The sequence below is a fragment of the Corvus moneduloides genome, chromosome 24 (genome assembly GCF_009650955.1).
Source record: "Corvus moneduloides isolate bCorMon1 chromosome 24, bCorMon1.pri, whole genome shotgun sequence".
Taxonomy (NCBI): domain Eukaryota; kingdom Metazoa; phylum Chordata; class Aves; order Passeriformes; family Corvidae; genus Corvus; species Corvus moneduloides.
Genome location: NC_045499.1, coordinates 1,686,149 through 1,756,517, shown reverse-complemented (window position 1 = coordinate 1,756,517; position 70,369 = coordinate 1,686,149). Strand labels below are relative to the sequence as shown.

Sequence of the window (70,369 nt, the reverse complement as noted above, 5' to 3'; positions counted from 1 at the left end):
GGCTTTCTGCAGACCCTCCTTTGCATGGCCAGCTTCATGTGATATAAAACATGTTATTTAAAGGTATTCTTAGATCTTGAGATACTACCCTGTTTTCTCAACCTTCCAGCTGTCTTTAAGGAGCGTGTTTCCTGCTTTTTCTGCAGCATTACTTTGGTTTCCCTGGTCTGTGTCAAGAGCTTGTAGTACTTGGGCACAAAAAGTTAAATTCTTTCCAAATGTTTACTAGAAAATAATAGCCAAAAATACTAAGCTTGAGGATCCAGAAAACATTCCAGAAACATTTAGGAATTACTTTTTTCTAATGCTGAATAGTTAATTAGAAATTCAGAGAGACTTGGGAAGTCTTAAGTGAATTACTCTTTATGAGAAAGAAAGGAGGTGGATCTGAGTCCCTTTAAAATGAAGTCTTGCAGCCCATGGATGTGCTCATCTTGGCTTTAAGAACTATTCCAGGCTTCTGTGTGACACGAGTAAGTGTATGAGTGGTCTCTCAATTTTGGCCCAATATGTGCAGCTGTGATTTTGATACATCAGCCGCAAAGCTGAGGGAGGAACAAGGGTTTAAGCCTTTCTTTGGGGGGTTTCAAACAGTGGGAAGCAAATCCTGATCACAGGCAAAGAATATTGACATTCACTTTTTAAGATTGGGACTGGAGATCAGATGTTAAGGGAGAAGTTGAAAAAAATGTTCCAGATGACTTGGCAGGTTTGTGTCCATGTGGATCCAGTCAGGGCTCCAGAAAGGCTGCCCCAAATATGTTGCATTAGGGATTTCTCCCCCTTCAGCTCTGCTCCCCTTGGGAGGTGATAGGGGATGTTGAGCTGCCATCATGCTGTGCTGAGGGCCTGTTTGTGGCTTCCTCACGAGCTGCAGTTCTTTTATCTCTAAATAGTTCAGGATTGAAATGGTGAGATGCTCTTGCTGGGCTCTATCTGCAGACTTATCTCTGCTCCTTACACACCAGCTCTGCTGCTGGGGCACTTCATCAGCCAGATCAGGGAGGGAGATACTTGGGCAGTCTGGAACTGTCCCAAACTGCCTTTTGTTTGGCAGGTGAGATTGACTTTTCCAAGCACTGAATCTGTTAGACTTACCTGTAGCCTGAGCTAGGTGTGCTGGTGGGATCCTTTTGCAGTATCAAGGGGATTAGGAGAAAGAAGATAAAGAGGAGAAGTGGGCTTTTTCTGTCCATTCTCAAGTTAGAAAACTCAGAAAACTGACTTAATTCTAAGTGCCTGTTGTTGTCAAGTCCAGAACTTGCATTTGACTTCAGAAGGCTTAAATTGGGACAAATTTTTCCATCTAAAATGGCTCAAACGTAATGAGACTTGGCTCAGAAGCAGCTGAGGGAGCTGGGAAAGGGGCTCAGCCTGGAGCAAAGGAGGCTCAGGGGGGACCTTGTGGCTCTGCACAACTCCCTGACAGGAGGGGGCAGCTGGGGGGAGTTGGGCTCTGCTGCCAGGGGACAAGGGACAGGACAAGGGGAAACGGCCTTAAGTTGTACTGGGGAGATTTAAATTAAATATTAGGGAAAATTTCTTCCCAAACAGCTGATCAGGCCCTGGCACAGCCACCCAGGGCAGTGGTGGAGTCACCATCCCTGGAAATGTTCAGAAAACGTGTGGATGTGGCACTTGGGAACATGGTTTAGTGGTGACCATGGCAGTGCTGGGGAAATGGTTGGACTCTGATTTTCCAGTCTCAATGTTTCTGTCATTCTTATCCTGCAGTTTTCATCTGTCCTTTGGGTGACTTGTAGTCTCCAAGACAAGAACCCCTGAGGTTACTGGCTGTCAGTGTTTCAGAGGTGGCTGCTGTAAGGGACTTGTTGCAGTGCTTCAAATTAGGGAGTAATTTCAAGCAATGTTCTTCAAGAAGGCTTCAAAGACCTTCAGCATCTTCGTGTTACTTTTCCCTTTCTTAGAGCTCTATGGCTGCAACTGTCAAATGCATTTCTTGCTCTTACCTCACCACCACTTGCAAAAGCTGCACTTCAGTTGTTCTGCTGAGAGTGGGGATCTTTGTGGCTTTTCAGTTATTTCCAAACCCTGTTGTGGAACCTGCTTTGGGTGGCTGCTGCTGGTGTGCAGTGTTCTCAAGAGATTATGATGTCCTATGTTGAGCCTGGTGCTGCCTTCTAGCAGTTCTGGAGTTGATTCTGTGAGATTCTGCACAGGTTGCCACAGCAGTGCCCTATGCTGAGTTACTTTTTTTTATATCTGAATATATTATATATACACACACATATATATCTGTATTTTATATCTTACCTGCTGGCTATCACTGTCCCTGTTGTCTCACCCATGCAATCATGTTTTCACTCTTACATTGCCCTTGGCACTGAGCTTTGTGTTAAATTGGAAGAAAATAAAATCCCTTCTGGCAAGAAGGGCCCAGTTTTCTTTTGCTTCCCTGAACTCAGTGTAGGACCAGCTGGGTGCTGGAGCAGGGAACTGTGGGGTACCAGGGCTCAGCTACAGCTGCTGTGGAACCACAGGCTCCACTGTTCCCTGCTGACTGGGACAGAATGGTGTCTGCCTTTTTTCTTCACAAGTTCTGTGGTGTGTTTATGTGGAAGGCAGAGCCCGTGCATGCATTGAAGTGTCCCAGTCACGTCTCAGTACATTATAGAACAGTTTCTGCTGTTCTCCACAAATGCTTTTGAATCTGGTGTTAATGCCTTGCAGTGAACATATGGCACCCAGAGATGGGGGTTCCTATTCCCTAACTTCCCTTATCATTCCAGCAAAAGTTACTGGCACTTCTATGCAGAGTACTCCTGTTTCTTGTTTTACTTGTTGCTGTGTTTAGTGTTTATCTTCCTCTCTGTGTTTTCAAATTCTGTGCTTGTTTCTTTGCTTGTTCACTGCTGTTGCAGATCCTAACAGAGTGTTTTGGTTCCAGCTTTGTCTATTGGAGCATATGTGCACTGGCTTTGTTACTGTCACTGCCTGCAAGTACTTAATGTCTGGTAAGTGTCTGCATGTGTTGGATCTGCCTGATGGGGCTGAGGGGGGCAGCTTCACCCCGTATTGGTTTAGACTTGGTTTACTTTGGACTGGATGTGTTAAGCACTCATACCTGACTAGTGCAGACACTCCTCTGAAGCACCTGTGTGCTGATACGCCCTGGTTTTTGCTAATTGTAGGTGCTGGCAGATCAAGAGCAATCCTTACTGTTGTACTTGGGGTCACTAAAGGCTTTTCTTGTTCAATCTTGTACTTCCTTGCGAAAGATGCTCTAATATCTGTCGGAGACTTTGAATCTTTTACAATATCTTCCTCAGATGTGTGTGGTTCCAGGTAGGAAGACAGTAAGCCAAGTTTCCTTTGTGAAACTCCCTCAGAACTCTGCATTTGGAGGCCTGATTTTTTGACTGTAGAGCTCCTCAATTCTTTCCATTGCCAGGTTGTGTAATGCCACCCTTTCCCCTTTGAATGCCTGCTGGCTCCCCAGCTGGTTTTCAACCTGTGTGCCATCTCCCAGATTCAGTATCAGTCTGTCTTGGTACAATTCATGTGGGTTCTTGCCATGTTTGCTTTGCTGACATTGTTACCTTTGTCATCAGCATTGACTGAAATGTCTTCTCTGCCTTAATTCATGTAGCTCTTGCACATTCTCCGTTGTACTCAAGTGATCTGCAACTATTTCTGCACCTTTAAATCCCTTTTAGGAGCAGTTTTTCCATGGCTCTTCATCAGTGAATGAGTGGTTTAAAACCCCGGTTTTAACTTGGGTTTTAACAGACAACTCCTTGTCTGTCTGTTCAACCTTGGACTGTAAATTTTTTGTGTATTTTAAGTGATCCACAGGTGCTTAGATGGCTTTGTGAGTACTTGCTGTTTGAAACCTGGCTGGTAGCTTGGTGGGAGAGTTTGAGAATGTAAATCCCTCTGGAATGTGGGTGCTGGTACCCAGGCACAAGGATCCCTGAATCCTGTGCCATTGCCCAAGCTAATGAAGTCTCCTCACTGCCTTGGTAATGTCACCCCTGGTGTGTCTGAAAGCGAGTCCTGGAGCATGTCTGGGTAACCGAGGGGGATTTCAGCTGTAGCAGAGACAGGAAGCCTGACTAGGAACAAGGTTTGCTAATTAAACACTTTCTGCAGAACCAGCTTCTCTCCTTGCCTAGGCCTGGGGGTGTCACGGCATCGTGGGAGGGGCAGGGGTTTATTTGAGGTGGCACAATGCAGTGGCACACAGTGACAGAGGGCTGTGCAGGGCTGGCACAGGACACAGTCTGCTGAGTTGCGGGGGGGTTCCTGCTGCTTCTGCTTGTCCTTTGCAGAAACCACAGCTGAGTTCAGATCCTCCTGGGGGACCAGTCATGATGGTACTTTGTTTTACTGCAGCCAAGGGGTTGGGACAGAGAAGCTGCATTTTCACATCTCAGTTAGTGTTTTTTCTAAGAAAAAAGATACAGGCTTTGTGGTTTTATGCATTGTGGCAAATTGCATTTCCCAGGTTGCTCTGTTGTTGTCAGGGCTTCACTTTCTCAAGCATTGAGGCCTGGGGCTGAGCAAGTTACCCCAGGCTCCCTGTACAGTCAGTGCAGAGCAGCAAGGCGGGGGTTGGGTGAGGTTACTCTGACCTATTTTAGGCACCTGCCTTAAGATAATGAACTTCAAAGCCTCACCCTCACTGACTGTCAGTGCTACACACTGGTGACAAGTCCCTTGTCAGCCTCCACACCATGAGAATCCCACCTGCTGCATGTCCTGCCTGGAAGCAGGTTGTGTCCCACACTGCTGTCACTTGCATGCTGAAGCACAGGAAGGTACAACCCAAATGAGTGTGAGTCAGCCACTGCCCGAGAGCAAGGTGAGGCGTGTGAAACAGCACCTCAGCTCTGCCTTTCCAGCACTTCCAACAGCTGTGGTTTGCTTATTCTTGTTCTTAGGGTAGTCTGGGCAAGGATTTGGAGTAAGGTTTTACTCAGCTTTAATAGCAGCTAATGATAGGGTAAGGCACTAACAGAATTTTATTAATAAAAGTAATGCTGAAGGTAGTTGCATAACTGCAGAGGAGCTTCCATATTGGCTCCACATGCTCACCAGCTGTTCTTACCTGGCTGTTGACAGTCCCCACTGGAGCTGTGTGCAGCTGGGGGACTTCCGTCCTCGGCCACTTGGTTCCAGCCCACAGCCAAGGCTCAGGTTTCCTGCCTGCCCCCTCCGCAGGCCCCTCAGCAGGGTTTCCTGTACTGACATCTCCAGCCTGAGGAGTTAAGACCTGCTGGGGCTCTTTGGCTCCCCCGGAGTGCAGAAGGGATCACAGGGAGGAGGGGATCAGCCAGGGTGGAGAGGGGCAGGGGCATGGAGGGGCAGCTTCTGGAGGAAAGGCAGAGATGTACCAGGGCATCTCTAGATTGAAACCAATGGTTCTCTTGTAGCAAAAGTTGCCAGCAAAGTACCTAATTCCCAATCCGAATGCTGCTGCTGAGCCTCACCCAGGGCACAGTGCGAGACAGGCAGTCTGACCTGGCATCAGAGCAAGATCCAGTGCAGTGTCTGAGCTGGGAGCTATGCTATAAATGTCCAGAGCCTGGTGTATTCAGAATACTCCATAATTTTGACCAGGATCCCAAGATCGCAGTGCCTTGTCACTAATAGCCCTGTTTCTCAAGGACTGACATGCATCACGATCTCTGGGAGCAGCTGGAAAATGTAAACCCCTTCTCTAGCCTTGATTATGACACTTGGACTGTGTTGCAGGTTTGTACAGGCTGCTGGTTTGCCCAGGAAAACTGGTTTGGTTTGATCTGTCACAGATCCTGCTTACTAAATCTGTTTGTTCCCAGGAACCTATTTTCTCAAAGAGCAGGGAAGCTCAGCACATCTCTCCCAGCCCTGTGCTCCTCTAAACATGTAGAACTTTAATTAGGCCAAACTGCTGATGAAATGAGGGCTTTGGCTTCAGTGGAGTTTCAACTTCATGTTGTGTGGTGCTGATTGTCCCTGGACACGGTAGTTCACCTCCTGGGCAGGATTTCCTCCAGCTCGGTTCTGGGTTATTCTGGAGTGGAGCTTGTGGAATGCTACCATATTTCCCTGAGTATTGTTCATTGTGGAGCCTCTGGGAGCTGTTTGCTTGGCTTTTCTAGTGTCCCAAGAGCAGATATCTTCTGTCTACTCAGAAGTCCAGGGTATGGTGTTTCCTAAAGCTGCTCTTCTCAGTGTTCCTGTTGTGCCAGGCCGATGGCACCAGTGCTCGGTGGGTGCTGGAACAAGTGGCTGCAGTAGAAGCTCTTGCTGCGACACAGAACTAAACCAAACAGACCCAGACTGGGATGGAAAGGTGTTGGGTCAAAGGACTGGTAGCCAGCCTTTGTCTGAAGAGGAGAGCTGGTCTGGGATGGCAGGGGCAGGTACATAGAAGGGGGAAGGATTAACCTGCTCCTTACTCTGCTCTCATGAGACCCCACAGGCAGAGTTGCATCCAGCGCTGGGGTCCTCAGCACAGGAAGGATGTGATGCTGCTGGAGTGAGTCCAGAGGAGGCTGTGAAGCTGATCAGAGGCATGGAGCACCTCTCCTATGAGGAAAGGCTGAGAAAATTGGGATTGTTCAGTGTGGGGAAGAGAAGCTTTAGGGTGACCTAATTGTAGCCTTCCAGTACCTGAAGGGAGCCTACAGGAAAGATGAAGAAGAGAGTATTTACAAGGGAATGGCTTCACACTGCCAGAGGGCAGGGTTAGATGGAATATTGGGGAAGGAATTCCTCCCTGTGAGGGTGGTGAGGTCCTGGCTCAGAGCAGCTGTGGCTGCCCCATCTCTGAAAAGTGTCCAAGGCCAGGCTGGACAGGGCTTGGAGCAACCTGGGCTAGTGGAAGGTGTCCCTACCCATGGCAAAGGGTGGAAAAAGACGAGCTTTGAAGTCCCTCCCAACCCAAACCAGTCTGGGATTCTGTGATCTTCTTTGCAGTGTCTGAGTCAGATACATAAATGCAAACAAGTCAATATACACTGTGTGAACAAGGTGCTCCAGGCAGGTGCTGGCTGGTGCAGGAGAATGAAGGGGAGGTTTGTACTAGCAGGAAAGTTCACAGTATGGTGCCCATCCAAGAAATCACAAAAGATTTGCTAAATATTCCTCCAGGCTGATGGGACTCCTGCAGGCAAACGGTGTGTGAGGAGAGCTGCGCTGCAGCGGCATCTGAAGGGACAGTCGGATGTGAATGGTTCAGGACAGATGCTCTATTTGGAGCTCCCAGCTGGGTGAGGATGGAGGAGTTGCCAAGAATGAATCCCTGATGTGGTGAAGAATGCTTGGCTTCAGTTGGAAGCCTTGGCACTTCTCACCTTGGGCCAACCCCTTTGCATGGCCTTTGCACTGTGTTTTGGACTCCTGCTCCCTTTTTCCTCACTGTCCCCACAAGCCCTGCAGCTGCTCCCGGGTTAACACTGAGCTCCAGCAAATGGGGGAATTCTGCTCACCGGGCACAAATAGAACAGGCTTGGAGAAAGCTTATCTAATAAAAGGTGTTAATTAATGGCAGTCAACTGAACCATGAAGAAGGAATGTCTGCACTCTCATTCCAACTGAGGGAAATCTGCTCTCCTTCCTGCAGTTTGTGCCTCTAACACTTGGGGAATTGGGTTTCTAAGCCAGACAGTGCTGTGCCACACTAATCCCCTGAACAGAACAAACACTGCAGATTTCACAGCAGAGGGAAGATACAGAGAAGGCAGCATGCAAAGCTTCACATTTGTGGTGATGAAGTGCTTTCATTAGCAGGTAGCAAGGTTAGCAGGAAAGACAAGTAAGATGCCTGATGGGGTACACAGACCCTCTAGGGCTTCCTGCTTACCTTAAATCTCCATCTTATCCAGCCCTGAGCCACCTTGCCCTCCCTTCAAGGCACCTGTTTTCTGTCCCTGGGTCCTCCCTTGATCTCCCTGCTCTGCTCATCTTCAGATCTTTGTAGCAAGTGTTTTTTCTCCTCCATCAGAACTACCTAAGTAAAACACCTGTGTCTGAGTGTTTTTTCATCAAGGTCCCATGGGAGGCCTTTCGATGTGACAGAAGTAGCAGAAACAGTCCTGCTGAATGTGGTCCTTCAGTTCTTGATGAAAGGAGTCCTCAGGGGAACCATTGCAAAAATGGATTTATTTGTGGAACACCATAATCCACTGTTGTTCAAACATCCCTGCCACTCAGGGACACTCAGACCCAAAGTTTCAAAGGTAGTGTTCTCCTCCCTGCCAGAGCCCCTCCAGTTTGGGATGTGCTGCAGCCCAGCTGTTGGAAGGTGAACCAGCTGCTTTCTCTCCAGATGGTGATATTTGGTGATTTGGACTGTAGGGTCTCTTGGTGTAAATGGAAGGACAAACAGATAATGGTGTATTTTACATCTATGGTTGAAGTTCCCTGTCTAAACCTGATCTTGCTTTTGTACAAGGAAGGGGGTACTGTGATTTATGTCAGATGTAGGTCAAATTCAGGGAACGAAAGGGCAGGAGCCTCTTGCAAACTGGAGACACTCCTGCTGGCTGAGGGCCCTCCGGGGCTCCCAGAAGCTGAGCCTGCCTGATCTCCTGAAGCCCCATCATCCCTGCCAGGGTGACACTGGCAGAGCTCAGCTGTGCTGCCTTGGGCCGTGTGCTGACTCAGAGCTTGGTCTGGCACCGGCCCTGGCCCAGCACAGCCCCTGAGCCCAGGCTGTGATGGAGAGCAGCCTGTGCTGCCAGGCTTGGAGCTGGGGCCTTGTTGTGTGCCCTTGGCAGCCTTCTCTGAGCTGTGGCTGACAGCCCCCGGGGTGTGGGTCCTGCTCCTCTGCATCCACCCAGGGAGGCTCCAGCAGGGACGGCTCAGAGCGGAGGACCTTTCCCTTTGACACTGCCTGCACAAATGCTTTACAAAAGCTGTGCCTGCTTTCTTTTTTTTCCTCCATTTTTGGGAAGAATTAGGTTTGTCTTAAACTGGCCCTGAGGACTTTGCACAAATTTTTGATTTACTGTAATTGTGAGCAGCAGCTTGGAGAGCTGACAGCTTCCTCCTCATCCCCTCTCCTGGGGAAGGTGTTCCTGTGCAGTGGGAGCAGCTGCGTGACATGGAGCTGAGCCCATGAGCGTTCCTGTTGTGGCAGTGTGCAGTGGGGTAAGCTGCTGCCAGCTCTGGAACTGGGTGTTTTACTTCTCTAGACACTGCAGTTAAAGTGGACGCTTTTCTGAGTTTTAGTGGAAATTTGAAGCCAGTACGTGAAGTTTTACAAAAAATGACGCCCGGAGCATTGTGTGCACATCTCAAAAGTTGCAATCGTTTGTTTCATTGTCGGATGTGACAGCGCTCAGGTTGGCTCCGCTCTGGACCGGTGACTTGGAAATACCGAGGGCGACTTTGTGCCTTCAAGGGCCGTGGGAGCCGCGGCTCCGGCGGTGTGGGGGTCCCTCCCGGGGGTCCCGCCCGGGGGTCCCTCCGGGCCCGGGGGTGGTGCCGGGGCGGGGGGCCGGTCCGTGGGCGGGAGCGGGGCCGCCCCCCCGCGCACGTGCGCTACGTGCGGCGCCTGCTGCGGCGAGGCCGCCCCTCCCCCGCCCGGCACCGCCTCCCAGCGCCGGTACTGGGGACGGGACCGCCCAGTGTGGGACCCCCGGCGGGGGGGCCCCGGTAACCGCTGGCGCGTGAGGGGGAGCACCTCGCCGCGCTCCCTCAGGAACAGGACCGCTCCTTACCCCCGCGCTGCCCGGGGCCGGCGGCCAGGACAATGGCCCGGCTCCCCCCGAACAAAGGGGCCGGGCCGGGGCCGCGGGGGCTCCGCGGCCGGGGCAGACAATGCGGCCGCGCGGAGGCGGACGGCCCCGCCCCGCGCGTGACGCGTCCCGGGCGCAGCCAATGGCGGCGCGCGGAGAGGCTCTTTAAAAAAAGAAGCGCCGGCCGTGGTCCGCTGTCAGCTGTGCGGATCCCTCCGCGCATGTAAACACAGCGCCGGCGGCCCCGGGGGGCGGGACGGGACGGGGCGCGGGGGGCACGGCGGGCGGGGAGCGCGGCTCAGGGGCCTCCCCGAACCAGCGGTGCTGGGGGGAGCGGCCGCAGCGCGCACAAGGCGAGGGGCAGCGCACAAAGGCGGCGGGAGCGGGGGGGCGCGGAGCTGCGGCCCGGCGGGGCGGGGGGCACCGGGAGGGACCCCCAGCGGCCGCGGTGAGCGACGCTCTCGGGGCCTCGCTCTCCGCCGGGGCCCGGGTAGCGGGCGTGGGATACGCGCTGCGCGGGCCAGGCCGCGCTCCGGAGGATCCGCCGCTGGCTCTTTCCCCCCGCCCCCAACGGGCCCTCCCCGGTCCGGCCCCGGCGCCCCCGCACAAAGGCGCGGGCGGGGCGGGGCAGCCGCGCCCCCTCCCCTGCCCGGGCCGGGCGGACTCTTTTCCCAGCCCCGGCCCCCCCGCGGACGCGCACGGAGCGCGGCGGCTCCGGAGATTGTTCGGACAGCGGTGCGGAGCGGCCGCCCCGGCCGGGCCATGGCCGAGTTCCTGCCCCCGCCCGAGTGCCCCGTCTTCGAGCCCAGCTGGGAGGAGTTCGCCGACCCCTTCGCCTTCATCCACAAGATCCGGCCCATCGCCGAGCAGACCGGCATCTGCAAGGTGCGGCCGCCGCCGGTGAGTGCCCGCATGGCGCCGCCGGGAGCGGCCTTTGTGTGGGGCCCGGCCCGGCCCCCCCCGGCCCGCGGCCGCGCAGGTGACCCCGGGCAGGCGGGGCCGCCCCCGCCGCCGCTCTGAAGTTTCACCGGGCCGGGGTTGAGGGGACCGAAGGGACCGACCGCTCCCCGCGCGAACTGGCTCCCAAGTGTCGGAGCGCCCGGTGGGGGAGTCGCCGGAGCGGCAGTGGAGGGAGCGGGGGCGGGGGGCAGCTGCCCCGGCCGGGCCCGGCCTCTCCCCGGCCCCCGGGGTTGGCCGGGGCCTCGCGCCCGGAGCGGCCCCGCCGAGCCCCGGAGGAGGTGCCGGGGTGCTGCCCTCCATGTTGGCATTGTGGCGGTGTGGGGCCGGGGGGACCCGCTCCCCGCCGCCCCCGGCCCCGCCGCGGCCTCCCCGGCCTCGGCGCGCTTTTAGCACAGGGAACTGTTTCTCAAGTTGGACAAGACCAAACTCCGCAGCCGTGAGTTTGGCTGGTGGCTCTGCGAGCTGAAGCCTAGACAGACATGGCCACCATTTTAGAATGCAATCCACTGTGGGAAGAAGTAGTAAGCCTTCATCTTCATCATCATCATCTCGACCGATGATGTAGTAAGCTCAAAATTAGGGTATGAATTCTGATTTCCTTTTGTTGGTCCACTCAATTTACTGAGAAATGTTGTGATGGTCTTAGAACCATAGTTTGTATAGTCAGAATTGTTAGTTTGTTTAAAGGTATGAACACCCGCACTGGTGAGGAGAGGGGCTTCTCAAAGTAAAAATCTAATTAAACAATGTGTGAATCATCTTTATTTTGAGTGAATTGCTCTTCCCTAAGTGGAGCGTGGTGCGAGTCTGGGGTGGTGCAGCCGGGTAAGGCAGTTAACATGACGGCAACAACCAGAATGTTAAACAGGCACTGAGTTTACATCTCCCTCCAGCAAGGGGGAAAACTGACAGAACAGTTCTGCAAGCTGAAGTTTTGCGAGGGAGACTTTGACTTCAAAGAAATAATGTTCAGAAACACACACTCCTCACTTCGGTGTTTTGGTTGTTGCTGGGACTCCTGTTGGTGTCCATCCTTTTCCTTCTGAATTAAAATAGTAGTAACTTGCTGAGGTAGTGTCTGAGGTGGCAGAAATGTTTGTAGCAGAGTGAATAATGTGAATCTTGCTGGAGAGGAAAGAAGGTGTTTCAGCTCTCAGGAGGAAGAATCCCGGATTGCTCTGTGAAGACCGCTTTTGAATTTGTGTCCTGGTAGAACGTGCCAGTGCTTCTTTTCATGCAGAGCAGCCGGATGCTCAGAGTTAAGGGGCTAAGATGTTTTTTGTTACAGAGTCACCATTGAAGTTCTGTAGTATTTTTGAGAAGATCTTTTGGGGTTTTAAGTTGCCAACAGTGTTTCAGCAACTGTGACCAGAACTGCTTTTTTTGATTGGTTGGATGTTTTGGTGGGTTTTTGTTTGTTTGGGTTTTTCTGTTTTTGAGGGGGGTGTCTTTTTATTTGTTTTAGAAGCATCTCATCTAAAAAAATCTCATCTGTGTTTCTTGGCTGCTTGTTTAAAAAGCCAAAACCTTATCAGAAAGCTGCTCGTAGGATTTTATCTGTTGGAGATCATAAATCAACAGCCCTCAAAAAAGGACTGAATTACTTACTGCAACTGCATTTTCAGCTGCTCTCGTCTTTGCTTCCTGAAGGGGCAGGTATTGCACCAGATATTACACCAGGTGGTGTGCCTGCCTGGCCGTGTGATCAGCTCTTTGAGCGTATTTAGAAGCAGGATGAAAATAGTTGGAGCTGCTGAGGGCTGAGCATGGGTAGTTCTTGGAGCCTGGCTTTGGGCAAGCTGAGCTCCCATGGCTTTATCTGCCCTGGATAATGCCTGGGATGACTTGTGAAGTGCGTGGTTGGTTCAGCGGCCTGGAGCATAGAGGGAGCTCTTCCAAAGCGACCAGAAAAGCCTTTAAGTTGACGTAGTTCCTGGCCTTCCTCCTGTGATCAGGAGCCGCAGTGAATATTCAGTTATTGTTCTTTTTGGTGTAATCGAGGGGTCTGTAATACCGGGAGCTAAAGACTGTACTGCTGTTTGCACAACAGTGTGTGTGTTCCAACTGGATGCCTTGTTTGGTGATGGCTGAGGTTTGGAATCTTCCTGCATCTGAGGGAATCTCTGGCCAGCGTGTGCAGTCTGGTTACATGCCGGGAAGCAGGTAGGCAGCACCATGAGCTGTCAGGATCTGTGCCGAGAGAGGAATTGAAAATTTGATGGTTGGGCTGGCGTTATTTTAGCTTAAACTGCTGTGCAGTTATCAGCAGATGAATTTGTGTTTCTGTATCTGAGCTGCAACATGGCAAAACGTTGTGCGAGACTGATGGTGCCCAGCTGTAGCTTCCCCACTTGCTCATGGACAAGCCCTTACTCTGGAGCTGGCTTTGATGCTCCAGTACTGGAGCATGCGCAGGAGAGCTCCTTGGGCTCCAAAGGACCGGACTTTCTCCAGTCCCTTTCTGCTGGCATTAGCTGGGCACCAGGTGGGCCCAGAGAAAACCACGTCTGCGGTGGCTTCTTGTGTGGCAGCTTTGGAGGACGGTGACCTGTTTAGTGAGGGGGTATTGAGGTAGTTGGTGTACAGAAGACATCTGGGTGGAAGACAGAGGATTCTGGGTGATCACTGCATGTTCACAAGATGGAAGAATGTCCAGGAATATAACAGGAGGTGCAATTTCTGCATGGCAGTTTCCAGTTGAACACTCAAAAGGAGTTCTCTTCCTCTTCATTCCAGTTCAGTTTGTTCCAGCCATCACCAGTGACTGAGTTTTGCTCTTATTTGGGGATTCTGAGATGCTGCAGTGACTGGTGGAGGGTGCAGCAATAACCAGCTCACTGGCACTGTTCTCTGTGGCTTTTTGTCAGCAGCATGGAGCATGAGCAGAGGGCCCCATTGGCAGCAAAGTGCTCGGATGGTGGTTGTTCCTGGCAGTTAATGAGCTGCATAAAGTAGAGATTTAAATTTGGGTCTATTGCAGATCTGGGGGGAAGGGGCAGCTGGATGTAGGAGAGTTGGTGGGGTACAACTTGTTCGCAGTCCATCATGAGCCATTTTTTAGTTAGAATTTCTTCTATGAACCAAAAATACCTTTTATTAGGATTTCTTTATTTAAACAATATCTGGTCGTTTGGAATAAACTAAGTTTACTCCAAAACTTGGCATGTCAAGTGAAGGCCTTACATTCTAGAAGCCTGTGATAGCTCTGCAAATCACTGGGGGCATTTAGGGGGTCAGATGAAGTATTGCTTGAGAATGGAGTTGTTCTTCAAAATAGGTAGTTAATAGTAATTAATGGAAGTAAACAGTCTAACAAATGTGAAGCTTAGCTTCAAGAATTAATGGTAACATGTGGAGCAGGAGAGGTATCAAACGCTCCAAGCCTTTCCTGAAGATGGATTCTTGCTTCACTTCGTTGCATCGTTGCTTTGCTGCTGTGAAGAAATAATAAATAATGATTATTTAAGCCTTACTTACCATATAAATCCATTTCAAAATACACAACATTGTACAATGTACTAGAACATCATAACTTTCCTAAGGCCAAGCATGAAAATTGAGAACATCCAGGCTAAATTTCATTGCTCTAAATAACATGAATATGCAGAAGTACTGTTAAGGCTTCCAAGTCACTTAAACCAAACATTTAAAGATTAGAAAGTCTGGATTAGCAGAGCTGGAATTTTGAAGGAATTGACCCTGGAGTTACTGAAATTATTGACTGTCAGTTTTCAGGATATCCTGGAATACTGGTGAACTTGAGAACAGGGAGAATTAATTTCCTTATTGGTTTGAGTTCTTTATTGGGTGCAAGAGTTGACCCCCTCTAGCTCCAGAGCGGAAGAACGACTGGAATAGTCCTGGATAGGAACTTGGAAGGCGATAGTATGGAATACAATTGTATGAACACTGGTGTGATCAAATTAGTTTTATTTTTTTCCATGAGACCATGTGTTTGGTTAAATCAGTTGTGTTGTCCTTGTCTGAGATCTAGAAGTTAAGTGTGTTCAGTATTCTAATTATAGAAACTATTATTGTGCAAAATTAATACACCAATTCACAAATTAGTTCAACTATTAATGAGTGTTTGTAATGAAGGATCCCTTTCTAATGGTGTCTCACAACCTCAAGCTAAGGGTATGTAATTTTCATTACACGTCTAGAAGAACAAAAGCCATGATTCCAAATGGAGTTATGGTGGTGGCTCGTTGCTTTAGAGGGATCCCAGTTGCCCAATAAACAATGGATATTATGAAACAGTAATCGTTTAAGTAGGACTCAATGAGAGGGTTTACCTTTGGAACAAAGGATCATGGAGCATCTTAGAGGAGGAAGGAGTCTAGAAAAATAACTGTGGACCTTGGTGGAAAGCAGTGTAATGGTGGAATGGGAGCTCTGGATAAGCCAGTGAATGCAGCTCTGGAGTTTCTCGGTGATAAATAGGGGGATTTTACCTCTGTGGCAGCACGAGAGTAGAAAATTCTGTATTCAGGATCCCACACTCACTGCAGGATTTAAAAAAGATTTGACAACTGGAGAGGGTACAGAGAAGCATCATAAAAGTTCTGCATATGAAATAATGAAATATTTAACCTTAGCAAAGCCTGAGTGGTGAAACCTAAAGGCTTAGGGCTTGGGAGAACTGGAACTGCTCCTCCAGGGACATACTTTGAGGAACAACATTGATTTAAGTGTTGTTTAAACCTCTTAAGGTCTGTTCAGGCTTCTCATTCAGCTGGTTGCTTGATTTATTTTCATTTTTATGGAGAAAAGAAAAAACGAAAACCAATTCTGTTTTGGAGCAGCTTGACTGAGGGTTCTGGCAATCTGGTCCTGGAGCTGTAAAACAAACCACCACTAAAACAGAAATTAATGCAGAGAATTGCGATACTTTGTCTGAAACAGGAAGCTGATGGTGATGATCCTTCAGATTTGACAATACACAGAGGCTCAGTCAGTTGATTTTATCAAAGAGAAAACACAGAGATAACTCAATTACAACACGTAAGTGAGCTTCAGTGGGACAAACCAGAGGTGCTGCAGCATCTGTCAGTCCTGGCGAGCCAAGCCCGAGCCTCTGCTCCTGCTGAGCAGAAGCCAGGCTCAGGTGAGTCAGGAAACGGCATTTCTGACTGACAGAGGATCAGGTGGAAGGGGAAAGTGAAGGATGGTGGTGGATCTGCCATTTTTGGGAACTTTGGGATCAAGAATGGATGGGGTTTTGGGAGGGGAAGAGATATTTTAGTGCTGAGGTTCCTGTTCCCCTGTTGTCAATTCATGTGAAGAAAAGTAGATTAGCCACCGAAGGTCATTAGGAAATGCTGGCTTTAAATGAAGAACTTGTCACATTCATCACAGGGGTCATGTTGTGGAATTAGATAAATTCAGAGTAGGTTATTTACTGATCTCTAATTAGCAATAAAATATGCAAAAGAATTATTTTAGTTTATTATTTATTTTACTAGTGGCAGTGGCCATGCACGGTGCTGCTGTGGTCACCATGGGTGGTTTCTGCTCTTCAGAAACACTGAAACATTGGCGTGGGCTTAAAAGACAATGAGAGTTTCCTCTCCTTTCCTCAGTCTCTTTCAGTGAGTCTCTGTCTGTGCCAGTTGCATACACCCCGGGAATGTACTGGGGATTAGAGCAAAGGTCTGACCCTGGTGTCCTGTGCCTTGAGGGGAGGTGGCAGCAGCTCTTGGGGTCTGGTACCCTCGGACACCCACAGCTGGGTCTGGCCCCAGTCGTGATGGATGCTCTGTTTCAGAGTCAGTGCTGTGAAGTGAATCAGGGATCTGGGATTTGCTGATCCCAGCACTCCATCCATCCCCAGCTGTACCTGCAGTGCTGCTGGTACAGTGGTGTTTATCTGTTCCTTGCATGCAGGTGCCTCCATGGAGAGGAGCCTGGCATCTCCTGTGTGTGAGCCCAGCTGCCTGTTGAGTTTAGAGGTTCAAACCCTGTGTGTAGTTTCTGTCCTCTCTCTGCCTTTGGGTCCCAAGAGGCAGCTGGCCCTGACGCTTGAGAATCATCTCCAGCTTACCTGAGCCTTTATTTCTGTCCATGTGTGGAGCTGGCACTGAAACACTGGGATCTAGAGAGGTGATTCCCGCTGTACACTCATGCTTGGCTGTGGTTCTTGGATGGGAAGGATCTGTGGTTGTGTCTGTTCTCGCTTGCTAGTCTGCAGTACATAACAGAGCCCAGTTTTGTCTCAAATAAGAACTACTCCACCAGGCTTCTTTTTGGAGAGTTCTGTGCATTAGGTGGGTTAGTGCACCCAGGGTCCCTTCTTGGCAAGGAGGAATTCGGGGGGGTTGATGGAAAAATCTCCTCCATTCGAAATGACCAAAGAGGGGCTGTTCATCACAAACTGGGTTAGCTGATGATTGGAGTTCCCAACTAATGTTAGCCTTTAACAGGGTCACAGAGGGATTAGTTCCCGTTAGACAGGAGCTTTGTGGCTGACCCACTGCCGGGTGATAATGGGTTTGTGTGGATTCTGCCATCTGAGCTCCAAGTGTGTTTTTAATGTAGTCATAAAACCAGGAGACTGAAAGGGACCTTCTGAGTCACCGAGTGTGCTCCCCTCCTCTGGAGGCAGCAATCATGGAACACCTTTGCCAAGGCAAGATCATAGATGTGGGAACAAAGAATGTAGGTCAGGCTCACAGGGTGGGCATCCCGGGAAGAGGGGAATTGCTGCAGTTCGCTGGATGAATGTGTTTCTCTGGCAAGAATTGCTAAGATATTCCTTTGGATCTTACTATGAGCTGCTGTCTAGCAAAATAATGAAAGGGCTGTCTCTTCTTGTGTCTGACATGGGAGAGACTGCAAGTAAAATGCTACTTGCAGTTTTCAAAAGATGTTGAAAAAAATATAAGAGACTTCAGGAAAAAGCCGAAGGAAAAAACCCTCTTATTTGCAGGACTGGAAAGCTGGTTCTGTAAAGAGAAGGAAAAAGGTATTTGTTTATTGAAAAATGTCTTGAAACATTTCTTCCAGGAAGGATTGAGGAATAGCTGCTTTGGCAGCCAGCAGATGAGGGATTTGCTTATAAAGGACATGAGGATAAGGGAAGAAGAAAAGCTGAAGCCAACTAACTTGTAGAACAGCTTACCAGGGAGAGTGGTGATTTCTTGTTCACTTGAATTCACAGAGGTGGGGGCGGTTAAATTTTAATTAGTGAGTTTGGGTGAGGTGCAGGTTTGCCAGCTGAAATGCAATGCTCTGAAGCCTGACATCCCTGGAACAGCTCAGTTAGGAGCTGGAATATGGAAATCACAGAAATAATTCTGCTGACCATTTGTAGTTTGCATTACTGCTTGAAATACTAATGTGATCCTTAGAGTGTGCCTTCTGCACAGCTGGATTTGTCCCTCAAGTTTATAGAAGACTTTGAAATTTTGAAGTCAGTCTCATTTTTGCCTGGATTTGATGACAGGTTTGTAACAAGTGCAGGCTAAGGTGGGCACAGGATTTTGTTTGTCCCTTGCAGGCTTATAACAGTCAAGGATGGACAACAGAACACAATAGAGTCACTTCAGATGAAGAGTCCTGGTGGAGTAAGAACTCCTGATTTTTTAAGGAAATTGATGTTGTCTTGCTTTCTGTGTATACTTAATCTTAGTGCTCAGCATGACTGTTGAAAGACACTTAAAACTGAACTTCTTAAACATTTTTATTCATTTTTTAAAACAGGGAAATCCAAACCAGTTCCTTTGAGGAGCTGGATGGAGAGGGAAAGTCTTGTTGATTCCCAGGCATGAGCTTTAGGGAAGTGGGCCTGGAAAGTTGGGGGTGGTGACTGGTCTCTTCTCCAGCAAAGCTCCTCATGTGGCTCAGCAGCTTTGCAAATGAATCCTGCACCACAAAGCTCCCTCTCGTGGTGCTGCTGCCTTTCCAAGGTGCATAAAGGCATTTCTGTCACACACAAATGTCTTTTCATGGGCCTGCAAGTGAGCATCGCATTTGGCTTGGTAAGTTGTGCTTCAAAATGTGTCCAAGATTTTTGTTGAGTAAATAATACACTCGTTAAAGAAGGGTTGAAAGTATCTTGTTTGGGACTTGAGGAACTTGCCATACTGTGGAATAGAGAAAGATAAATATCCTTACTGGTTATATCAACTTTGAGTAGTTTGGATGATCCAAAATAAACTTGTTGTGACTTTAAAATGACTCAGTGACAGTCAGGATGGACTGTGTGCTATACCTGCTGTCATTTCTCCAGATGGTGGATGACTGTGGGTCTGTAACAGTGTCATCTGACACAGTTTGTGTTCAGAGGACGTGCTGTAGTATGTTTGTAAAGCCAGGAGTGGTTTTATAATAATCTAATGTGATATATTATATATGGCATTCATTTCCCTCAGCTCTGCCTGCACTTCTGCGGCCTCACCTCAAGTCCTTGGTGCAGTTTTGAGCACCACAATATAAAAAAGACATTGGAGAGCATCCTAAGGAGGGCCACGAGAATGGTGAAGGGTCTGGAGGGGAAGCCTCGTGAGGGGCAGCTGAGGTCACTTGGTTTGTTCAGTGGAGACTGAGGGGAGACCTCACTGGGGCCTTCAGCATCCTCACGAGGGGCAGCAGAGGGACAGGTACCAATCTGTTCCCTCTCATGACAAGTGACAGACCCAAGGGAATGGCTGGAGCTGAGTTGGGAGATGTTTAGGTTGGATATCAGGAAAAGGTTCTTCCCTCAGAGGGTGGTTGGGCACTGAACAGGGAATGGGCGCAGCTCCAAGCCTGTGTGAGTTCAAGAAGCGTTTGGACAACGCTCCCAGGCACAGGGTGGGATTGTTGGGGTGTCTGTGCAGGGCCAGGAATTGGACGTGATGATCCTGATGGACTCGATGGTCCCTTCCGACTCAGCCTATTCTATGGTACTTGCTTCAAAACCTCAGGAGCCAGAGTCAATCCAATGTTGCCTCTCATTAAGCCAATTTACCATCACCCAGCAGAAGCTCTTCCAATGACTTTCTCCTTGCTAAAAGTGAAACACTTTTAGGGCTGTGAAATGTTTGTTTCTGGCTGATGAACCTGTCTGCCTGATAGGCTGAAGTCACCTACTGAAAGTGCTGTTGAAGAAATGGAGCTCCCAAAGCTTATCTTTGAGAAACAGCTGACGTGCCATCAGGGCGTCTTGGTGTGTGTGTTGGTCATTCAGTCATTGGTAAACTTAAAAGCTGCGGGTGTAGGAAATGCCTGTTGTGGCAGCTTGTGTTGTCTGGTGTCGTGTTACTCTTCCAGCGCAGTAGGTGACTGGTGCTTTGCCAGAGCCAGTGTCTTTGGCCAAACAGGAAAGACTGTCCCAAAACATGCACCAGTCAGTAATAAATAGACACATGGAGATCATGGAGATAATCAGCTAATTCTGGAGCAGGATGTTTCAGGTGCCATGCTGTGGATGAGCTGTTTCTTTAAGATCATGCACATAAATTTCCTCATTTGCTTTCATAAGCAGAGGGGACTAGCCTGCTCTATGCTGTCTGACATGGATTGGGTCTGTGTCTGCCCTAGGCGCCCTTGGAGCTGGATTTCTTTAGTCTGAGCATGAGCTGGAGCCTGTAGGAGCAGGTAGGGATCCTGTTTCTCCTGTTGTGCCCAGTGGCATGCAGGCTTTCCTCTGGGCTCTGCCCAAAGCAGCAGCCTGTGCCAGCAGACATGTGGCCTGACCAGAAGAGTCTCCTGTGCTGTCCCCTCCCTTGCTTGGCTTCTCTGACGTGCTGCCAGTGCAGTAACTGCAAGTGGTAGCCCTGAAGCGCAGCCTGGAGGGGTGACAGTTTGAGAGGTGGTGTCATTGCCTACGTGAGCTGAATTCTTGCCCCTGTTCATCTTATTGCTGGTTCTTGTCCTCTGCAGAGCCTTACTAGAGGATCTGGTTTGGGGTAATGCACAGTCCACCCAGAGACAGCCTTGGCTTACTGCTTAGCAAAGCAGTGAGGCAGCACAGCCCTCTTGGTTTCATTTACTCTCGGCCTAAGCAAAGCTCCCTACAATTCTCCCTTGGGCAGTTTAATTCAGTCCCCAGCATGTCTCAAGGGTCCTGTGTGTCATCGCCACTGTGTTCCCTCCTGGTCTCGGTGCCTGTTTCCTGTCTCCCTCTCTTTGGTACAGAGCAGACTCTGGAGTTGTGACTAATGATGTAACCAGTTGGTTCAGCTTGAGAGTCAGATTTGTCCTGTTGAAGTACAATACTTCAAATCCTGCCCAACTGTTCCCAGTTATGCTTCTCATCTTACAGCTTGAGGGCCCCAAATGATTCATCAAACAAGATATTAGAAAAGAGTGTCAGTTCTCTTCCTCAGACTTGATAGTTTCATTGCATTTGGTTTTCTGGCGTAGAAAATAGGCAGTAAAAGAAGGGTTCGTGTTATTGGCTTTCTCAAGAACGTGTCATTGGGCATCAGACAGTCTTGTGGTTAGAAGCAGGAAAATAATCGAGAAATGTGTCCCACTGGTTGAGGATTGAGTGTCCTCTGGATAATTTGTCATCCTGACCCCCTACCATTGTCTAATTGCCAATTCAAATGTTAATTTCAGCCAGCCTTGTCAAGTTGTGGTGTGCTGCAAGTGCCTTGCAGGATCAGAAAACCTTTATTACCGATTTTGAGGTCTGGATTAGTCAATGCCAGCTTGGTAACATGTATGGATTGGTGGCCCTCTTCGCTCTTCAGCTCTCAGTGACTCTTGCTCCATGTTTGTTTGTAAGATAATTGCTTTGGAAAGCATTTATTTTCTGCGCTAATTTTCACATTCTCTGTGAATCTAAGATAAAAAATATGTGCTTATGATGCTGGTCTTACTTCAGTTGTCTCAGTCCCCCAGTGTTGATCTTTTTCTTGATGCAAAGCTCTGTCTTACTCCTGTCCTACTACACTGGCAGTAGCTCACTTGTGCATTATCTTCATTCTGTAATTTGTGATAACAAGATAACTTTATATATAATAAATTCCTGTCAAGTTTAAATCAAATATAATTTGGTTTTGTGAAGTCGTGTATTGCCAAACCAAGCATGTGCAGTAAATGTCAGAGATCTAAAAGATAAAACGGCTTTATAGTTGTGTTTATAAATTACACTTCAGTTGCAGGTATTTTATCAAAGTAATAATAATCTTTTTTTAAATTGGTCATATTCCAGCTCTTCCTGAATGTTTGCAGCCAAGGAAATTGTCAGGCATTGGCACAGGTTGGCCAGGACAGTGGTGGAGTCACCATCCCTGGCAGTGTTCAGAAGATGTGTGGATGTGGCACTTGGGGACATGGGTGGTGTGGCGAACATGGTGGTGGTGGGTTAGAAGTTGGTCTTGATGATCTTAAAAGGCTTTTCCAACGTCAATGATTCCATGATTCTGTGGAGGCTTGCATTGCAGAACAAGTCTTCAGTTCCAAAGTGTACCTGATTTGGTGGTCCCATTACCTATTTTTGAGGCACAGTGAAGTATTCCAAGGGGTAGACAATGACACTCAACGTATCTCACCATTCCTGCTCTCTGACTTGTTCCCAGTGAGGGGATTTGGTTATCAGCACAGCCCTGGCTCCCTGATGGGTCAGAGTGCAGCTGCTGAGCCCCCACCACGCCAAGTTCCATGTGCTGGTGGGGCTGAGGAGGCTCTGGAGGCCGTGGGGGCTCTTCATGCTTCAGGCTCACCTGGCTTTTGACTGCTGCAGAAATTTCCTTCCTTTTCCTGATCTTTTGATGGAACCCTTCTGTTTTCCAGGACTGGCAGCCTCCGTTCGCGTGCGATGTCGACAAGCTTCACTTCACACCAAGGATCCAGAGGCTCAATGAACTGGAGGTAAACTGGAAAGCTAAACATTACTTCTGCTCCCAAAATGTGTCAGTGTGTTTTTGGGAGGTGATGTTTGCCACAGTTGGCCATGAGCTGACAGCACTCTGGACCTCGAACAGCAATTTCTAATTAGCACGGAAATCCATCTGTTTCAGAACCTAGTTAGAAACATTCCAGGCATAAAAATAATGTTAATGCTCATTAAAAAAGGAACTTAATTTAGGCCTTTTCCACACAGGTGCTTCTAAGTAGTTAAACTGTCCAGGGCCATAGATCTGTGTCTGTGTTTTGCACTCATACAGTGTCTTTCAAAAGGAAAAGAGATGAAACACTTGGAGTGCTTTAAAAATAGCCAGCCTTTTGGAAGAAACAATTGCAAAATCTGGATTCAGTTTGTGGAAATTTGCTGTTCACAAGCACTTTCATTCACTGCTTCAGTGAATTGACACTAAAGGGGAGTGTGAGGACTTCTGGTTGGCTCAGTGCTGGTACCATTTGGGATGATGGTGACTCTGTGCCTAATTATTCTCCTGATTCTTGGTTTCTGAAGTCCTGACGTGGTCATGAGAAGTGCTGGGGAAGGGCTCAGATGCTGGCTTAGAATGCTAAGAGGGGGATTTGTGTGACCACAGGCTGTTCAGAGCTCCCTGGAGTTTGCAGACAAGCTAATCTGTACAGACATGGCCAGTTTTTACCTTAAGAACAGAAAACGTGCTGAAAATAAAATGTGTCGAAATTTAAGTTACTGCTCTTACATAGCAGCAGTGCAGTGATCTTACTGTGGTAATTGCTGTGCAACCAGCCAGGCTTTCCCTGCCCTGACCCATTTGTGTGTTTAAAAGTGAAACAAACACAGTTGGGAGTGAGAAGGAGTAACAGAAAAAAAAAACCTTTAATTTTTTTTTTTTAATATTGATTTATTTTTGGTTTATTGCAAATAAACCAAATTGTAATAAACTATTGCAGTAATTAATGTAATAATGCAGCAAATCTGGACAATGCAGCTGGTTTAGGGAGTCTTTAGCAGTAATAACTTACCTTTTGGCTGTTCTCAGAAAGTACTTTTCTGAGTGCAGTAAAAGGTAACAAAAGGTGACTCAAGGAAACATGCAGATACCACCAATGGTATCTGCATGGAATTTATTTTTCTCCACATGATGAGAAGGGGAAAATGCAAAATGACTCCTGCAGAGGGCAAAGCTGGGCAGGCAGCTGAGTCTGCAGTGCTGTAAATGTTGGGGTACAAAACCTACATCTGCTTTTAGCATGCAGTTCACTTGTTTGGTTGGTTGATTTCAGGCCCAAACTCGTGTAAAGCTGAATTTTCTGGACCAGATTGCAAAGTTTTGGGAGCTTCAGGGATGCACACTGAAAATTCCACATGTGGAGAGGAAGATCTTGGATTTATTTCAGCTTAACAGAGTAAGACCATTATGGAAAAACTTGTCCTGAAAAGCTGCTATGTTACTTCAATTCCTGGGATGGTATCACAGCTGGTCAGGGGAGGTTTTGGGGTATATCTAAGCTGGAAAAAGTATTCCTTTGTTTAAGCTAACATAGCTAATGGGACAGTAAGAGTAAGAATACATTATCAGGAAAAGTAAGTAATACATTATCATGGAAGTTTTCCTGTGAGCCTAGATCACCTTAAATTTACAGCTCTTCTTTAAAATTGAACTTGGGTATACTGGTCAAGAATAAGCTTAGGCTTAACTGGAGAAAGTTCCTGAACAATGACAAAAGTGAGAGAAAAAAATTTTCCATTAGAAATACGGAAGAAAAAAAATCCAATTACTTTTAGGACGAAACTTGTTAAACTTGTGGAGAATTTCATGTATACTGATAGTAAGAGATGGGATTCTCTGACCCCAAGGATATGTTCTTTCTCTTTTCTTTATGTTTAGGGCAGTTTTTATTGGGAATTTTTGAGCTTATTTTGTAGCACTTCTTCTGGTGAAAAGAACTGAGTGTCCTGTGCTAGAAAGTTGTGTTGGGATACAAAGTGACAAATTGCAGCCAAATAAGTTCTCAGAGTAGGCTGAGCGACTGTTTGCACATGGAACAGAGGTGCTGATTTATTTGTAAAGTAATCCAACAAGTTTGGAATTCCTGAATAGGTTATGTTTTATATGTTCCAGTTATTGCCTTCAAACAACTTCAATGTTGTGGGGGTTTTTTTAAATCTGTATTTTTTGTGGTTAAAATGTCAATTGGGATGTTGTCCTGCCTTTTTCCTTGAACGTGATAATTTTGCCATTAAATATGTGACTATTTTATTTTCACTTTTTAGCTAGTTGCAGAACAAGGAGGATTTGATGTAGTTTGCAAGGAGAGAAAATGGACCAAAATAGCCACGAGGATGGGCTTTGCTCCTGGCAAAGCTGTGGGCTCGCACATCCGTGCGCATTACGAGCGAATTCTCTACCCCTACAACCTGTTCCAGTCAGGAGCAAGTCTCTTGGTAAGCTGTGCTGAAACCACCTGCAGTTCACTTAACGTAGCAGCCAGTCTATGAGGGTTCTTTTAATTTCTGGAGTGTTTGTGAAGCTGCATTCCGTGCTTGGTGTCATTCAGGTGACTGACCAGATGCTGTGTTCAGCAGTTCAGAAAGCCATGGGCAAACTTTTCATTAGAGGTGAAGTTTTTAGCATTAGTCCTCCAGGTGACCTCTGACTCCTGCTTTGAACAGTATCTGTTGGTATTTTCTCTCTCCAGTTTACAGAAGCCTCGTGATAAGGGACATTTAGACTTCCTGCAATGATTTCTGTAATGCCAAGTACTTCTATATTCATGGAACATTCCAGGTCCATCTCTCTGCCACAACAAGTGCTGTGGTTCTGTGTCACATGCCTAGAGTGACTGAGGGACTGTGCCAAGCCATGGCAGTGTTGTGGCACGTTCACTAAGGGGGACAGGTTGCAGAAAGCTTCCTGGCTGCTGTAGTGATGTTAATAGTGTGACTTGGGATTTTTTCCAAGCATAAATCTTCATCCTTCCTAGTCATCAATCTTTGATTTGGCCATTAAACCAAAATTCAGGGTTGATTGAGAGTGGAGGCCGTATAATCTCTAATGAGGAATAGGTCTGTTCTTTTAGAGCAGCAGTCATTTATTTGGAAATCCAAAATTGGTTGCAGTTGTCAACATCCATTTTTATTTCTTTGAAATGCTCTTTCCGTGATGATCTTTCAAAGACAGGAGTGCTGACCTTTTTTAAGCAATAAATGCCCTAATCCTGTTACAGGCATATCTCTGTGTACAGAAATCAACACAGGCCTTTACACAAAGCTACTAAAATGAGGGAGGGATTTGATGTAAGTCCAGAGAGGTTAGAATTAGACTTTTTATTTAGGCAGTGACAATCACTTCTCAGTGAAGAACAGCTAAATTCTGCTGGCCCTTCAGAAAAGGGGGTCTTTTGCAAACAGGATAAGAACAAAATTGAGTTGAAGATAAAAATCTTCATGCTAAGGAAACTGCTAGATCAAAAATATTTTGGCTTCCTTCAAACATTCCTGTTAAGTAATGGAAAGCAGCACCACTTTCTAAAGGCATTTAATTGAAAACTTGGCATTTGTATTAGGTCTGAAAATTGTGATTTCTCTTTGGGGTTTTTATTGAGCTTCTGTGTTTGTTACACCTGTCTTCGCTGCCATATTTTTGAGGTACCATTGCACAGGGAAAGATCTAATTAAAAGTTGTGAAACAGTGAACGTGGTACCATAGTATCCTGGAAATGGAAATTTCACAAGAGCGTCTGTCACACAGTTAATACTCACTTCATGGTTTGCTCAGTATTAAACCCTTTTAGAAGAGGGAAAACCTCCTTAGATGAGGACATTCTTTTTAAATGACTTTTTAAGCTCTGTCTTGCAATGGCCACGTGACATCTGTTCAAAGTGATGTGGAGGCAGTTCTAGACAAGTGATACACGTAAGGTTAACTGATTTTTTTTAGCTCCTCCCCTCCTCAGGCAGTTAAAATACTCCCCTCCTATATGTGGTAGACACAGATTTTTGAATGACCTGAGAGAATTCACAGAAATATGTTGGATTTAGCTCACTTTTCACTCTAATTTGATTTTTTTTTCCCCCTGACAGTGTTATCTTTCAAGTGAGTTTGTTTTGCAGTATGTTTTCTGAGTATCATCTCAAATGAGATTCTTTTTGGCTTCCTTTCACATGTTCTTATTAAGTGGTGCTTACCCAGATGCTTCTTGTGTAGGTGTCCGTTACTGTGTGTCTGTTCAGTGTTTTCCTGGGAATCTAAGAACCTGAGCTGTTCTTTGGAGAAGCTGTAGCTGTTCAGTGTGACAGCTGTCAGTTAGAGATGTGCTTTCTCCTTCAATAGCCTGTTGAGAGAAGCTCTTCACACAGCTCTGATGATCATCCAGACAAGATTAGTGCTTGTGTTCACTGTCTTTTGATTTTTTTTTCTTTATTTGGTAATACTTGAAATATTTGTTGCCTTTTTTCCTGCAAAGGCCAAAAATATGACATTATGTCGTTTCCACTAATAATAACTAATGACTGTGCCATAACTTTAATCTCATCTAGATCTGTGTGTAGCATTAACTGTTTGTGTGGCTTCAATACATATTAAACTGGCTTCAGGAGTTATTTTGACAGATATTCCAGCTGGAGCTATTTCTGTCTACATGCTGAAATAGTGAAACTCTCTGGAGCTGTTCAGAGGGGAATAGAGGGGAAAGCATGTTTTTATTAAAGCTCATGTTCAGTCCAACAGCAAAAATTCCTTAAACCAGCCAGTTTCTAATACCCAAAGCGGCTCTCCACAGGGGGTATTTATTTTCTTCTTATCTTGAAATTGGACTAGACAGGCCTGGGGTGTTTGTAATGGTGTAGGCCTGGAGTAGTTGCAGTGAACCTGGTGGTACTGGTTCTTACCCCTGTACCTCTCCTTCCTAGCTGTGGTAACTGCGTGGCATCCCAGAGAGTCACACTATATGCCCAGAGGGAAAAGTGTCCCCTGCATGAGCTGAGGTATCCAGAATCTTGTGTCAGTGCATCTTCTGTACTGCATTGCCCAGATGTTCCATGAGTTAAAGTGCAGCTACATTTTGGGCGGCTCGAGGTGGTTTTACTTCTGTTTGTCAGTGAATCCAGCTGACTCAGTAATTGTGGATTTGGTTTCTTTTCCAAACTAAGGCTTTAGTGGCCTTATTTCCAAAGATTTAGATGTGTGTGCCTCTGATAAAGATGTTTCAGTGTAAGACAGTTCTCTGGCACCCTTCATTGTTCCTGGAGAAAAATGAGCACCTCTGGAGTTCGGTGGTTTTTATAACCCCATGGACATGTAGTAGGGGTAAACCAGTTGTGTTCTGCAAGTATCAGGCTTGACTGATAGGCTTTTGTGTAAATTACTACTAATTTAATTACTACTAATAAACATCTAAACCTGGAGGAAATGAATTGTATCCCTTCCTCCCCCCCCCCAATCTTTTGACATCCTGAAGGCCGTGTGGCCATTCCTGCTCTGTCCTTTGTCTGCTAAAGGAGCTACTCCTTTGTGGCCTCAGCTGATGGGTTTTAACTTGCTCTCTGCCACCACTGAGGGTTCAAGGATCATGTGTGCAGCCATCTTCTTGGAATATAACGAGATCATGATCACAGTGTGTGGGATGAGCTCCTGGTGAATGGTTGATAATAGCTCAACCTCCCCAAAGCCTGGTTGGGAAGAGAGATGGCAGCTGTGCTCTTGGTTCAAGACAGTTGATCAGCTCTGTGCAGGAGTAGAGGGAGTACAGAGGAATTCTCATCCTTAGAACAGTTCTAGGTGTTCTCTTGGTACAGCTGAAATTGTGAATTAACAGCCATTCCATACCACTGCCTTTGCCTCGGGTTACAGAGGCACTGGGAAATGTTTGTGCTTAAATAGTTGGTGAAACATCATTATTTAAGAAATGTCTTCTGATGTTTTTCAAGGAACAGTGAGGGCTCCTTTTTTTGTGGGGTTTGGTGGGAGTTTTTTTGGGTTTTTTGTTTGGGGGTTTTGGGGGTGGGGGGGTTTCAGTTGGTTTTTTGGGGTTTGGTTTTCTTGTTGTTGGGATTTCTTTGGTTTGTTTTTTTTTGTTTTGGTTTGGTTTTTTGGTTTGTTTTGTGGGGATTTTTTGTGGGGTTTTTTGTTTGTGTTTTGGTGGGTTTGTTTGGGTTTTTTTCTGGATTTTTCTTTGTTTGTCTGGGCACTGCACTGAAGTGAGACACAATCTGTTGGTTTTCAAGGTTTTCTTACACTTCTGTTTTGGAAAAGCTGTTTGCCTTCCAGAGCTTTGTTTTCAAGGTTCATATGTCCTCTGTTATCAGAAGCAGTAGAAACTCTTTTTTTTTTCGGATAAGTTGGGTTTCACATGAGGAAATGATTCAAGGACCCAGATTTTATAGAAGTTCTTTTCTGTTCTCTCATTTTCAATCTTTTCCTGTTCATTTGCTCTTTCTGCTTGTCCATTTTCTGTTCTGAGAAATTGTTATTTTTTGCTTTCTTTCCCTGATGTTGATGTCACATCATCTTCTTTCAGCTTTGGTAGATGCCTCATCCATGGAAGGATTTAGGGCCAGGTTGGATGGGTCTCAACCTCGTGTAGTGGAAGGTGTCCCTGCCCATGGCAGGGGCTTAGAACAAGGTGATCTTTAAGCTCCCTTCCAATCCAAACCCTTCTGCCATCCTGTGATTCTTGTTCCAGTGGGAGCTTTAAGGGACCAGGCTCTCGTGAAGAGGCAGCTGCAGCTCTGGGGCTCCAGACCCAACCTTTGAGCATCAGCCAGGACTCGCTGCTTGTGTGCATGAGCTGCAAAGTTGAGTGGTACTGTGTATTTAATGCTGAAATTAAGTCAGCCATTTGCTTTCAGAGTATAAATCTAGAGTTTACAAAGTCTAGGACTGAAGGTAGTCTGAAAGCAAACAGCAGTTCTGGAGGTTTCTTTGATCAGTGTCGTGGACTGTCTGTGGGCGGTGGTTAATGACACCCTGCTGCCCTTGACTGATACTGCTTTTTTGTTAAATACACCATTCTCTCTGCATAGACTTCTTCAAAAATAACACTTTCTGCTCCTTTTCCCTCCCCCCTTCTGGCTGTCATTTATTTCTAAAAGTATGTTTGCTGTGCTGTCTATAGAGCAGCATCATCCTCACACCACTGCAGTGGTTCTCTCTGTCCTTTACTGCTCTCTCTTGCTGAGTAAATGCTTGTGATGGGAACAGAGTAACAGAACTGGGGAAATGTGGATCCAGCAATTTCATGAATTACTTCCTGGCAACATGAGATTTTTTTCTTTCTGTAGGATTTGTTGTGTACTCATTAAAAACTGTTACATTTTGTCTGCTGTTACTGGGTGTTGTGTGGCTTGACAAATGGGGAATTGTCATTAATTATTCTGTTTCTTGCCAGAGGTATGCACAGTTTTCAGCAATTAAATGTGTTCATTCAGCAGCTTGAAAGAACTAAAACTGTTCTTGCATCTTTTCCCTTCTGCCCTTAATTCATGCAGCAGTTGTCCTCTCCAAAACATGGAAAGAAGGGAGCTCCTGCAGTGTCCGTTTTACAGAGCTGTATTTCAGTTAGGACAGGGATGTTTGATAGGTTGTAATATTGCTTTGTATGTTGGCATCACAGTCACTCAACGTTAGGACACTTCAGCAGTTCCAGAGTGCTGGTGACCCCGTCTGCAAAGGCCCCATCTGCCAGAAGAGTTAGGCTTGGTATTCCACACAGAGAAATGTTTGGTGCTCATTAACACTTAAAGGATGACTTCAGCTTTATTTAAGATCCTTTATTATGGCTATTGGAGTCATTAAAGTGATAGGAAAAAGTGATTTTGTGCTTTGTTCAGGTAGGTAATGTTACCATTGTCATACGTGCTGTTTATTAACTCAGCACAGGAATTATTAGGGCCCTGTCTATGTTCTTTCCATGAGCCAGGAAATTGTTCAGGTTTGTATTGCAAGTGGAGGTAGAAATGAAGTAATCAAATTGTCTCTTTAGTGTTTGCAGAAGCCAGATCTGAGCAGTGACACGAAGGACAAGGAGTACAAGCCCCACGATATCCCCCAGCGGCAGTCGGTGCCGCCGTCCGAGAGCTGCCCCCCCGCCCGCCGCGCCAAGCGCCTGACGCCCGAGGTGAGCGTGCTGAGGGCACCCTGAGCACAGCACTGCGTGTGTGTGTGTGCACAGGCACAGCTGCTTCACTTTGGCAGGGGTACCTAAACATTTATAAATGCATAAATAGTGGGTAAGTATTGTCTGATGCTTTACCAAGTGTGTTACTGAGGTTCGGAGTTCTGGGAGGCTCTGCTGTGGAAGCTGTTCGTGAGTGTGGACAGTAGGGTTATGCTTTCAGCATGATTGTGGATACTGTGGGGCTCTTAGATGAAAAGACAGGTGACAGCTTCTGGAAATGAAGCAGCTTTGATCTGTTGTTCCTCAGTCAGTGAGCAGCACTTATTCTCTAAATGTGCTGGAAGGTTTCTGTTCGTCTCTCATGAGTTGAAGCCAGGTGTTAGAGCGGGGAAGATTTTGGTTTTAACATTAGCGCTGTTGTATTTAATTTTTCACTCCTGAATTCTATCAATTTGTGTTAGTTTACCCATACAATATAAGGAAAAAATGTATACCATCAAGTCAGTGTGGTTTTGTACAATCTTACATGTCCTTAAGAAACAATATTTGTTTGGATAAGCATGAAATGTGTTGGTTATATCTCAGTATCTTCTGTGAAGACATATTTTAGGAGATCCCGTGTCTCCTTTGTTGCTGGAAAACAGTAATACTTTGACTCCAGCCTTTCCAGTCTGATGATCATATCTCTAGAGAGTTCCTATTTCTTTTGTTTGAGCAGATGAAGAGTAGGGGAGGATATTCCCAGGAGAGGGTCTGATTAGTGGTGACATCATGAGTTAGGAAGGTCACAATTTGTTTCAGACTCTTATTAACTCCCATTGTTCTGGTCTTGGTCTTTATTAGTATGAATGGTACAGCTTAGCTGTTGCAAATTCTGCCTGTAATTATGCTTAGTTAATGAGTTGCAATTAAGGGTTTCTAAAGCCTTTCCACTCAAATACCTGGTTACAAGTGGTTTTATAATTCCAAGCAAACTTCAGTAGTTTGGGCTGAAACTTTCCATTTGAAGTGTCTGCCTGTGGTTGAAGGATACTTGTTGTCACGGGTCTCTTTAGAATTGACAGCAGGACAAATATACACTAAAATTCTGGCTGTTTCTCTGGCAGTGGTGTCAGATGGCACTGACAAAGAGGGCACATTTTTGTCATTTTGGGGGAAACCAACTGCTCATCCTTAGCCAAAAGGCAAGGCTGCCCTCTCAGCTCTTGCCCCAAGCATCACTGATGTTGTACACCTCATTTTTGTGGAAGGAAAATCCTTAATTAAGAACATAACTGGAACACACGGTGCTAAGGCTGAATTGAGCAACAGGGACTGGCTGGCTTAAGCTGTAATGTTTTAAGACAATAATTTCCCAAAGTTAGGATTTGTTAATGTGAACTTTGCTGTTCCATGTCAGTGCAGTCAGAGAAGGTTATTAAATCCATTTTATTCAACACTGAAGCTCCAAGCAGTTGGCATTTGCACTGACCTGGTTGCAAAAGAGTAACGTTTGGTTCACGTCTCAAGTTTTTGCTCTAATGAGATATAAAAGGATTTGTCTGGGTCTTAAACTGTGAATCTTAAATTCATTCTCATGTTTGCCAGTTTGATATTTCCTGCTTTTCAAAGGCTGACCATAAACATTTAAAAGAAGTGAACCACAGGGAAGTACTGTAAGTTTTTGTGGCCTGTAGGATAAGCGCTAGTTTGCAGTTGTGAGACACACGCAGTTTTACCTTGCCCTTTCCCACCTGGGGAGTAAACAGTCAGGAGAAAATGTTCATAATGAGAAAGGAAAAGGACAGTGATTGTCTAGGCTGGTTTTGAAATGCGAAGGCTTTAGGTGCTTGGTGTAGAACAGTTCAGTGTGAAAGACCACAACAGTGCTGGGGAGGTGAAAGTGAGATGACTTGATGTGATAAAAGGCTCAGGCCAAACCAAGGGCTGCTCTTAGGAAGATCAGTATCAGCTAAAGCACAAAATAGAGGCACAGCTCGGAGGAGCTGAAGGTGCAGAAGTTGGGGCTCTGTCCCTGCACTTGAGGCTCAGTGCACACTGGCCCTGAGGCAGAACTGCTGCACACAGTGAACAACTTCTGTTCGTGCTTATCTTAAGCAATGGGACCTCTGCCTGGTCTGATGGAGACATTTGGGCAAAGAGAACATGAAAAGTGATGAGGAAGTCATGTCAGCTCTGTAAAAATCCAAATCAAACAACCAACACCTACAAAAACCCCCAGACTGAATAAACAGTTCCCACCCCATGGAGTACTTGGGGCTGTATCCAGTCCTGCCTTAGACCTGGGCCACACATCCCATTTTTTGGGCTTCAGAGGGTGGCTGAGAGTGACTGACTTGTTGTATGACCTCATTTCCTTGAAAAATACAGTGTTGGAGAATCCTCTCGTAACACTGAGGGATTTGAGAATTGTTCTCCCATTATCTCAAAACTTCAGGGAAGAAATGTAAGAATTAAATGGAAGAGCATTATTCTGTGTTGAAAGTTTCACGATGTACCAACAAAGGTCCCTGCTTTGGAGACTGGAGCATGTTCTGCTCTTCAAGAGTACAAGAAAATCTGTGAAAGCACTGAGTTCCTTTTCTTTGCTTCTTAATGGGTCCCACTGAAAGCAAACCCAAATCCTGGTATCATTATTGGCATGGACATTTTGTAGGATTTGCTTTCAAATCTTCCATGTTGTTCCCTGCGTTATTTCTCTCTGAACTGCTTGTAAATAATTGAAGACAAATATATCAGAACTCCAGGTGCCTGTTTAGATGTAGTGGTTTGTAAGTATCAAATGGTTCTGAGTTTAATTGAAGTCCTCAGAGTTTCTCTCTGACTGTCACCTGGGCTCTGCCTTTTTCCTGGAACAAGGCAGGATACAAGTCTCAAGTCCTTGTGGTACCTCAGTGAGGTGTTTGTGTCTCACACCAGGGAATCATGAAATGGTTTGCATTGGAAGGGGCTTTAGAAGCTGTTTAGTCAGGACTCCCATGGCCAGCCTTTCCCATGGCCAGCCTTTGCCACAGCCAGCTCGAGATTCCAAACTCATCGCTCTGTGCTTGGGCAAGCAGCTGGCAGTGAGCATCTCCCCAAACACAAGTGGCAAACCAGAGTCCTCCAGCTAAGGTTGTTACTGAGCTAAGGATGGTTTTTTTTTCCTTTTTAAAGGCAACCAGTGTTAAAACTGAGACTGACCCTCCAGAAGCCAGAACCCACAATCTGAGACGCAGAATGGGTTGTGCCCCTCCAAAGAGTGATGGTGGTGAGTGAAACACGGCGTGAATGCAGTTTCTGTTACTTTGTACAAACACGTTTTAAAACCAGAGTTAAAATCAGCAGTTGGAACTATTGGAAGTATTTTATGAAAGAATCCAACTTTGTGTTAATTTTAAAATTGGGTTTTGTGGTAAAAAGTTCTTGTATGGGTTTGAAATATTTTTTGGGTTTTTTTTCTTGTAAGTAAGTTGAGTTTTCTTGAAGAAGATATTTTCAGTTGAAAAAAACTTATAATTTTTCAAACTTGGGTGTCTCTTCTGGAGCAATCGGAAATGAGATTGGAACCATGTTTTTGTTTTGTATTTTAGTCCATGAGCTTTAAATAGAAGAAACTCTTTTAAGGGTGTATCAGATATCAGACACTTTTAGGAAAGAATTTGGATTTGAAATCAGGAAATTAAACTCATGAAAGCAAAAGATAGTATGTTTTGAGCTTAATGATAAAATCCCCATAATATGATTAAATTGCTGTTATCAACAGTCCTGAGTTTGTTCTCTCCTTAAGAAGTAATTATTTGAGACTGAGAAACAATACTTAATGCCATCAGATGGAAGAATAAGCTTGTTGATAAATAATTTAGCCAAATAAATACAGGAGCAATTTACAACTACTTAATAATTCAAATTACCTGAGCAATCTGTCAGTCCCATTTGTTCATTCAAAATCTTTTTTTCAATAATTTGTTTAGATTATGGTGATTTGGAATTTGATTCTTTTTTCTTCAAGGAGTCTCTAAGTACTAACCTCCCTCCCCCAAGAGCAGAAGGAAGAAGCTCTTTGTCGACATTTTTTAACATCACATGGAAACAAAACCTTAGCTTATGAAGCTGCTCATAATTTAATTAAAATTAATTGAAATGGCATATAAAGTAGTAAAAGACTGTGGGCTGTGATAGCCAGTGCTGGCTCGTGGTGGTGTGCTGGGATTTTTGGATAACACTGGCTTCTGGAGGCATTGCAGGAGTTCAAGCCTTGCCTTATGCTGACTGAAACAAGTGTAGGGGGCATAAAAATTCAGCAAATACCTCGGTAGGATGCAGTCTAACAAGAAATAAATAAACAATAACAAGGAATACTAAGCATTGAAACCTTTTGTAATATTTTCTTTCTTTTTTTTCTGTTGCCCAGAGAAGGAAATACGCAGTGTGGTGAAACTCCCTGAGAAGAAAGAACTTTCTGGGGAGCCAGAGAAGGACAAATCCAAAGTCAGATCTAAAAAACCCACCAATGCTGTGAGTACCCCCTGCCTTCCTGCAGCTGCATGTTTTGCAGGCGTTTCTGGGTTTCTCTGGGCTGTGTAGTAAAACCTTCTGTCACTTCGTCACATGGAGGACTCTTGTCTTCTTCCTGGAGCCTTGGGGCTGAAGCACAGCAGTGTTTGTGCCTGCTGCAGTATCAACACTGCCAAAGCTTCATGCTTTACAGACTAGAAATGACAGGAGGGTTAAGTTTCATTAACTAAAGTAACTTGTTTTCTGTCTCCAAGATACAGTCTCAAAATAAGCATTTTGAATGCATAGTCCAGTGGAAGTGGTTCTTGTGTGACCTGATGCCTCTCCACTGCTCCTTAACCCCAGGGGAGCTCCGTGCAGGCTGTGGCACATGGCACTTCCACAGACCTGCCCCTAATTCCACAATTTCAGCACTAAATTGGAAGCTTTGTTGTTCAAACGCATCTTACAAAACCAGCCCTGTTCCTGCTCCAGCTCTCCACATGCCACCAACTATCCCCCAAAACCACCCCCTGAAGGCAGTGGTAGTTGTCTCACTCTTGAGAAGATAATGCTGAGGCTCTTTCTGCCCATGCCACGACTTGGGTCCCTCCTAAAGCCAAACATGTTCTCATTCAGTCCACACCTGTAGCTGGTACCTGAGAAGGAGGAGTGCAAATACCAGAAGCCTGACACCCTTACCCCCCAATGAAACAAGCTTGTGGGGAGGAGCAGGAGATGCTGCTGCTTTTTTTAACACCATAAGGCGAGAGGTTCTGCCTGTCCTCATGACTGTTCTGTGTTTGGGAAGAGCATTCCAGGCTATTGCTGGTGAGAGTTGGATGTAGGACAGGCAGCGGAGAGCCCATCCCAGGTTGGAGTGCCTGTGCCTGTTCCTTGGGGCTTGGGAGCTGCTCTGCCAGAATTAAGAGCTGCCCCCCTACCCAAAGCTCTGCTCTGGTGCCTTCTCTGGGGAAAACAAGGAGCACTCCCAGCAACAGGAGCCCCATTTCTCTCCAGATTTCTGTCTTCCAATGCAATTGGTCTCGGAGGGGAATGAAACACCTGAGGCTGCACGTGGGAAAAGGGTTTGTGAGCCCCCAGCAGGTGTTGGGTTATGCCTGCCAAGGCCACAGTGCTGCTGATGTGAGCTATCCTGGCACTCGGTCAAGTCTTCTGGCATTTGGGAAAAAAAATGCATGGAAGGGCTTGCAGCTCTTGTGGTCTTTTCTTAAATTACAGAGGGAGGTATTTAAACTGTTGAAAGAATATTCAGGGTGTGTTTGTCTCATTTCCATTGCAGAGCTAAGGTAAAAATAAGCTTTGGGAAGTGTCCCAGATGAGAGTTACCAAACTGCTTTCACCCTGAGTTACCTTCAGTGCTCCCATTCCCACTGTGGAATTTTGTGTTGCAGGTGGATTTGTATGTATGTCTCCTGTGTGGCAGCGGGAACGATGAGGACCGACTCCTGCTGTGTGATGGCTGTGATGACAGTTACCACACCTTCTGTTTAATTCCACCCCTCCATGATGTTCCCAAAGGGGACTGGAGGTGTCCCCAGTGTCTGGCTCAGGTAATCTGACAAATCACTGCAGTTAGGCTTAAGGCTAATAAGTATTTCGTGGTTTCTTTTAAACTGATCACAGGAATAGAAAATATAATTTTTTGTTATTTAAGGTTGTGCAAACAAGGTGATAGAGGTAAAGCTAAAATGAAGACTGGGCATGCTTCATATTGCAAAGCTGACACTTACTGTTTTGAGCCAAAAATTGGTGTGTCTTTGAAAAATATTCTGGATTTTAGCTGACACCTTTCCTCTGTACTTAAAATTGGAGTTTCACTGGGTCTTCAGTGTAGTGGTTTATTGATCTTGTCCTGCTTAGCTCTATTAGAGTAAGGAGAAATTAGGCATATTAATTCATTAATGTTTATGCAGATTTATAAATAAAAATTGTAATTTGGTGAATCAAGTAGAGTTTCTTCTTCTGACTCTGCCCTTTGGGACAGTGTTTTCATTTCAGTGGTGTCCTGCCTTCTTACCCCTCAGAAGCCGTTACAGGAGCTCATTTTTGTAAATGTGAGCACAGTGTTGTGTTAATATGTTATAGAAATGATTGCCTTTTCACTTGCAGGAGTGTAACAAGCCTCAAGAAGCCTTTGGGTTTGAACAAGCAGCACGGGACTACACCCTCCGCACGTTCGGGGAAATGGCAGATGCCTTCAAGTCAGACTATTTTAACATGCCAGTACACGTATGTTCCTGCTTTATCCTGATGTTGTGTAGAGTTCACTTTGTGTGGTTAGTTAAAATAGATAACTCTGGGGAGGGAGGAAGGGAGGGACTCTGGTTTTGAATGGGATGAAATCCCAAGTCAGAGGTTCTCATTTACGTCAGTGAATCCTGGTTCTTGCTGGTGTCATGGTTTCTCGCTCCACCAGCTGCTCGTGTTTTTATTTGGTTTTTTCCCACTTCAGAAGAAGTGTCTGTAGGGAAGAGAACTGTGACTGTCAGCCACTCCTGAGAGAACAGGGCAGCAGCATCTCCTGGAACTACATCTCTGCTGCAGTTGTTTTTCTCTTGTTGAAACAATTTTAAAGTGGGGAAAAGCTTCAAGCTAATGGAGATTCCTCCCTGGGACAGCTTTGATGCACATGCTTATCTACTGATTCCTCAGTACATGCTCCCTTTTCTTCTCATACCTAGATGGTCCCCACTGAGCTGGTTGAAAAAGAATTCTGGAGACTTGTCAGTACCATTGAAGAGGATGTGACAGTGGAATATGGAGCTGACATTGCTTCAAAGGAGTTTGGCAGTGGCTTCCCAGTTAGAGGTGGGAAGTTTAAAGTTAGACCAGAAGAAGAGGTAGGTCTTTGAGTTCACTGTGAACGTTTTTATTGCAGTTTTACATTTAATAACTCCTTGGTTCAAAGCACAGTAATGGAATTGGGTTACAAAGTGCTTGTTTTGTGTATCTGCCAGAGTATTTGAAGAAGAGAACTACACTGGGGTTTTGAATAAATAAAACTTGTTGTGATCAGCCATTCAAAGCCACAGGTTTATTCTAGTAGTTAATAAATAACTTCCAAATCAAATAAAGGTCTCATTTTAACAAAGCAGGTCAGGGCAGGGTTGTGAAACAGGCAAAGACAATGTGGGGTTTAGTCTTTGAGTCATTAACCTGTTTCATATATTCCTCAGTTGAGGAAAGTGCTTTTCTTCTATTGCTCTTTAGCATTTTTATCTTCCTGGGTTTTTCACTTCCTGTTGTATAAACCTGTGACCATTCTGTTCAATTTTCAGGAATACCTTGATAGTGGCTGGAATTTAAACAACATGCCTGTGATGGAGCAGTCTGTGCTTGCTCACATCACGGCAGACATCTGTGGGATGAAATTGCCCTGGCTGTACGTAGGAATGTGCTTTTCCTCATTTTGTTGGCATATAGAAGACCATTGGAGCTATTCCATTAACTATCTGCACTGGTGAGTTTGAGGAATAAACCCAGTCTAGGAAACACTCTCCCTTTCCTTCCCTATTGCCCTTAATTAGTGGACTAAAAGCAGATTCACAGAGCTCAGCCGAAGTAACCATTGCTGTCCTGTTGCAGCAGGGTCAAATCTGACAGTGTAATTCCTACATTGATTTACTTTTGGACAAGAGGTCATATTTTGGAAAGAGACATCCATTCCCAGTTCTAAAAAATCCATGAGAGATGCAGCAGATACTCCATCAAATGTTTTATTATACTCAATGTAAACTAAAAACCATGCGAGTTTTCTTTTAAAAATCATCCAACTTCAGCTAACAGCTCAGTTCCGGCACGTTTTGTCTGTTAGATGGATCATGCTGTCATAAATCCTCTCATCAAGCCAACACTTGTCAGCTGTAATCAGGACAGATCTTTGCCATCTCTTTGATATTTTAAATAGACTGAGCTTCTTGAACTTCTCACCTTGCAACATCTTTTCTGGAGTCTGGATTATGGTTGTCACTCTTCCTGAAACCTGTCACGCTTTTTCTCTTTCCTAGTTCATATGAGTATTCAAGCAGAATGGTAAAACCACATCTCAGCTGCTGTTCAGTGGGTCCCTTTTGGTTGTTTGTTCAGTTGCTGTTTCTTGAAACAGCAGCTGCTGCAGTGCAGCCCAAGAGCCATTGACTTAATTCACTTGCTTTCATGGTGCTTACTGTTATGAAAACAAATGTTTGAGGGTGAGTGAAGGAGTGACAGGATTACATGGTAAAAATGATCTTTCTTGTCATGTGTTGCTGCTTTTTTTTTTTTTTTCCGCATTGTCTGAGTCTTCAGCCAGACTGAAAACTGTGGGTGGGAGAGGAGCTTGCAGTACAGATTTCATTTCTCTAGGAAAGTTTCCCTGTTCTTAGAATGGCTTTCTGTCCTCCATAGTGTGCCCCCAATTGCAGTATTGTCTGCAGAAGGGCAGAAGGGTGTCAGTGCATATGCGTACATGTGCACACACGTGATACATCCAGACACGTGTGAAAGTTGCTTGACTTGCTTTCCATTTATTTATCCTCCAGTGGGAAAGTCCTTGATGTCTTTACACTTGCAGATATTCTTCCTTATTTCCCTTCAATGCAGAAGTTTAAGTCTGCATTGGAGAGCAATGTGCAATTGAGGTTGAAGCTGTTCTTGGCCAGAGCAGTCTGAATAACCTGATTCTGCGGAGACAGTGCTCCAAACTCTGAAAAGACTCCAAAAGGCAGGACTGGTTCTTGGGAGAGTCCTAGGGATGGTGTGTCCATCTTCAGCGTTCCCATGGGCCTTGGAGGAGCCTGTGTCCTGGTGCAGTGTTGTGAGCAGCTTATCCCAAGTGACCCAGGCTGCAGCAGCAGAACTTTCCCAGGGTTGAAGACCATAGTCCTTCTACAGAACTCTGAGTCCTATGTTAGTTCTAGAAATGGTAAAAGGGAAAAAAACCCCAAATCTTTGCTTCTAAAGATGCTTGGAAATAAATAAGATGTCAGTCCTGAACAGAGGAAGAATGGCCATCACTGCTCCTAGCGTTTCTACGGGCAGGGATGTGGAGCAGTCAGGAGGCAGAGCAGAAAGGCCTGTGACCTCCGCCGCTGCTCCCTCGGGCTGCTGGCACCTCAACACCTGCATTAGACCTGTCTGTTACTTGTTCCCCTGAGGTCCAGAGACCCCCAGTTCCAATATCCTGCTCCAAGTTTAGCACAGTTTGTATCTGTCACCCGTTCCTTGGTGCTGGCACCTGTCAGGGAGCAGAACTCTTGACTAGCCCAGTCCAGACACAGGATGGTTTTTAGCTGCATCTGTGGCTGGTCTTCCTGGATTCCTAGAGTTGTTCTGGGATGATGACCAGGTCCAAGGCTGCGGAGTTGTCCCAGGGATGATGGCCAGGTTCAAGGCTGCAAAGTCATTCAATACTCTGTAACAACAACTTGTGATACCTTGTGTGTGACTGCCCCTCCATAGTCCGTCCTGCTGGCTGCCCTCTTCCCCTGACCCAGGGACTGTGTGAGTACAGGAATGAGCTCCTAGGGATGAGGAATAGGCTTCTGGATTCACACTGCACTCTTTCCTTTTGGAATCCTCCCAATTGCTTAATGATTGATGGAAGAAAAGAACACTGTTGGGTCAGTTTTAGTCTGCCAACTCTTCAGAAGTCTTGGAATAAGGTGATCTGTCTGTTTTCCTTTCTAAATACCTTTTCTAAACTCGTTCTTTATAAGGCCCTGGAGGCATTTTCATCTCAGTGCTGCACTGAGCCAGTGTCAGCTTGAAACAGTATCTGCTGGAACACATCTGCATTCCCTTAATTCTCTCAGCTGGCTTGCATCAGGTTAAGCCGGTGCAGAAAGTTCTTTGTTCCTACTCTGGATATGGATTTTTTTTTTCTCCTTGAAGTCTTGCATAATTTGGAAGTTTGATTTCTACTTCCTATGTGTTGCTTTTATGGCAGTTGCGCGTAAGACAGAAAGAGCTGGCTTTGGTTGTTGGACCCGAGAGGGAGTTTGTGTTCATGGGAAAAGACAGGCAGCTTATGTTTTGAAGTTGTGCTGGAATCAGCAGAACTTCACTGAGGACTTTGTCAGACTTTTTCTCCCTCCCCCAGAATATTTGAAGTACCTGCTCAGAAGTGTAGGCAGTTAAAAACAGGTCTGGAGAAGAGGGACCTGTGTAAAATGTGAACATTCAGGAAGGTACAGAACCTTTGCATTCCTTCCTGGTGATATGCCCTTCCTTTGACATGGTGTGTTTTAAAGCAGAAGACTAAAAATGTAACTTAAAGTTTGCTTATATTTAACTTTTTTTAATAATCTTGCAGGGGGGAGCCTAAAACGTGGTATGGAGCCCCAGGGTACGCAGCTGAGCAGCTGGAGGATGTAATGAAGAAACTTGCTCCAGAGCTATTTGAGTCCCAGCCAGATCTCTTGCACCAACTTGTCACCATAATGAACCCGAACACTTTGATGGCCCACGGGGTGCCTGTATGTGTCGGACTCCTGTGCTACTCCCCCAACCCAACCCTCTTTGATTGGAACGCTACTTAAAGCTGATAATTGAAGCCACTTTTATTACAGAGGTGGTGTGGTGGTTTCCATGTGTGTTGCATCTTCCTTATCCAGTAAAATGTGCCAGTGTGAACAGATGGGCAATGGCATTGTTGCCTTTGGAATAGACTGGCAGACTCTTCTCTGGAGATCCATCTTGGATATTTCTATTTCTGTGTCTCAGCTGGAAGGTTTAGGCTTTACCTTTGAAACAATGGCAGGAGCTCTTGTATGTCTGTTCAGTCAGACACTGTTTTTTTGGCACAGAGTTTCTGTCAAGGGCCCAAACCCCATTCTTCCTTTATTTGTCATCCACATTCTCTTATTTTTCCTGGATAAGTCCTTAGGTATTTAAAAAACATTTTTTCATCAAATTTCATCTTATTCCATACTAGATTATTCATGGGAATTATGTCCCTTTACAACTTAATTGGCTTTTGATGAGCTGGCCTTGGGACTTGAAGGAAAATCTGGAAAAAGTAGCAAAATTTGTGGTGTCTCCTATGATTTGGTAGCCTCCAAAATGGAAGGATGCAGGAAGAGACCTACCTGCTTTCATGCTGACTGTACAGCCCCAACAGTCTTAGATGAACAACAGTATGTACTTTAAGGTTCCCAATTTCTCTTCCCCTTCAGCTGCACATTGGAGAGAGCTGGATCTGTGTTGACCCTAACCCTGAGGTGTGAGGAGCACAAGGCCCAGGCAGCCAACCTAGAGCTATTCAGAGTGGGGTGTGGCTGAGTGGAACCCTTGGCTTTCTGGGGTTTTACATGGCACTTTATCAGCTGCCACTTGTAATTCTTGGGCTTATGGTTTCAAACTCTTGGAAGTCCTCACCGAAGTTACTGCGAATTGGAAACCCGTGTTCTCCTTGAGCCGCCAGCTGTGTTTGGGTGTGAGCTGACGCTGGCCTGTCTGTCCCCCCAGGTGTACCGAACCAACCAGTGTGCTGGGGAGTTTGTGATCACCTTTCCCAGAGCTTATCACAGCGGCTTCAACCAGGGCTTCAACTTTGCTGAAGCTGTGAACTTCTGCACCGTCGATTGGGTATGTTCCAAACCAGTTTTCCCCTAAGTGAGCAGTTCCAAAGCTGTTCCTAGCTGGTGTACAGCTCTGATTTATCGCTGATGCACAAGTCTAGGCCACAGATCAGAAGGAGCCTGTTACTGGCAGCATGGTGTTTGCTGAAAGGGTTTGTCATGCACTGAACTGGGGGCTTCCTCTGGTTCAGAGGATTTGGTTTGGAATTATACATTAGGGCTGATGTAGCTTTTGCAGCACAGTCCCGTGCATGCCTGGAGTATGAGATGCACCAGTGCTACTGGAGTCTGCTCATTTTTGTGTCCCTGAGTTCCATTTCAAATCAAAAGCTGGAATGGAATTTCCTAATTTATTGCCCTGGGAATTCTCTAAGAGGTACTTCGTGCAGCTGCAAACCAAATCCAACTTGGATATCTTTTCTGCTTTAGCCTCTGTGATAAAGTCAAATGATACATGCAACACACGCTAATAACAGTTAAAGACATTGATAGTCCTCTTGTGGGGGAAAAACATAGGAATTGCATCTCACGTGAGAGCATCCTCTTGGATAGCAGAGGTACTCTCGGTTTTTAGGGAAGAACACCTTAATGAGAAGAGAGCAGAAAGTTCTCAAGTTCAAGTGGAAGGTTTACAGAGCAGTACATCATTCCCAGTAAGCTTCACTCAGCTCACTGACCCAGCAGAGATGGACACACATTACAGCTATTAGGTTAGAGTTATTGAATAAGTTCTCTGTCTTCTTTAAAATAAACATGAATGGAGGACAGTTGGTCCTAAGTTACAAGTAATTTTACCTTCACAGCAAATGACTCAGACACACAGTGCTATCTGATCTCACAAAGACTCTTTGAAGCTTCTGATATTTCAAATTACTTCTCTTGTGATTTTTTTTTTCCCCAAAAGGTCTTGGCTATTTGTAAGTGTAGCCCTATTACCGCAGGCGTGGCCCCTAGGGTACATCACTGTGTCCCGCAGCCATAGGGAGGAGGAGGAGAGAAGATCCAGCAGGCAGGAATTGTGCAGCAAAATTGATTTATTTAATTATTTTACAAACTCTATTTTATAGACTTTTTTTTCATAGTCTAATTGGACAAAGGATCAGCCACCCCTTGGGGGTGATTGGCTAAAATCTTAAAACATCCATTGTCAAAATATTTTTCTACTGTACCATAAACAAGACTTTTCAAGGTTGCAGGTGTTTGGTTGTTTACATAACTCTGCTACCTCTTCTGTGAGAGAGAAAAGTCTCTCACGGACTTAGAAAATAGCAAGAAAATCCTTTCTAGCAGCATTTTTGTATCCACAAAGCCCAACTAAAAAGGTTGCTAGATGTAAAAAACATTACTTGGGAGATGACTAATCTTGCAAGAAAGTTTTCTGCACTTGACTGTGCTCACGTGTCAGCTGGTTTAGTTTGGTTTTCCCCCTTCCATGAGTTTCACACTGGACCCAACACATAACCTCATTGTACCCTGAGCATCACTGTCTGCCTGGCCTTAAAATAGAGCTGAGTGACCTGCCCAGCTCAGGCTGCTCTGCCTGCAGCCATTTAGGGATGTCAGTGATCCCTGAGCCAGCAGTTTCTCGTGCTGCAGCACAGTTCATGTCAGGGAGAAGGCCCAGGGTGCCCTGCACCTGCCTGGGATGGGGCATCCCCCGAGTGGTGGAAACAGGCCGGGTTTACGTACTTGTCCTGATGCTTTCTTGGCCTCACTGCATTTTTATCTTGGATCTTCTGAGCCCACTGTGGTTTAGTGATTTAGTAGCCCTTAATTACAACCTCTACAAGAGAGGGCACCTCCCCCAGCTACACAGCTCACACCCACAGAGTCCACTGGGAAAGAGCCATGAGCATCCCTGTTGTGCACAACTCGGGATCTTGATTTCTCTAGTTTTACACTCCAAAGTATGAATATTGTCGCTAGAAGGATTTGTCTTAGCCTTTCCTTGGGGCAGTTTTTGGTTAGTAGCACGCAGAGTTAGTACCTTGTTGTCGTTGCCCAAGTGCACCCCCTGATGCCGTGTCTGCCCCGCAGCTGCCCCTGGGCCGGCAGTGCGTGGAGCATTACCGGCTGCTCAACCGCTACTGCGTCTTCTCCCACGACGAGATGATCTGTAAAATGGCTTCCAAAGCAGATGTCCTGGACGTTGTGGTGGCATCTACAGTCCAGAAAGACATGGCTATTATGATTGAAGAGGAGAAGAGGTTACGTGAGAAGGTTGATAAACTGGTGAGTTGTAGGAAATAATGGTTTGGGTGAGTTGTAGGAAATAATGGTTTGGGTGGGAAGGGACTTTAAAGGTCATCTTATTTCATCCCCTGCCATGGGCAGGGACACTTTCCACTAGACCAGGTTGTTCCCAGCCCTATCCAACCTGGCCTTGAACATTTTGAGAGATGGAATTCATTACAATGAATGAAGTAACAGTTGAAACAGTGATATGAGAACATGCTGGTTTTTGTACCAGGGTGTCAGAGGCTTAGAGGTACATAGTCCCTTCCTAAGTTGTGGATTTCAGAGGACTATCAGGGTAAAGAATCATTGATCATGCACCTTATTTTAGTACCTGCCCTTTAATGTTGTTCAGAATGTCACTTTTAAGGTAATATTTGTACTTTCAGTAATATTGCCAGAAAAGCTGATTTTTCATTAACCAAGATTTCTGTCTACCTGGCTTTAATATCTTATATCTAAACTTCATTGTTCTTTCGATAAATTTACCTTCTGATGTTCTAGCTTGGAATAACCACCTCTTTGTAACAGTCACTTCTTCATTAGGCTTTGGTGTAACACTCTTGCAGGGAGTGACTGACTCAGAGAGGGTGACGTTTGAGCTGTTCCCTGATGATGAGCGACAGTGCCTGAAGTGTAAAACCACCTGCTTCATGTCAGCAGTTTATTGTCCCTGCAAACCTGGGTTGTTGGTGTGCTTGTACCATGTCGAGGACCTCTGCTCCTGTCCCACCTACAAATACAAACTGGGGTAAGCTTGAGGTAGTAACTAACACCATGATCTGGAGATAGTATTGTCTGTGCAGATACTGTGGTTTGGTAATCTCTGCTGCCAGTGGGGCTGGTCTCTGTTTCAGCCCTTTGCAAATCCAGTGCCCCCACAACAATGGGACTGTTTTGTGCTCACACACAAAGCCTCTTCAGCATTCAGCTCTTCTTGCTCTAGAATGGCAAAAATTGCTGGCTAAGTTAGTTTGCATTTTTATTTATAGCAACCAGGTCATTGTCCCTTAGATCCAGTCCTTGCCAAGGAGTATTGTTTTGCTGTTTGGAGCTTTTCCTTCCCGTTCTTAACTTTCCCGTGCTGTTTAGTACGTTTTTGTCCTGTATGAATGTAGCTTGCTCTAAGACAGTTTCACAATTCCGTAATTGTCCGCAGAAATTGCCTTTTCAAGCAATTGCAGCAATGAAACTGTCTCAAAAGGAGCATGGTGTGGTTGTAAGGTCTTAATTGTTTAACCCTGAGTGCACAGCAGCTGATTTCTCTGTTGTATGGACCAACACATCTTAGAAGTACAAAATGATTTGGGGCTGGAAGGGGCCTTAAAGCTCATCTCATTCCATCCATGCCATGGGCAGAGACAGGCTGTTCCAGTAGTCCAGGTTGCTCCAAGCCCCATCCAACCTGGGTCCTCATCTTGGTGCCCCTCCTTCCACCCTCCTGCTGCCCCGCAGTGTTGCTGGAGGTTTGAGGTGTGTGCTGCCCGTAGGTACCGCTACACCCTGGAGGAGCTGTACCCGATGATGAACGCGCTGAAGATGCGTGCGGAGTCCTACAACGAGTGGGCTTCCAACGTCAACGAGGCCCTGGAGGCAAAGATCAACAACAAAAAAAGTGAGTATCTTACCTGCTGCCTGTAGCACATAATTCAAAAGGGACTTTTCTTTTCAGTTTTTAGTTTCTGAACCGTAGCAACTTTTTTCTTCTGTGACAATCAAAATAAATCATTTATCACTTCATGTTTTAAAGTAAATATTTGAGCTGTTACAGTCCCAGAAATGATGCTAAGCTGTCTCTGTGACAAGACTGTAAATCACTTTGACACAAAATATAGCTGAAGTAGAAACAGAAATACATTTAACAGGTTGTGTTTCTAAGCCTTACCATGGAAAATGCATCACAAAGGGAGACTTCTTAACTTAATGTCTTTTCCAACAGGTCTCATCAGTTTTAAGGCTTTGATAGAAGAATCAGAAATGAAAAAGTTCCCAGACAACGACCTGCTGCGACACCTCCGGCTGGTGACGCAGGACGCAGACAAGTGTGCCTCAGTGGCCCAGCAGCTGTTGAATGGCAAGAGACAGACCAGGTAAGTACCACTGCATGTCTGCAGCAAAATTGGGGCATCAGAGATGGATGTCAGTAGCCACTGATGGATGCTAGTGCTCTGCAAGACTTAAAAATTAAAAGAATCTTTGTCTCCTCAGCAGAGCCATCTTTGACAGGGAGATTCGGTTTTACTACATATAATAAGTTGAACATCCTTGGTTTTCAAATCTCTTCTTCCTCTGTGTTTGACAATTAATCTGTAAATTCATTCCAGTGTTCCCTGAAAAGGCAAAAATGGTGTGGTATGTCCAGACAAAGTAACACTCTGCAAGATACAGTCCCCTTGTCTTTGTGCTATGGGCACTGTAAATCTGCCCACAGTACAGGTGATATTGTGTTCATTACCCTCTGTGTTGTGGAAAAACAAAGTGCCTTAACTCCCTGAGCTGCTGCTGGTGGGAATGTTGTATGAGAGCTCTGAAAAAATACTTGCTCTTTACATTGAATCTTTTAGATGGGTTATTTGCTCAGGGGATTTGAGGATAGGGCAGAGTTTGGGTAACATGTTCTTTGTGAACTGCCTGCCTGGTCTCGCTGGCACTCTGTGTCTGAAATGAGTTGAAAAGAGCCAGAACAGAAGGCCAAGGCTGGTTCTCCTCATTGCACAAATCTAGTTATGCCTGTATAGATGTAAGAGCCTTTCTCTCAGGATTAATGAATTGTCATCTTCTGTTGTGTCATTCTTCACCCATAGATCCCAGACTGGTTTGGGTTGGAAGGGACTCATCCCATTCCACCCCCTGCCATGACCAGGGACACCTTCCACTGTCCCAAATTGCTCCAAGCCCCCTCCAACCTGGCCTTGGACACTTCCAGGGATGGGACAGCCATAACTGCTCTGGGCACCCTGTGCCAAGGCCTCCCCACCCTCACAGGGAAGAATTCCTTCCCACTGTCCCATCTAACCCTGCCCTCTTTCAGCTGAGAGCCATTGATCAGGGCACCCAGACTCACCATGGGCACACTGAGCCTTGCGGGATGGTGGTTTCTAAGAAAATGTTGGGTTTATGTATGTGGAGGACAGTATTGCTCATGTCCAACAATCTTACATGTGAATTACTTCATAAAAAACTGTCATTTGTCCCATCTGGAGAATTTTCACTCATTTCTGCTTCTTTGAACAACATGGTGTTTATTGGAGCAGTTGCCTTTTGTGCTGGTAGTGATGCCTTTTCCTGGTCTTAAAATCAAGAGTCAAACACTGTTAGAAGGGGAAAAGGACATTTTACCTTGGTATTTATTTTAAGGATCCTTAGGTGAGCACGTCCAGGTCATATGCACCGAAATGCACCCCGCCAAAATGCCCACCCAAAAAGATCTGGTATAATATTCTAGGTGTTACTAATTAGCAGATCTATCAAAGATTCCCCAGTGAGAGGCTCGAGTGAGCCTCGCTCCCCAAGGAGCCTTCCCCTGGATGGTTCTATCTTGGTTTGCAGAATGCGCTCTGGAGAGGACCTTGGGGTCTGGGGCACACTGATCCCCAGCTATGAAGCTTCTAAAATGTTGAGTCTCTTAGGTTGACAAACAAGTCCAAGAATGTAGGCAAAAAGCACTGAGAGTACAGAAGTTGTAAAAAAGATATAACAGGGGTATAAAAGAAAAGGCAAAAAATCTTCATGGCATCAGTAGAACTGCACACGTGTGGTTCCTGCATGTCAGCTGCCTCACCAGGACTCGTGTAGCTCATCACTCCTGCGTTCTTGCAGTACTTTGAAGGCTGGCTTGGAAGGACTTTGGGGGTGGAACGTTCTGCTGTCACACTTAGACGTGATTCTTGTCTTCCTTTGTGGTTGATCCCTGTGTAAGTCTTTGTAGTAGGAACTTGATAAAAATTCACCTTTGCTGTCTTGCACACACAGGAGGATGAAGCCTCTGTCACAGCAACATAAAAATATTGCAACAAGGAATGAGAAATTCACAGGCATGACTTCTGCCAGATAGGGGATTTCCAGCCCAGAGACTTGAGGCACCATCATCAGAGGACTTGTCCACTTCTGATCTCCTCCTTCATTTGGTGTTGAGCCATCTCTTCTTCTGGCATCCCCAGTCTGTGTTCTCCTATCACTGGTGCTTTTCAGGTCTCCCAGTGCTGAACTAGGAGCAGCAGCCAGGCCATTCCCAGCTTCTCTGTGCCAGATGAGTCCTTCCTGCACTGAATGTGTCCCTGACTTTGTTTGACCTGGGGAGAGCTGGGAGCAATTTTTATCTTCATCTCCTTGACTAGGTGTGTTCTTTTGTGAGCATGAGAGGCTCCCAGCCTCCCTCACAGCTGGGCCTGCCAGCTCCTGCAGCATCCCAGACTGGGACAAGTAATTCACCCAGTGCTGCTGCTGTACACAGTGTCAAGGCACTGCTTGCATTGAGATTCTTATTTGCTCTAGAAGAGGTTTTAGTCCTTCTTGCACCATTTCTCCTTGGATCTTTTTTGGCATGTTTCTGGAGAAAGTCCAGTTTCATGTCTTCATAATTTTTAAGTTTTAAAACCCATGTTAATTGATTTTTTTTTTCCTTACAAGATTGAAGTGGGGGATGCTCATAACTTCTGGAGAAAGAAATAAAGAAGAGAATTATCTGCTTAAAATCTTCATACATGTTACATCACATGCAGATTCATGTGCCTGAAGCTCCCATCTGCAGGCTGATGGACAGCCTCCATCACACCGTGTGCCAGGTGTTGGTTAGGAAGGATTGTGGATTCTGCCTAAAATTTGGTTTGTGCTTTTGGCAAACTTTCCATTACGGACTGACCATTTCGGTCTGATTCTGAGTTTGGAAGAGGCATGCAGGGGACTTCTCTACTGTGGGAAGGCCATCCCTGTCAGTCACAGCAGTCAGTGACACCGGAGGATCTCCTCCAGTACAGCAAACACAGCAGTTGGTGGGGAGAAGACCAGGGGAGATGGTAATAAATCATAGTAAATCCTGTGACTCCTGCTCACCAGCTTCTCTGCAGTACCTGAAGAGGTGCAAACAGGCTGTACATCCCTATTTCCTCTGGGTGCTGAGGGATTAAACCCTCACAGATGCTGGTTGGGAGATGTTCTGTGAACATCTGAATGGGGCCAGAGTCCAGTGTGGCCCGCGTTCTCCTGGCAGTGGAAGGCAGCAGTGTTCCTGCCCTGTTGCCATGTTTTTCCTGTCTTTTTCCCTTCCTTCTCTGTTCCTTAGAGTCTCTGAGAATTTGTGCTTGGAGACCTTTGTGATTAATAACCCTGGATGGACATGGGTTGGGCTTCTGTCAATGGTTTTTCTTAGGCTCATGTAATTTCTGGTTTTCAAAACATCTTGTGTCAGCTTTGCCGTTTAGATATGTGTGTGTATATGTACATAAATATTTATGTATTTCAAAACTTGTGCCTTTTCTTGGAAGAGACTGTAGGGCTTCCTCAAAAACCAGTAGAACAAAGCAGACTGTAAAGAAACCTGTGTTGTACCTGAGGCTTTGAATTCATTTTATTGTTCAGCTGACTGGGGTTTGGAACTCCCAGTGAGATCCTGTGTATCCGTTAAAAATACCTATTTTTAACACGGAATGGTAAATTAAAATTTATTTTATAGTGTTCACATTCCAGTCATGCTGGCATATCCTGCTGGGCTGTTCTCCTCTTTTGTATAAATAACGTGCTGTGGATTCAATTGGAGCCAGCATTGTAAGGGATCTTTCCTTTTCTGTTCAGGGTTCTCAGACCTCATTAATACTGGCTTGAGTTTAGAAAGCTTTTAATATTGGGCAATTTGTTAACACTTATAAGCCACTCATTTGATACAAAGCTTTTAGATAAAAATAAAAACGCTGATTTCAGTGTAGAGAGGATTTTTCAGAAGTGCCTACACAACCTGTCAATATAAAACCCATTCAGAACTGGGATTTGTTCTCTTTTGGTGTGGGCATGGGCAGAGCTGACTACAATAGCTACTGCAACATAACTGAATAGTTTATCCACAGTTGCTTTGTGTTCTGGAAAAAAAGCTTAATTTTTTTCCATAATAACCAGTGCCCTTCCAAGGCTGAGTAGTTGTTCCAGAATCCTGTTTAATATGAGTGTTTCAACAATAGCTCGTTCTGCAGTGGCAGACTGAGGTTTCCCATGTGTGTGAGCCCTGGGCTGCTTGGGTGCTTGTGAATATTCTCTTATTCCTGAAGAAGGCCTGGCTGACACGAAATCGTAAGCAGATGTCAGGGAATCAAAAAATCACAGAATGGGTTGGGTGGGAAGGGACCTTAAACCTCATGTTGTTCCACTCCCCGCAGGGACACCTTCCACTAGAGCAGGTTGCTCCAATCCCTGTCCAGCCTGGCCTCGATGTTGAGAGTTTTGGTTTTTATGTTTTTCAGTGCTAACCAAGAAAGCTGAACGGTGTCATTGCAGGTACCGCTCCGGGGGAGGGAAGTGTCAGAACCAGCTGACGGTGAATGAGCTGCGGCTGTTCGTGAGGCAGCTCTATGCCCTGCCCTGTGTCCTCAGCCAGACACCACTGCTCAAGGTAACCTGGGAAAGCCTCGTGAAGGGAGCCAGGACCATTTACAGAGTGATGGGTTTGCACTGCATTCATCTGCCATGTCACTGTTTGCTCCAAGAATTAATACCTGGGCACTGGCAGGCTGGGCTGACTTGTGCACATGGGATGCTGAAGAAAGGAGCTCTGAGCAGCTGCTGTTCGTGGTCAGCAGAGTTTTATACTGCACAGGCAAATCAAACCATTCATGTTGTATGAAGGATTGCAGGAGGAGGAGCAGGATGACCTTGGTAACTACAAGTTAAGAGTTTGGGGTCAGTAACTGGTCTGCTCTTACGAGTAAAGCCAGGTTAATCTGAGAGCCTTCAAACTCCCCGCTGCTCTGAGGGGACAGCTCTCTCGTTCTTACCACTTTCCTTCGTTAACCCAGAATCAGCTTTCTCAGTCTTGTAATTAGATCCCTCTTTGTGCTCTCAAGCCACATTCCAGGAAACCCCCCAGATAACTCCAGCCAAACCCAGCCCAGGCTGCCCAAATCCTCTCTCTATCAGAGTACCTGCTTCTGGCAGGAGTCAGGTCACTGTGGATCCCACAACCACCAGCTGTGCTGGTTCTGTGCTCCCCAGATGATCAGCCCTCAGGCAAACTGAAAGCAATTCAAAATCTTGTTTCAGAATTTGCCAAAATGTTCCATATCACACTGAGGGGCAATTAAAAAAAAAAAATCTGTGCATCTGCAATTCCTGTCTTAAAGGAGAAGGGCTTTGCATATTTGTGACACTTGAAACCAGGAGATGGCTGTGTCCAGCTCTTGAACTGTGCCTCAAGTATCCACCCAGCACTGAGACACCAGACAGTGCCATGTAAATGAGTGGGAATAAACCAGTTCAACTCAGCTTTGACTGCTGCTTTGGAAGCTTTATCAGCCCTGCAGTGTGTGGATCAGATTTGATACAGTCCTATTTACAGTTATTTGTTTATAGCACTGAAGCTGTGAAGTTTTCTTGGTGGTTGAAAAGCAGAAATTTGGAAATGCCAGACATGCAAACAGTTCCTCTCCATCTGGCATTCCTGAACAGGAAAATAACAAACACATATGGTCGGGGTGTTCCTTTGTATCATCCTCAACAAGCCTCAATTATATGTAGTTGTGCAAATTAGGCCGTTAATATAAATGACCAACATTACTGGAGATGGGTTCACAATTCAGTCTGTCTCTAAAAAATGTTTTATTCCATCCTGGGGGAGGTTGCCCACCATGGGAAACAGCCTCACTGGCAAAATGCCAAGGTGTCAGCTGTGAGGGAAGAACTTCCTGCAGGAACAGCATTTCAGGCAGCACTGGGAGTACTGGCGGGTTGCTTCATACAGAATAATCCCAGCCTTCACTGTGGGATTGCTCTGGATGACTGTGCTTTGTCCTGGGGAAAGTGCAAACAGCCCCAGAGATACCTTTTGGGGTAATGAGCTGCTGAGTGCCTGGAGAGAGAGAAGGTGTTGCCCTGCATGAGAGAGTAAAATGCCTGTGGCTCACTGAGACCATAGGGTGCAGCTCAAAAGCCGTAGCAGTACAGCAAGAATGACCCCCTGAACCTCTGTGCCCTTCCCAGTGTTTTTCAAAGCCTTCATAATGCTCACCTTGCTGTTCCTCAGCTGCCTGAGCCATTCCAAAACAAAGCCAGACAGCAGCACCCATGGGAACACTCAATTTCCCTTTACATCCTTTCTGTTCCTCGAGCCCTCTGTCTGACGCTTCTGGGACTGGAATTGCCTTGTTCTGGGATACTCAAGCTTGTGGCCATGTTACATATGACAAGGTGCTGGCCCAGTACTGTGTGTTGAAGACACTACTGCAGTGTTCCTGCCCTCGGGATAATTTGCCCTGTGCACTGTGTGTGTTGCAGTGGGGGGTTTGCCAGGACCCTGTGCTCCCGTTGTTAACCCTGCGCTTCCATGGTTAAGTGACTTAGCAGAGGACTTTCATCTGATTTATTGTTGCATTTGTGTATTTCAGGATCTCCTTGACCGTGTGGAAGCTTTCCAACAGCAAAGCCAAAAGCTCCTTTCCGAAGAGATGCCCAGTGCTGCAGAGCTGCAGGAGCTGCTGGACGTCAGCTTTGACTTCGACGTGGACCTGCCCCAGCTGGCGGAGCTGCGGACACGGCTGGAGCAGGCCCGCTGGCTGGAGGACGTGCAGCTGGCCTGCTCAGAGCAGAGCTCCCTCACTCTGGATGACATGAGGCGCCTCATAGACTCCGGGGTGGGGCTCGCGCCCTACCCGGCCGTTGAGAAGGCGATGGCCAAGCTGCAGGAGCTCCTCACCGTGTCCGAGCACTGGGATGACAAAGCCAGGAACCTGATAAAGGCCAGGTAGAGCTACATCTTAGTGTTGTATTTTGTAGTTCCATGAGTTGTTTCAGATGGAAATGCCCTGACTCCTGGAGGGGCTCCCCTTTGTTCATCCAGTTCCCAGCATGAAGGCAAAGCTTGTGGCAGCCAGAAGGGACAGGGCTGGAGGAGGGGCATGAGGGATGGAGTGGTTTCAGGTGTCACGGTTGCCTTGCAGTGAGTGTGTTGCTCGACCATCTTGTGCAAATTCTCCTTTTGCCACAGAGAAGGGGTTTAAGATGCCTCTTCCTTCTTTTGCACCTTCCCCTCCCCGCTGTCGGGCTGGAGGACACGTGTCCAGATAAAGCTCAGATAGGTACCACCAGTGGGTAAAATTTCATAGTCCATAGGGATCCATGTAGGACTATTTCTAACTAACAAGGAGGAGATTTTTCCAGATTAGTTGGTGCAGGGAGGAAGGAAACAAGCCAAATACATCCTTACTAAGAAAAATTTTCTTGTGGTTTTTACCTTCTGATTTATAAATTAAAACAGGGAAGAGCCCAGTGTACTTAAAATTTAGGAAGGTGGCACAAACTTATGTTCCAGGTTTCTTCCCTCAAGATTCTTTTTTTTTTTTTTAAATTTTGTCATAGTTGGAGTATTGGAGCGTTTCTTACCCCCCTACTAACCACAGTGTTTTAAGATAACTTCATATAGCACTTTGCTGACTAAGCTTGGGTTTAACATTCGATAGGGAGCTGTGTTGTGTTCGTAACGCTCTAAAACCTCAGAATCAAACTGGGAAATACAGAAAACCCAATTTCAGGTTTTTAACCTAATGCAGACTCTCTCAGCTGGTGCTGGTCTGGGGTTTGGTGGGTGTTTGTCATTCAAAAGTTAATAAAAGGTAAACCTTCCTTAAGTCCAAATGTGAGAACATTTCTAGCAGGCGTCCAGAGTAAGCAAACAGATATTTCTAAACCTGCCCTGCTCCTGACGCCCCAGCTCTGCTGGGTGCAGCCAGTACTGAATGTAACATCATTATTTGGTGTGGCCCTCTGATTTTAATAACCCAGCTGAGTGGAAGAGCCCCTCAGTAAGCAGCATCTCACTTCTGGGCTGTTGTGTTCCCCCAGGCCCCGGCAGTCCCTGAGCAGCCTGGCAGCAGCAGTGAAGGAACTGGAGGAGATCCCAGCCTACCTCCCGAATGGAGCAGCGCTGAAGGATGCAGTGCAGAAGGCCAAGGACTGGCTGCAGGAGGTGGAGGCTCTGCAGGTACGTGAGCCTGGCTGCTGGGGAGGGACAGTGACCCTGCTCATGTCACCAGAGTCACCCCACACCCCATGCATGCTCCGGTGTCACACTGATTCCGAGCGCCTGCTGTGGGACATTGGTTACACTCACTGCCCTGATTCCTGCTTCTCTTTCTGATCTGTATTCCTTCACCTTTGCAGCTAACTGCCTGCAATAAAATCTATAAAAGAGCTATTAGCAAAAATCTAAAGTTAGAAAGTTACTGCATTATGGAACTTCACCTTCAGGTCACTTTTACTCAGTTGCTCAGTAACAGCTCCCTGTTAATCACATTTTTGTGTACTACACTGAGGTACAGAGTGGTGATACAGATGTAGTTCCTGGCTCAGCCTTGCAAATGCTCAAGCCAGGGGTCAGTGGGACTGCCCAGATCAAACCAGGGTGGCACTGGGGATAGCCCTGATTTCACATTTTGGTATAAGTTGCCAAATATTTTCATTTGTCCTCATTTTTTTTCTGATCTAACTTAGGGTATTTTCAGGCCCCTCTGGCCTAAATCGGGCTTTTAATAAAAAGTTACTTTGAGCTTTTATTAAAAAAACTAATTTTCCCATACTTAAATATTTTGAAGGAATAAAATTCATGTAATACTAACTTCCACTTGAGGGCTGTCTTGAAAGCACTTGAGCGATTTTTTTTCTTGGCGTTTGCTAATTTCTTGGTCTGGACTCTAAAATTCTGCCTCTTGAATATGGGAAACTAGTTCTGTCTGTGCCAAGAATTCTTGCTTCAGTTCTGTGAAAGTTTTGTTAAATGCCTATGGTCACTGTGGCTCGCAGGAAGTTCTTGGTGTATCCCATATTGCTGCCCTATGCCCAGAAATTAATTGGACTTGGAAGTTGCTAGAGATGCTGGGGTTGTTTTGGTGAATAGTTCCCCAGTCCTACATCACTGCCTGTTCTAGAAATTACCTCTGGAATTACTTCTTGTGCTACTTTACTTCTGGGTGTGTGGTACCTGCATTGCCCGAGGTGTGGGGTGCCAAGGGAATGGCCAGAGCTTGCTCCCGAGTGGCACACGGGGTACTGGAGGTGATTCTCACTCTTGGTCTGGCACTTGTCTTCTGGTGCTGTAGCTCCCTGCAGTACCTCAAAGGAGGCTGGAGCTGGGGGAATCAGAGGTTTCTCCCACGCAACAAAGGACAGGATGAGAGGAAACTGCCTCAAGTTGCGCCTGGGGAGGTTCAGGTTGGCTATTGGGGAAAATTTCTTCACTGAAAGGAGTGGTCAGGCCCTGGCACAGCCTGCCCAGGGTAGAGTCGCCATCTCTGGAGGGATTTAAAAGGTATGGGGATGTGACACTTGGGGACATGGTTTAGTGGTGGCTTTGACAATGCTGGGTTAATGACTGAAATTGATCTTGGAGATCTTTTTTCAATGTTAATAACTCTATGATTTTATGATTTCAGAATTATTTCCGTTTCCTGCTGTGAATGCAAAGTGTGAGAGTGGGAGGCTGCTTATATTGTTGGCACTCTTGTTTTGTTCTGTTTTCTTTTTAAAGGGTCATTTGGCAAGTGTATTCTTGCTTCCCAGCCCCTAAATGTGTTCTTAGTTTTGTCTGGATAATCAATGAGTAAGTGCAGCACAAATGTTGGACCGATAGTGCAGGTCACTGAGCTGTCTGAGCATTAAATTCATTTTTACAAGCTGTGTCTTGGGTGCATCCAGCATTTCCTCATTTCCAACCCGGCAGGTCGGGGGCCGTGTGCCCGTGCTGGACACGCTGGCGGAGCTCGTCACGAGAGGCCGGTCCATCCCAGTGCACCTGGATTACCTGCCCAGGCTGGAGGCCCTGGTGGCCGAAGTGCAGGCGTGGAAGGAGTGTGCAGCAAACACATTCCTGTGCGAGAACTCCCCGTATTCCCTCCTGGAGGTAGGAGGCGTGGATTGGGGATCGGTCACGGCGCAGGCACACGGACTCAGTGTGCGCTCAGGAAGGAGCAGTAAATATTCAGTAGATTGGCAGAACTGCTTTAGGATTACATGAACTATTGTAATAACAACTTTTGTTAGTGACCTATACTTTTAATAATAGTTTTAAACTTTTTAAATGCTTAAGATTTAGCTATTTTTTCCCTTAATCAGTGGCTAGTGAGAGCAGGCAGTGCCAGAGTCTAACATTTTCCATACGAATATGGGAATAGTGACAAATCTGTGGCACTGGATTAACTCCAGTGCATCAGGCCAAGCTGCAGGTGAGCAGGTTCCTACCTGCTCCATCCTCCTCAGGTTCAGGTGTGCCAGGGGCGAGGCTGGGGCTGTGTGTGCTGCCCTCTGGAGCTGTGGCTGTAGCCGTGTCACGCCTGCAGTCCTTGAGCAATGTATACTCTGCCCTGCACTGAGGCCCTCTGAGCCCTCTCCTGCTGGGACAGACAGGAATGTAAGGCAGCCCCCGGAATCTCTGCTCTTTTCCAGGGTTTGCAGTTTCAGTCCTGTGGAGGTTGTCTCTCTGTACCAGCAGTCTGGGTGAAACGCAAGGGTTGTTCGGGTCTGGCCATTTCACAAAATTGAAGTTCCAGCCTTCCAGCTCTCCCTGCCTTCCAGATAACCTCATCCTAATCCCTCAGATCTTTGATGGAATAACTGCAGGAACCCTAGTTCTCATCAGTTGCCTGTAGCTGCATCCAGGCAGGAAGGTGCATTAAGAACAGTGCAGGTGTAACACTGCTGCAGGTGGGACACTGCTGTTCTGTCCCTCAGGTATTGTGTCCCTGGTGTGACATCGGAATGCTCAGTCTGAAGAGGAAGCAGAAGAAGCTGAAGGAGCCAGTGCCAAGTGGCAAGAAGAAAAGCACTAAGCTGGAGACGCTGAGCGACCTGGAGCGAGCGCTCTCCGAGAGCAAGGACACTGCGTCCGCGGTATGTGGTCAGATCTTTCCTAACTGGAATTTCTTCTGAGTTCCTTGAATCCTTGTTTCTGTTTGCCTCCTGTGCAGGAGTGTGGCTTCCACCCTGTTCTTGCTGTGCTGCTCTGCAGAAGGACTTCTGGGACTGCACTTTTCTGTGTTCGCTTCAGACTTCCTAAAATTGCTTTCAGTGGAAACAGCATGTGTTGTTTTGTGCATGAAGCAGCCTCACAGTTTGCCAGGCAGTGCCTGTAGCTGAACAAAGCACAGAAAAACAAAAAATGGAGACCTGTTTTCCCTTACCATACCTAAACCTTATTAAAAATGGGATAGGGTTTGCCCAAGTCTGATCCTTTCAAAGAACACAATAATCCAGCACCATTTATAATTGAAACAAGCACTCTAAATAATTAAAGAAAACCTCATGCTTTGTGGAGTCACTAAAACACTGCTCTGGGTGGAGCAGACTCAGTTGCTGGTGGGGAAGGGCTTCATTCCAGCAGACCTGGTGCAGAGCCTCCACCTTGGCCAGGTAATGATGGCCTGTGGTGGCTAATGAGATGCAGTAGGGGCTCGCTGGGTGGGCCTTCAGTGTCATTAATTGTGGGACATCTAAGTTTTAACCTATGGCAATTACTTGAAGCTTGTACATTCAGTGCTTTGGTGTTGGCCTCTCTTGTCTGGACCCCAGAGCCGGAGCAGTGTCCCTGTCGTGTCCCTGTGGCACTGTGGGGACGGGCTGGGCCCTGGGTCACACCCAGCCCTCTGTGACTCCAGCACCCCTGGCTAAGGAGACCCAGGGGCTGCACCCAGGAAAGGGAAGTCATTCAGTGTGGCAGGGTTTGCTTCTGTCACACGAGGGGAACCAGAACCTTCCCACAGTGAGTCTTGGACACTGCCAGCCCAGCTCAGCACCTGTGTGCACGTCGGAATGTGCTGTGCCCCAGTCCCATGTCTGCCCAGGATGGACAGAGCTGTCTCATTTTTCGAGAGCTGATTTTAGTCCAGGAATTATGCTTGAAAGCCATCATGTGGGAAATAACCACTTTGTATGTATTTATAAACTCTCTTGGTATGTTTACGTACATTATAAAATGCGTAGAATTAATTAGTTGCAGCTGGTTTGAACAGCCTTTATGCAACTGGAATGTATTGCTGTCTTTATAGGAGCTAATGCTAAAGATTCCTGAAAAAAGGATCAGGAGCATCTGCAGAGAGGGCAAACAGCACATCCAGGGTACACCTGAACTTTGCCTGCTGTTCACAATCCCCAGAGCAAGTTCATAGGTCAGGGCGTGGCCCTGAGCACTGGGCAAGTGTGTACAAGGTGGGGGTCAGAGGTACATTCACATTTGTGAAAATGGCCCAGGAAGCTTTTCTGAGTATCCAGAGTCAGACTGTTAAGAGACATATTCCCAGAGCAGTGTCTGCAATCCAGACTTGCACTTCAGGATCTGAGCTGCTTAAAGGCAGACTGTATTTTTGTAGTACAGAACACAAAAGCTCGGAACACAGAGGGGGTTAGGAGCTATTATTTTACAAAGGGATAAGCTTTTTATCTCAGGGCCTCATGAGAAAATGGAAGGGAACTGAAGTCACACCACTGCACATCCCCTACTGCTGCTCCTCCAATCCTGATTGCTTCCCTTCCATCCCCACCACTTCACATCCCCATCCCTGCTTCATTCCAACATTTAAAGCCCTGAAGGCTGGCGTGTCTGAAGTGTGACAGAGCAGAGGGCACCCTGTTTGTAACAAGCAGTGTTCCCTTGGAGATGCCATCCTTTGACTCCCTTTCAGATGGCCACGCTGGGAGAAGCCCGGCTGAGGGAGATGGAGGCGCTGCGTGCCCTGCGAGCAGCCAACGAGGTGAAGGTGTTGTCGAGCGAGGAGGACGCCGAGCTCAAAGTGTGTCTGTGCCAGAAGGAGCCGGCTGCTCCCATGATCCAGTGTGAGCTCTGCAGGGGCTTCTTCCACACCGGCTGCGTGCCGGTGCCCGGCGCTGCGCCGGGACTGCGCGTGTGGCTGTGCCCGCACTGCCACCGCTCCGAGAAGCCGCCTCTGGAGAAGATCCTGCCGCTGCTGGCGTCCCTGCAGCGCATCCGCGTCCGGCTGCCCGAGGGGGATGCCCTGCGCTACATGATCGAGAGAACTGTGAACTGGCAGCACAGAGCACAACAAATGTTGTATTCAGGGAATCTAAAACGCATCCAGGACAAAGTTGGCTCAGGATTACTGTACAGCAGGTGGCAAGCCTCGGCGGGCCAGCTGCCAGAGACAAACAAGGTGAGGCGGGGCCGAGGCTGGGCTTCCTGGCACGGGGAGCGCAGGGTCGGCGAGGACAGGGGCTAGCACTGCTCCGGGTTTGGGTCTGCTGTAGCTCCCTACAAATCCCGACAACACAGAGGGTTTGTTCCTGCTTTGGAGCTCTCAGGAGCTGGGTCCTGCTGTGCCCCTCAGCCAGGATGTGTGTGTGCCCCAGCAGCAGCTTCGTGTTCCCTTCTGCTGGAGTCCAGGAACAATTCCTCCCAAAGAGCCTGTTTTCCCCTCTCCTCTTCCAGCTCCTGTGTTCTGCTGTGACACCACTAATGACAGAGCTGCTGAGTTATTGTTTCTGGAGTGCTCACTATTCAGTTGGTCTTTATATTCTGCTCCTACAAGTATTCAAATAGGGGTTTAAGTGTTGAGAATTAACCGACAGAGGCACAAACTGTCCTGTGCATTACCGGCTTGGCTCTCAGACGAGGTTGTTTGCAACAAAGTGTCTTCATCCTTTGCCGCTTCTCCTCACTTCCACTAGACCTCCCAGGCTGAATATTCTGCTCATATTGCTGGGTTTAGCCGCATCAGCTGTTTCAGGTGGGGTAGTGAGGGAGTTTGTCTTTTTTCAGTGAAGATCTTTCAGCAAAGAGCACAAAGAAGGACAGGAGTTAAACAATTTTCCTGAGATAACAAATGCAGAAGAATACCAGAAATCAAAGCTCTGTGTTGTATAAAGAACATGAAACACCCCAAAATGGCATATACTTTATTTACATTTTGAAGCACCTTAGTTTTGCTAGTCTAGTCTGGTTACAGTTAGGTTGTGTTTCTGTTTTCACATTCACTTATGTTAAAACATAAACCATGCCACATGTGCCTGATGGGGTGTTGCAGCTGCTTCTCATTCACCCAGCTGTGCCAGTGGCTTGTGGTGACCAAATTTTTCAAGCAGGAAAGTCAGGATACAGAAATGAAAATATGTTTAGGTATTTAAGAGAATTTTTCTGGTCATTTAGGTCTGAAAGTATCCTTTTGCTAGATCAGCTAGTGTAGCTGAAAAGAACTGGCCAAGATTTTGGAAATAGAAGTTGATGGTTGGGCCAGAAATTGAAACAGTGAGTTTAGTTTTATTAGCATGATGATAGTAGCTCAGTGTGGAGCTGTGAGGTTTCTCCCACCCAGAGCAGTGTAACCATTTTTGAGGGGTCTGGACCTTAAGTCAGTAAACCTCCCAAATCAGGGTGTATCTGGCTGAGCTAGTCCAGGTCCCTGTGACTCCATTTCCCAAATCAGGGGTCCCTGGGAAGCTCGGTGGAAGAGGATCTGACCGTGTGCCTCTGCCTGGGTCCCTCAGTGTGCCTGAGCCGGGGACCCTTCTGAGCCAGGCCCCAGCGTACCTCAGCACAGGTGTGAGCTGAAACTTCTGTCTCCATGCGTTTGAGGTGGTTTTCTGGTGAAGCCAGTGTCTTACCATGGCTGTCCTGTCCTGTCCCAGTTTTGTTTTCCCTGTCATCTGGGCTAATTCAACACTCATTTCCCCACAAGAAGCTCTTCCAATAACCACTGGAGTTGGGCTGCTTGACACTGGCCAAAGTGAGGAATGTGGGTGAGTTTGAAAAATTCCCTTGAGAGCAGCAGTGGGAATTGAGGAGAGCCATATTCTGCAAGGGGTCCAGGCACTTGCGTTAGTGAGGCAGAGGGTGTTGTGGAAGGCTCCTGGTGAGATGCCTCTGGCAGTGTCAGGAGGTGCAGGCTTTGCTGTCGGCGTGTCTGTGCCCAGGCAGGGCAGGGCTGCAGTCTTTGGACCAGAGCAGTGAGATACAAGATTCCAGTAGCTGTAAGAGAAACAAGTATTGATCCTATCACAGTTATTCCACACTTCAAACTCCACATTGAGTGAAACTGTCTGCATTTTGTTTTCTAGGTGTCACAGACAATTGGAGCAATGTCATTCTCCATGCCTCATGACTGGGATAACAGAACTGTCTATTTGCATTCTCCATTCTCTACAGGACAGCACTGCATCCCACTTCATGGTATGTAATCTTCACTTTGCTTTGTGGGGTTCCTCCCTGCTCCCTCCTTTTTTTTCCCTGTGTTTGGGGGAGGAGGGAGGGTGTCCTGGTCACCAGGAGATGGCTGAGCAGGCTTGTGACTGTTGGTTTCTCCATCTCCTCAGCAGTTTTGGAGCTCAGTGTCCAGCTTTGGCAGAGGGGTGCATTGCTCAAGGGTAGAAATTTCTCATATGTAGTGAAAAGGTGTGGCACAATGGGACAAGAGGAATCAGGAGAGCTGGCCCCTTCCCACAGGAACAGCTGCCCCAGGCTGTGCCCCAGCCGAGCTGCAGAAGGGGGAAGGAAAGGGGAGAGGCCATGGGAAGTGTAGGAGGTGGATGGGAACAGCAGGGATGTGGTGCTGGAGGCCATGGGGTACTTAATCCACAGGACACAAGTCCATGTGAGCTTTGCTGCAGCACAACTGTCCAGCTGTCAGAGACTGGGGCTGCCCCAGCCCTGTGGGGCTCTGCTGTGCTGGGGTCACTCAGCACAGGCTCTGGACCATCCTCACCTCAGACTCAGTGGGTTGGACTAACAGACAAGCTGTGAATCGCATCATTTTATGACTGTGACAGAAGTTATTTACTATTTCTTCCCTCCTGGTGCATAATGCTCCAGGGACACAAGTCTAGACTTACCTTCATGTCTGTGCAGCTCGGTCTGTACTGGTGTTAGAAAAGCCATTTCAATGGAATGTTACAGTTCACATCAAACAAGGCAGTTCTTTGTGTCACCAGGTTTATTTTTCATATTTGAGTTATTCTGAATTAATAAGCTGTTCTTTATACAAAGATTTTGGCCTCCCCAGCTGGGACTGTTTCAGAGCCCCACATGAGCTTTGGAGCCAGTAGCAGCAGGAGGTAGTGACAATAGAGCAGGACCTTGTCACCAGGCTCATCCTCTCCGCCTCACATCCTCTCCTCTCATGGCTTCCTGTACAGATCTCACTCAGTTTGTTCATCTTACCCCCCACTCATTAGGTAGTGAGGGGATTGTCACACTCCTGTGGCTCCCGAAGCAGGAGAAGTTGCCAGGAATGATGGCAATGCCTTATCCTTGAACCAGCAGGGAATGGGAGCATGGCAGGGTGCTGAGCCACAGTGCAAGCCTTCATCTTTCCTTTTAACCCTGCTGTTAAAAACGAGCAGTCAAGAGGGAACAGATAAGAACTAACTCATACAGTTGCAGATTTAAAGTCTTTCACCATTTTCTACTGTGCTACCAGCGATTTTTCATTATCTGTGCGGTTCTTGTCGCTGCTGGCACTGAAAAATTCCTGCTGTGTCTCCTTGTCTTTCACACTAGTCATTAGCACCGAGCTGGACGAGCTGATGATGGAAGCCCAGCTGCTGCAGGTTTCTCTGCCCGAGATCCAGGAGCTGTACCAGACCCTGTTCACGAAGCAGAGCCCTGCCCTGCAGCCAGAGCAGAAGTCACCCAGCACAGCCACAAATGAGAAGGCAAGTGTCCAACAGCAGCACTGAGCTGGGGCACCCTGGGAAAGGGCTCTGCCTCAGCCCATGGGCTTTACAGGGGTTTGTGTGTGTGCCTGCACTTCCATTAAAATACATTTTCCGTGTTCAAAGGAGTCAAGAAGTTGGTAAGAAATTAGTTACAGATTATTGAATACAGTATGTGGCCTAATACATTTTTGAAATTTAGGTATGTGTTTATGGTCAGTCTCTGTACTTTAAATCATCTGTCCTGATTTCATAGAATTGCAGAATCCAGACTGGTTTGGGTTGGAAGCTCATTTTGTTCCACCCCTTGCCATGGGCAGGGATACCTTTCACTAGCCCAGGTTGTTCCAAGTCCCATCCTGGCCTTGAACACTTGACTCTTGACCTGTGTTGAGGCTTTCCTAGGGAGCTGCTGTGGAAGCTGTGGGCTCAGAGGCAGGACATGAGGATGGTTTTCTCTCCAAGTTCTGTCCCTGGGGCCTGGCCCTGCCTTTGGCTCCTCTTACACATCTCAGGCTACTGAAAAAGCAGCACTGTCAAAGACTGCAGTTGTACTTAAACCTATGCCTAAAATCAGGGTATGGAATAACAGGATAATGGGTGTTAGCTGCATACTTCCAACCTTGCCAAAATGTCTTTCCCATAGAATGAGTGTTGCCGAGGAAAAAAGGATGGGATTAGTTACATGGAGAGAAAACTGAAGCGGCGTTTTGAGAGAGAGAGCTTCTGTGGTGAGAAGAGAGCAAGAGTAAAAAAGATGAGAACACCCAAAAAGAAGAAACTGAAACTGAGTCACTCAAAGGATCTGTGCAGTAACAAACTGGAGAGAGAGCGGGAGCGGCTCCTGGAGCTGCAGCGTTCCAGCGACAGCCACCTGCTGCCCTCAGACACTTCGTTCTCGGAGCAGGAGGACTCTGAGGATGAGGATGCCATCTGCCCAGCTGTGAACTGCCTCCAGCCCGAGGGGGATGAGGTCAGGAGGGGCAGACCCAGCGTGGCGTTCTGAGTGCTGGGATCTGGGACAGGGAGCTGCCCTGGGACTGTTTGACTGCAGAAAAGTTGTTCTTGAGGGGAGTGGGAGGCCCTGGCTAACCCAGGGCCAATGTCTGTGCAGCTGGGATGGGCAGGACTGACCCCACCTGCCCTGGAGCAGCCGTGTGGCATCAGAACATCTGCACACAATGGGAAGGGGCAGGTGGGGCCATGCAAACACTGTGTCCATCGCTGCTCTTGGGATACAGGTGTGGATGGGCTCTGTGGGTGGGGGCAGTGCCTGGGGCTCTGCTCAGGCCCATCCACGCTGGAAATAGAGAAGAGGGGCGGCTGAGTCTGTGATAGGTGGGAAAGCAATGGGGAGATAAGGGAGGATGTGCCCTGCCCACAGCCCCAGAGAGCAGGGAGCACAGTGAATGTCCAGCACCAGCCAGCTGTGGAACAGGACGTTTCTCATGTAAATAGACCAGGAGCCCCTGGATGACCCACAAGTGAGGGGGACTTTGCCTGGCCTGGCTCTGACCCCTGTGTCTGCTCTTCACCAGGTCGACTGGGTCCAGTGCGACGGCAGCTGCAACCAGTGGTTCCACCAGGTGTGTGTGGGCATCTCCCCCGAGATGGCGGAGAAGGAGGATTACATCTGCGCCAGCTGCGCCGGCAAGGACGCCCAGTACCGGAAGTAAAACCCCCATAAACCCTTCAGGACTCGAGTAAAGAAGGTTCCCAGTTTTCCAGTTAAGCCACAGGGGCTGGTTTAAGAACCAGATTGCAAATGGTGCTACTTCTATCCTTATGGGATCATTTTCCAGAACTCAAAACAATTTTTGACACTTTTGTATTTTCCCTTGATCTGTTTGTGGTTGTTGAGGTTTGAGATGCTGACTGTTTGCAGGGGTTTCCACCGATTGGGAAGGCATTTGACACATGCACCTTTATTGTACAGCATTCAGTTACCTCTGGGATTTACCGGCGTATTTAATTCAGCTTGGTTTGGGTGCAAAAACAAACAAAAAAAAACCCCTGCACCTTGAATTCTCCAATAATCCTCTTTTGAGGAAATCCCTGTTTACTCTGTTAACTCTTTGGAGACTTTAGTTTTTTTCCACTTTGTTTTTCGTAGACTAGGTTTATTTATCTGAGCAATAACTTCTATGTCTGGTTTCAGTGACTGGAATGACAATTGAACAGCGTGTTGCTTCTAGCATTGGTTGATGTACAGACAGCAAATGTTAGATCCTAGTGTCACTGAGGGCCCTGTGATGTAGAAGACAGGGAAAAAAAAAAAAATCTGTAAAGTAATTGCCACAGCTGTATTTTGGCTTTCTCCTTTTTTGGGTAGCTTGTATCAAATGTTGCAGTTTATATTGTGGAATAAACCCCTGGTTATGTTATAAAATTAAATGTTGGTGTTTTTAGAGAGTTTGAAATGCTGTTTTATTTCCCTCTGAATCCACGCTGCATTGATGGGTTCTCTTAGCCAAGAAAAATTCACCTTCCAAAGAAGCAATGCAGAAGCTGTGGTGTTTCTCGTCTGTTCAGGTTTGGAAGGAGGAGGGAGGTCAAAATGTTACACCAAAAAGAAAAAAAAAAAAAAGCTTTTCCAAGGTTTTTGCAAAGCTTTTCCAAAGCTGAAATTATTTGCAGGTTGAGCGCATGAAGAATTGAAGGTACAATTTGGGGCTTGGCAGGGGCAGCAATGGGGATTCACACGAGAGGCAAAGGTGTGGAGCAGCTTCTCCTGCCAGCCCTGCCCAGCTGCAACAAAGGAGAGACTCTCCCCACTGCCCGGGCTGGTGGCCACCGTGACCTTCCCTGTGGCCCACCGGGAGCTGGCTCTGCACAGCCCAGGCTGGTGGCCACAGCAAGCTCTGCTCTGCCTGTGGCTGGACTCCCTTCAGCTGCTCCTGCCTGCAGTTAGCTCAGAAGCCTGAGGAATAAGGAGATTTCTGGACTGGGTCCAGTTCTCCCAAAGGCTGTTCAGGGCCTGTAGCTGGGGCACTGCAGGTGTGGCACCACCGTGCTGGGGGAGGAGACTGGACCTGTGAGCAGCAGAGCTTGGGTGTTCAGGCCCACAAGGCACTTCTCACAGGGGGTTGCACCCGAAATCCCTTGGGGAGCAATCACTGCTGCAGAGCACAGCTGGAAATGGCCTGGTGGCAGGGGTGTGCCTCCAAGGCCTGCCAGAGGTGGAACTTCTGGAGCCCTGGGGGACAGGAGGGCTGGAGATCTTTGTGTCAGGGAGAGCACTCTCCATATGACAGCTTGTCCTCACCAGAACTGTGGTGGGCTTGGTGTTCCCTCCACTCATCATTCCAGGAGGAAATTGCTGGTAAGTTTTTTCCCTGCTGGTTTTACCCCTTTCCCATGGGCAGAACTGCACAGAGTCACTGGGGTAGGGCAGAGCCTTGGAGTATCTGTGGCTGATGGTGATGTGGAGGGTCTGTAGGTGGGATCAGAACTGTGCAGGAATTCGATCCCACAGGGGTTTGGTTTGGTTTTGTTTTTTAAACATTCATTTTTAACTGTTAAGAGAATCTTCAGCCTGGCCCAAATGATCTGTCTGAAAGTGCTGGGGTGGGGGAGAGCCTTGGGCCTGTGTACATGAGTCGTGTCTCTGCTTCTATGGTATAACTGGTCCTTTTTATTTTAGTACCAAAAGGATGCTTTGAGAACTGGGGGGTTTTTTTCTCTTTTTGCTTGGAAGAATCTTTGTGCAATGCTGAGATAACAGTCTGAGCTGGGGAAAAACACTGCTCTGTAATAACTTCCTTTCAGAGGGGACAGACAGACAAACTGGAGCTGGAGCTGGAAATGGAGCTGGCACAGTGTCTGATGCAGCTGAATCATTACAGAAGTTTCTCTGAGTCCCCTTTATTTTTTTCCATTGAAGAAATGGCTGTTTATCAAAAAGTGCCAGAGGAAATGGGATGCAGTTAAGTTCAGCATGGTGATTCTGTACAGGACCAATGGAACATTGGCACTTTGGGGACTCGGGGAGGTCAGAGGAGACCTTTGGGGTCCCAACAACAGCATTTATTATCAGGATTATTGAGTGCAGTAAAATTGGAGTGCAAGTTTTTGGAAATGACCACATTGTTGCTTGAAATTTTTCAAGAAATGGAAATCCCAGTCCATGGTTGACCTGTGCCTGCAGCCCAGGACTGCTGGAGGATTTCCTGCTGGAGGCTGGAAGAGGTGACAGTGCCTGCCATGCCACAGACCCTGCCCTTGGGTTTCATCTCCATGTTGATACTCAAACTTGATGAAATCAGAGTTGGACTTCTCTTAAACAAAACAAGAGATTTGTTCTCTTTGGGGTGGGCTCTGCTGTGGTGCCCTTTGCACATTCCTCATCCTTGGAGGGTGACAAGGGCAGAACATGCTCAGAGTCTGGGAGGGTGAGGTGCCCCTTTCACCCCTCCTTTTGTGCACCCCAGATTCCCACAGGCTAAGCCAGAACAGGAAAAAGGTCTATCTCACCTCATTCTGCTGCTTTTCTTTATTTTATTTATTTTTATAGTGTAGCAACCAAGTACATCAAACCTCCCTGGATTGATCAGATCCTAATTTTTTATTTAGTAAGAATAGTTTAGGGCCTCTACATTAGTTTAATCGTAAAACAGGACAAAAAGGAAATTAAGTTACCCTACCTGTGGATTTGAGGCTGAGAACTCTGATCTAAAGCCTGCCTATACCGTCTGCCAAGGCCCTGAGATTGTACCTGCTGTGTCACCTTTAGTCCGTGGGATGTACCCTGTGTGTGTTGTACACTGGGAGCATCAGAATAGCCCAGTGTGGTCACACAGCACCAGTAGCTCACCCAAAGAAGAGGCAGAGCTTTGGTTCCACCTGTTCAGGTGCTACGAAGATGCTCCAAGGGCTGGAGCCCCTCTGCTCTGGAGCCAGGCTGGGAGAGCTGGGGGTGTTCACCTGGAGAAGAGAAGGATCCAGGGAGAGCTCAGAGCCCCTTCCAGGGCCTAAAGGGGCCCCAAGAGAGCAGGAGAGGGACTGGGGACAAGGGCCTGGAGTGACAGGACAAGGGGGAATGGCTTCCCACTGCTGGAGGGCAGGAATAGATGGGATATTGAGGAGAGGTTCTTGGCTGTGAGGGTGGTGAGGCCCTGGCACAGGTTGCCCAGAGAAGCTGTGGCTGCCCCTGGATCCCTGGCAGTGTCCAAGGCCAGGTTGGACAGGGCTTGGAGCAGCCTGGGATAGTGGAAGGTGCCCCTGCCCATGGCAGGGGGTGGAACAGGACAGACTTTAAGGTCCCTTCCAACCCAAACCAGTCTGGGATTCTGTGATCTGTGAACTTATCCTTTGAATACAGAACATGGAATTCACTTGAAGACTCTCCATCATCCAGGCTTTATGAAAGATAAAATCAATGTTGGAGAGTGTTTGTCGGGTGTTTGGGCTGCTCCAGGGTCAGTGCAGCTCAGGGAATTGGGGCTTCCAGCAGGGGTTCGGCTGCCAGGACCCTGCCAGGGCACACAAAACACCAAAGAACTGCAATGATTAATGTTTGGCTGTACGAGATCTGTCTGTAGGGCACAACTACACGTCACACAGGATTCAGGAAGGGACCATCTCCACACAGCAGCATAAGGAGCTGAGACAGCTCTTCTGTGAGTCTAGAAATGAGTGTGCTGTTCTGAGAGAGTGGTTGAAGTACAGCCCTGAAAAATGGCATTATCCTTCATTCAGAAGGGAACAAGTCTCATACTGAGAGCTCTCCTTGAGGATGTGAACATGTCAGTCTGTGAAGGAACAGCTCCTCACTGAGAGCAGCATCAATGGAGATAAAAGTCTATCTGGAAGAGGAGATAAAGCAGCCACAGGAGGAGAATAGAACTGCAGGTTCAGCACTCAACTGCTCTTAGAGACAGACAAGCCTGGGATCAGGGAGTTCCTGCAAAAAGGTCTTGGGTAGAAGGAACAAATATTTTATGACAAAAAGAAAAGCCCGTGTGATCATGTGATAGACTGCCAGGTCCGGAATTCCGCTTGCTGAGAGGAAGGTTTGCTGCAAGGTGGTTGAAAAAAAATAGCGACGTACCCTAAATTCAGAGGTGCAGCTCCTTGTGCACCTCAGTTTTTCAGGTTCTGAAAAACTGCTTACAGTAATGTTTTAAAGGAATTTGGCTGTTTGTTTAATCATAATACTGGGCCAGATTTATATATATATCTGTGTGTGTGTGTGTGTGTGTGTGTGTGTGCGTGCATGTCCTTTGAAATCTGTGAGAGCTGGGGTTATAAATGTCTGTAAGTAAAACCAGCAGCCCCCTGTCTACAGCACATCGAATTCACTTGAAAAGTCTCTCCATTATCCAGGCTTTATTGAAGATAAAACCAATATTGGAGAGTGTGGGTCAGGTGTTTGGGCTGCTTTGGTGTCTGTTGGGATTTTGGGTTTTCATGTTTTTGTTGCTGTCTGGAGTTAAATTTTAACCAAGCAGGGGACAGGCTGGACTAACACCTTGTAACTCAGGCTGATCCTTTGCCTGCTCCATGTGCTGCCCTGATATTTCTTGGGGAATTTTTGCTGGTTCCAGCAGTCCTATGCCATCTTCCTGTGGGGTCTTCCTCCGCGTGGGTCTGCAGAGGGAGCTCAGAGCTCGTGTACTTTGCCTGTGAGCTGAAACAGCACGGGGGAAACAG

General features: G+C 46.8%; 1 protein-coding gene across 1 annotated transcript; it reads left to right on the top strand.

Moving 5' to 3' along the window:
• Window positions 1–10,323: 10,323 nt before the first annotated feature.
• Window positions 10,324–66,130, top strand: KDM5B (lysine demethylase 5B). The gene is made up of 27 exons (XM_032132944.1): window positions 10,324–10,592; window positions 22,377–22,454; window positions 23,748–23,870; window positions 24,739–24,909; window positions 30,447–30,581; window positions 33,738–33,831; window positions 34,975–35,078; window positions 36,473–36,631; window positions 37,191–37,310; window positions 37,763–37,921; window positions 38,360–38,541; window positions 41,374–41,536; window positions 42,528–42,647; window positions 44,678–44,872; window positions 45,445–45,626; window positions 46,366–46,490; window positions 46,815–46,965; window positions 51,359–51,473; window positions 53,461–53,816; window positions 54,914–55,052; window positions 56,787–56,966; window positions 57,794–57,952; window positions 59,740–60,225; window positions 62,126–62,237; window positions 63,564–63,718; window positions 64,365–64,691; window positions 65,257–66,130. The coding sequence occupies exons 1-27, from the start codon at window positions 10,455–10,457 to the stop codon at window positions 65,392–65,394; spliced, it is 4,566 nt and encodes a 1,521-aa protein (XP_031988835.1). The 5' UTR covers window positions 10,324–10,454; the 3' UTR covers window positions 65,395–66,130.
• Window positions 66,131–70,369: the final 4,239 nt, after the last annotated feature.

Coding starts and splice junctions, on each gene's coding strand:
- KDM5B (XM_032132944.1), top strand. CDS start 10,455: ATGGCCGAGTTCCTGCCCCCGCCCGAGTGCCCCGTCTTCGAGCCCAGC. Junction 60,226..62,125: donor AGCTGCCAGAGACAAACAAG/GTGAGGCGGGGC, acceptor TTTGTTTTCTAG/GTGTCACAGACAATTGGAGC. Junction 64,692..65,256: donor TCCAGCCCGAGGGGGATGAG/GTCAGGAGGGGC, acceptor GCTCTTCACCAG/GTCGACTGGGTCCAGTGCGA.